This window comes from Canis aureus, chromosome 34, assembly GCF_053574225.1.
Source record: "Canis aureus isolate CA01 chromosome 34, VMU_Caureus_v.1.0, whole genome shotgun sequence".
NCBI classification, from domain to species: domain Eukaryota; kingdom Metazoa; phylum Chordata; class Mammalia; order Carnivora; family Canidae; genus Canis; species Canis aureus.
The window spans coordinates 10,848,274-10,907,836 of record NC_135644.1 but is presented as its reverse complement, the minus strand read 5'-3'; the positions used below and the strand labels follow the sequence as shown (position 1 = coordinate 10,907,836).

Sequence of the window (59,563 nt, the reverse complement as noted above, 5' to 3'; positions counted from 1 at the left end):
ACTCACAGTGAATGCAGCCAAAGACTCATAAGACATGCCCACCAACCAGTCTTTTCGAAATAGCACTATCTCCCCCACTTAAACAGACTTCTCTGAAAAGATGCTGTTTGAAAAGCCCAGGGTATTGATATGAATATGACCCTCCTTGCATCCTGAATATTTGGAACTATTTAAATGTGAGAGAACAGTTGTAGTGAACCTTTATTTGGTGAATAAAAGTTTAAAGCCGAAGGTTATTTATGGTTGTGCAGAGATGGGACCTGAGTGGCTATTTACGAGCACGTGATTCCAATAAACTTTGTTTTATGGCTTGAGAGTTGACAAGCCAAAATATAATTCCCACCATAAATTAGGTTAAGAGCATACAAGTGCAGATGCTTGGTTCTTGGAGCAGCGATAGGGAAGTGAGAGGCTCCAGCTAGCACCAGGCTCAGAAGGAGACAGTTCTGCTCCCAGTTCCCTTGCCCACTAGGAGAGAAAACCAGTAAGTCACTTATTACTTTTTCCAGGACAACTCCAGGGGTGGGTGATCTCTGTGCCTTCCTGCCTGGGGTGAGCAGAAGTCCCAGCGAAGTTAATTTTCATTTTAGCCTAAACCTGAATTAACAAATAGAATGGGAATCCCGGTTTCCTCCCCTCCCTTCTGGACATAGAAAGTTGGGAACTGAGGGCTCCTATCTCACAAAAGGGACTTACTGTCTGTCTCCTCCTCATAATGGAGCATCTGGCTCAGACGGGAATTAAACAGTGGTAGTCTAGGTGGAGAGAGTGGGAGAGCGGAGGGGAGAGGGGGAGGGAGAGAAAGGATGAGGATGGAGATGGCTTTGCCTCTGAGATTTCCCAGGGAAGACTGCCATCCCAGAATAGATGAAAACTTAAACCTGGACACCAGCCCCAGTGAGGATCACCGCTTTGTGAGATTGCTTTGTGGGCTCTCCGGAAGCAATGCTCACAAAATGCTGTCACATCCAGAGAGCCGCATAACAATCTAAAGCATTGCCATTTACCTTCAAACCCATCGATTTTTTTTCCTCCTCCTTGGTTATCATTTGGGTCCTCATTTCCCTTGGAAATCGCCCTTTGTTTTGAATTGGAGCAGAAGTGGGACAGCAAGTCCCAGTCATGCCTGGTCCTTCTTTGGAAGGGAGAAGACAGGTTTTGGGGGCGCTGGTTGGGGCTGGGGAACTGGAAACCAATCTGAAACTGGAAGGGGGGGTGAGTGGCTCCCAGCGCGAGGCAGACGGGGAGCTGGGGCAGGGGACAGATGCAGCGGCTGCCCCAGCCCAGGGGACTTGCGCCCACCCGGCCGCTGGTGCAGAAGGAAACACACAAAGGCCCATTTTCTCCCCGCTTCCCGTTTTCCCACTGGGGAAACCCTGTTCCAGGCAGCCTGAGTCGGGCCAAGCAACCAGTGAGGTTTTGCCCAAGGGTGCAGGGAGTGGGGGAGGTGCCGGGCCAGGCTCTCCGGCTGCCCGGGGCTGCCCTTGAGGACTGCGGGCTCGGGCTCCGCGGAGAACTTGGCGCAGTTCCTGGGGGCGGCACCCGAAGCGGGGAGGTCTGGGTATTGGTGGGGTGTCCGGGCCTTGTCATTTTTCTGTGTATCCTCTATCTCTGCTTTATCATCCTGTGGAATTTGAGTGACACCCCCCCCCCCCCCGTTTTCCTTGCAACAGGTTCGGGACCAGGAGACTGCGGCCCGTGAGTACCTTCCCGTTTCTTCGCAAGGCGGAGGCGGTGGGGATAGCGGGGAGGTGCCGGCGGGAGGGCGGCCGCGGCTGCCCGGGCCTGGCGGGCGAGGGAAGCTCCCTGGGAGAGGAGGCGCCAAGTTGGGCTCCTGGATGGATGGTTCGGGGCCTAGTTCACAGTCACGCACCCAAGAGAACAGCCGCAGGCGCCCGCCCTCGTCCCCCGGGGCCTCTCCGGGCCTCTCCAGGCCTCCCCAGCTCGCACAGGTGCAGCTCCGCGGCGGCGACGCTTCTGCTAAGAGCTTGCAGCTAATTAGCAGCCCGCCCTATTAACAAGTTTCGGCGAGCATCGCTTTCCGCTCGAACCAACCTGCTAGACGCCAGAGCAACGCGACTCCCCTCCGCAGCCCAGCCTAGCTTACCCCGGGCCAGCCTGGCCCAACCTTCTCTCCTCTCGTCTCGTTTTGTTTTTAATAAAAAGAAGAAAGAAAGAAAGGAAAAACGTTAACCCCCCGCGGCTGCGGGTGTGTGGAGTTGGTCCGCTTCCGGGGAGGGCTGCGAATTCTGAGCTTTGCGTGGAAATCCCTCCTCGCCCCTCCCCCGGCCCCAGCCCCAGAGGTTTGGGCTCTGGGCTGGGGACACGGGCTGAGCAAGGAGGGAGGGATGCGACCCTTCTGGTCACCTCTGCTTCTCTGGAACTGCAGTTGGAGAATTTTCGCACCAGGGCCGTTAGTGTTGCAGGCAAACGTGGTGGTGGTGGTGGTGGTGGTGGTGGTGGTGGTGGTGGTGGCAGAGATTCTTGGGGTTCTGGGCTCAGAAGTTTGGATCTTTCTGAGTTGCACGAGCAGCGGAAGACAGGTACATTTCTGAGGAGGCCTGTGAAATCGCCAGGAGGACTATCTCATTAAGGTGAAGGTGGTGGCAGGAGAATTAAGGAAGACACCGTGACCCCTCCCTCGTTGCAAAATGGAGATTTTTTTTCTTTCAATGGGAGGAGGAATGTAGGAGGGCGATAGGAACCAGGCACCCTTACTCCAGAGTGGAAGAAGCTAGGGCTTGGCTCTGGGCCAGGTTTCTTTGCCCTCCAGGGTGGGCAGCCTAGTTGACTTCCTGGGGGCTGTGTTCACCCCCAGAAGTAGAGATTCCACCCAGTTCATAGTTCCCCTCTATTAATAAGTCTGGCTCAGATGAAACCGGTTCTGGGCTCCAGGCTGGAAAATCTGGTGTTCCCAGGACACCCTGGTTTTGCCCCCTTCCTGCCGCTGCCCCGGCTCTGGGTGCTTGTCTCTGCCAGTGCTCCTCACTTGCAAACCCACATTCGGCACCCTGTAGCTGAACACAGCACAAAAAGCCCCAGAGATCAAAAGCATTTGTATGGGCAGTTGAGCGGGAGGTGAATATTTAACGCTTTTGTTCATCAATAACTCGTTGGCTTTGACCTGTCTGAACAAGTGGAGCAATAAGGTGAAATGCAGGTCACAGCGTCTAACAAATATGAAAATGTGTACCCTCACCCGGGTCCCCACCCAGCCCAGTAGGCTCTCCCAATTTGTCTGGATAAAGCCTAGGCCCAGTGTCCCCAGGCAGGTGGGTGTGTGGGAACGCTTGGCATTAGGGGAAGTTGCAGGGTGGGGAACCCCCCCACCTTGAACAAGGGAATTTGGTGTGGAGGCAGCCTCGGACTGTCGTTAGAATTGGCACCCAGGAAATCCCTACAAACTAGCCAAAGCACTGGAACCAAAAGATGGGGGTGGGGTGGGGAGTGTCCAAAGTACAGAGTAGAAACTGGGAGCCAATTTTGCCAGGCTGGGGGGCAGAGGGGAGTTTCCCCGTTCTACCCCCGCCAGATCCAGTATAAGGCTGAAACTAATTTTTGGATCATAAGGGAGAAAATCAAAACAATCCAAAAAAAATTTTGTAACATCTCTCTGGCCTACGGTGGAAGATCCCAAAGCCCCTCTTGAGCCCCGGCATCCTTCCTTCCGCCCCTGAAATCCATCCGGACTCTTGAGTGTGTCTGTATCCTTGGTGCCCCAAGCCGAGGGGTGAGCCCTAGACGGCGCTGAGGCGCTGGGGCGGGTGCAATTCATGAACTTTTGTACTCTTGTGTGCTGCTGTCTGCAAAGCAAAAATAATGAAACTTTGTGATATGTTTGTAAATGATTTCAAATGACCCCTCGCCCTGCCCTTCACCATTAGCACGCCGACCCTAGCCCGGGGCAGCTCGGAGCCTGCAAGCAGTGCCTGCCGCAGGGTCTGCAGCAGCAGGACGCAGAGGCCAGCCCCGCACAGGGCCCAGGAAGGTAAATGTGAGACTTCTTGGAACACTAGCTTTGCCAACCAACCTGGCTTGCCCCGCGCTGGGGAAAAGAATGGGCGGAGGATATTCTCTTCTCCCTCTTGCATCTTTTCTTCTGCCACTGGGGGGGTATTTTCTCCTTTCAGGAAAATACCACTCGACAAGGGGGTGGGTTATTTGGATCTAGAGGGGGGGGTAATAAAGCCGCCATTTCTGGGATGGATGATTTTTTTTCTTCTTTGCTTTTCTTTCTTTCTTTCCTTCTTAGGAAGACTGTCCTGCCTCCTTGGCTGCTCGGTCACTCCAGCCCTGGTACAAGGATGGGGAACTCGTTGCTGCAAATTTCCACCAAGCTCTTCAAGCTACCTGAACCCTCTCTGAAAGTGCGAGTGGCTGCGTCGGGCGGTGGTGGCTCCGAGGAAGAGGCCGGTCGGTGCTGGCTGCGGTCTGGGTACCCACTCTGGGTGGAACCCGGAGGTAGTAACGTTGTCTATATATACCCTGTAGAACCGAATTTGTGTGGTATCCACATAGTCACAGATTCGATTCTAGGGGAATATATGGTCGATGCAAAAACTTCATGTTTCTCCGAAATAGCCATAGTCGGAAGCAGAGGCCAGAGGCAGCCGGCCGCGGGTCAGTTTCCTTTCTGTTTTATTACCTTAGACTCCAGGAGGATGGACTGAGCCTGGTGACATAGTGGAGCCTCTGCCTGGAGAAGCCCCTCACCTTGAAACAGAGGCTCCTGTGTAAATCCTTAATTGGTTGCATGAATGCAGGGCCAAAGGGCTAGGTCTTGGGGGGCTGGGGAGCCAGGTGGAAGGCCAGGTAGACCCAGCCCCATGCCCTAAAGGAATATAAGGTGAGGTCAAAGGGTACCCAGTGAGGGTGCTCGCTGGTCCTTGACTGCCGAGTGGAAAGAAGGCTAGCTGGGAAGAAGGAGTGCAGGGTCCTTTGGAGCCCATCTGGGTGAGGTGGGGGTGCCATCACCACCTTCCAGGCCCACCCGTCAGCTGCATAAGCTGGGGGGGGGGGAGCTGGTGGCAGTCTTGGCCATACCTGCAAGACTGGCTTTGGCTAAAATCACTGCAGCCTGGGCACTCACAGACAGCTTGGCAGTTACTCATTGCCTGATTTGATTCAGGCCAGTCAGATTGCTGTAACTTTTGGGTGACCCTGGCGAAGACAAAGCCAGGACTCGGCCTTTGTACGACAGAGTCCCCTTCCCGCTGGCTGGCGGGAGCCCTGCCTGCCTGGGGTTCTCTGCCTAACTCAGAGGCTCCCTCACCCACCTGCCTTTGGGTATTCTGCGGCCTGACGGACTTGGAGTTTCATCCCCCCCCTTGAACTGTGCCCATTTTGGGGGGCTGTTTGCAGGCAGGGGGCGAGTGGAGAGGGCACTGGAGGTTAACAAAGTCAGTGGCAGACAAAAGCTGGGATGCCCTGCCAGGAGCGAGGGTGCTGGGGATTAGAGAACTATATTAACATCTGGTGGGGGCCCTCAAATGTGCCATGGCGAGTCACTTGATTACACGTATGTTATTTAGTTAAATTTGTGAAAATTATGAGATGCTCACCAACCCGGTGATAAACTCGCTCCCTCGCTATTGGCTGGCCTGGTCACATGGCCGCCAACTTTATTCAGTTGACAGCAAGTAGGAGGGCCCTATGGAAGGAGAAAAAAAGACAACACGAGAAAAATTAGTATTTTCTACCTTCTGAAATTAATGGCCATGAGTTCGTATATGGTGAACTCCAAGTATGTGGACCCCAAGTTCCCTCCGTGCGAGGAGTATTTGCAGGGCGGCTACCTAGGCGAGCAGGGCGCCGACTACTACGGCGGTGGCGTGCAGGGTGCAGACTTCCAGCCCCCGGGGCTCTACCCGCGGCCCGACTTCGGTGAGCAGACCTTCGGAGGCGGCGGCCCCGGGCCGGGCTCCGCGCTGCCCTCGCGGGGTCACGGGCAAGAAGCCAGTGGCCCCGGCGGCCACTACGGAGCCCCAGGAGAGCCGTGCCCCGCGCCCCCCGCGCCCCCGCCCGCGCCCCTGCCCGGCGCCCGGGCCTGCAGCCAGCCGGGCGGCCCCAAGCAGCCGCCCCCCGGGACGGCCCTCAAGCAGCCGGCCGTGGTCTACCCGTGGATGAAGAAGGTGCACGTGAATTCGGGTAAGGCGTCCCCACCCCAGCCTGGAGGCCTGGGCCCCTGGGGGTGCGGGGGGGGCGGGGGGGGCTTCCATGGGCGCCGCAATTACTCTGTCCATAAATTTTTATAGCTGAGGGAGCAGGCCGGGACCATGTGGCTGGCTGCCTGGCTGTGGGCGAAAAAGGGGGTGGAGATGGGGGTGGGGTGGGGGAGGACTCCATTTTCAGAGCGGAGGGAACCCGGTGGAGGAGGGGGGGGTTTCCAAAGGCTGGGGAATTGTGGGGCTCTCGGCGGGGCCGGGGAGCCGGGAGCACGTTGGGGGATCCCCGCCCGGGGCCTGGGGGAGCGGGTGGGAGCGGGAGCGGCGCGTGTGCGCGGGGGCGGGGAGCCCCGGGAGCGGCGAGGCCGCGGCGGCAGGCAGGGGCGCGTGCGGGGAGCCGGGCCTGCCGGCCGGGCGCTGGCCTCACCGCGCTGTCTGTTTTGTCTCGCAGTGAACCCCAACTACACCGGCGGGGAGCCCAAGCGGTCCCGGACGGCCTACACCCGGCAGCAAGTCCTAGAACTGGAAAAGGAATTTCATTTTAACAGGTATCTGACGCGGCGCCGTCGGATTGAAATTGCGCACACCCTGTGTCTGTCCGAGCGCCAGATCAAGATCTGGTTCCAGAACCGGAGGATGAAGTGGAAAAAAGACCACAAGCTGCCCAACACCAAAGGCAGGTCCTCGTCCTCGTCCTCCTCCTCTTCCTCCTCCTGCTCTTCCTCAGCTGCTCCCGGCCAGCACTTGCCTCCGCTGGCCAAGGACCACCACACGGACCTGACGGCCTTATAGAAGTGGGGACCCTGGGCCCATTCCTCCCTGCGCTCCCGGCTGAGCCGAAGCTGCGGGGGCAGGCCGGGCTTGCTGTCACCTCCCTGGGCTCTAAGGTACTGTGGGGTGGACCTGGGACACGCAGGCCGCCCTCGGACTAGGTTAGCATCCTGCCCGAGGGCAGCCCCCTCCCTGGAGCGGGGTGGGGGTGGGAGGGGGGCGGGATTCTCTCTCTAAGTACATGATCCTATGGCAGGAGCTACTGAGAACCTAAACCTTGGCGAGTTATTAAACTTATGAAAATCTCTGCTGTTGGATTTTGAATTTGCAAATGAAGGTTGGATACTTTATCCCAGCGTGAATTGGAACATCCTCCCCCACCCCACCCCTCCAGGGAGCTTTGTGGTTTAATAATGTGGGGGAGTTGAGGCAGAAGGCTGGCCACCCCTGTGCTAGGTGCTTTCAGTGGAGACAGGAGAGCTGGGCCAGGATTTGTGAACTTTCTGGGTTGTCTGTATAATTTCCAGTGTGGAAAAAAAAGAATATTTTGCTCCTAGTGGCCCCATGCCCAAAGAAATGAGTCTAAGAAGGAAATGGAAACGGGTTATTTTATGTTTAGATTATATTTGCTTAAATATTTATTTGTGGGGGATGGGATACAGAAATCACTGACATCTTAATGCCAAAAATCGTGAGATGGTGAAAGGGGCTGAGTTTCAGGGAGAAGAATCTGAGATGTGTGGACTAACTTCTGGCTCTAACCGGCATTTTGAACTCCACCCCCTCCCCACTCCCCGGAAATGTGTGTAGGGGGCCCTTAACCCTTTTAGAGGGAAGCAAAGGGTCCACTCAAAGTTGAGTTCTTGAAAATATATTTCCACATGTGCTTTTTTCAGCACTGTGCTTACAACTAGTTCTGGGTGATTAAAGAAAAGGGAAAAGAAAGAAACAAATGGTCCAACATTTTCCTTCTGGGGAAAGAAAACAAAACCTCTATGTTCTGGGTCATTAGGTAATGACTGAATTTTCTGTTCCAACTGGATTCCAAATGCTGGATTCCAAGTAACCCATATAGCAGTATTTTATAGGAATTGGTGTAGGGCCTATATGGGAGAGAGGGGGTGTATGGTGGGGAGAAAGTGGGAAAGTGGGGAAATTTTAGCTTTAAAAAAGAGAGAGAAAACTATTTGAATCTAGAAGTCCACAAAACTTGGTCTTAGGGGTTCCCCCCCCTGAACTTTTTAGGTTTTAAACAAACGTAAGGAAGTTTTTCTCAACATTAATTAGAAGCAGAAATCGTAGAAGTATAAAAGTTTCAGGCCCTCTTCCTTGCCTTAAGAATAGTGGTTTAAAAACAATCAGTCTCAAACAACAGGAGTGATGTTCTTTAGTCATTTTTCTTATGCCTTGCCTGAGAAGGGTTCAAAGCTCATTTTTCTAAAATGCTGACCCTTAAGGATAAGGGGGAAAGAGTCAAAGGTAATGGCCAGAGTTCATATACTGAAATGAAACAAGACTTTGGAAGTTTAAACCCCAAAGCCTCGGGCTCCAAAGAGAAGCCTCTGGTTGTAGCTCCCAAAAAGTGACAAAAGGGGGTGGGGGGGGGAAGGGATGAGCATGAAAGAGAGATTCAGAACTGGAGGGTTTTTTTTTTTTTTTTAATTTTAACCAGTGCTTCAAAACACTTTAGAAGGTTCAGAGAGAATTTTTTAAAAAATATATTTAAATGGAGGGAGAAAAAAGACTTTTTCTGCACGCATGTTCTTTGGTGTCTCCTGAGAGCTAAGAGCAGGTATTCACTGGAGTCCCTAGGCTGAAATTCCACTTCTCTAAAGTATCTTCCAAGCCTTGGTCTTTTGTATTAGACCCTGGGGACAGCTCTTTGTTCCTCCTTGGGGTGAGCCTGGCTCTCAGACTTGCACATGGCAATACTTGAATATCGCCACGTCGGGATATTAAAGATGGATATTCCTGCATTATTCGCATCATTGTTTCTATGACAAAAAGCAAAGAGTTCATACATAGTCAAGACGTCTTTTTTCTGACGCCCTCACGTTGAGAAGCTGAAAAGGTATTTTACTGAAGTTCGGCTAAATTACAGAATCAGGTTCATCCAGAGGACAAATTTTCTATTCGATTAGCTGTATTTCAGCCGGGAGGACTGACCTCTAAACCCTTAACCTTTTGGACTCTAACTACCCTTCTCTTCTTTTTTTTCCCCTCTAACATGGAGAGCAGTCTTTGGATGTAGCATTTGAAAAGAGCCGCTATCGTTAGGCAAGTTGGAAAGTTGCTAAGATTCTTTCCTCAAGCCCAAACCTGTGAATATATTGAACCTTCTCCTTGGGAGAGGGGGCGGGGAAAGTATATATTTTCACAACACCCAACTACATGTATATTATAAAGATTATTATATAGATTTCCCCCTTCCCAGAAGTTCAGGTTATTCACCCCAGCTTCAGACCAAATGCCAAAACTATGTAGCAGCCTTCACCCATGCCCCCAGAGGAAAGCCAAGAGGCATGTTTTGATGAAGAAAACCCAAGCTCCTTCTCAAACATAGCTCCACTACTTTGAAAAGTAACTAAATCAGAGAAACAACTTCTTTGTTTATAAGTCTCAGTTCTCCTCAGTTTCCAGGGATTGTCTTTTGAAATGTTAATGGAGCCTGGATGGCCCAGGGGGCAGCCTTCAACCCTGTGGTCCCAATCGGACCCTGGTGTCCATTTGGGCCCACAGGAGTGGGGCAGGGAAGAAGTAGTGCCTCCCACCCCCCACCCCCCACCCCCCCACCCCCCCACCCCACCAACCACCACCACCTAGGGCAGGGAAGGAAATGAGTTTCCATCTGGGAACGTACTCTGCAGAAACCTAGATGTGGAAAGGCACAGTGCCCATTTGCTTTTATTTGTTTCCAGTTTGTTCCCCCAAATATGAGCCAGAAGTGTTTGTTTTGGTGGTTTGTGTTTTTTTTTTTTTTCCTTAAAGCTGTGTTGGGGTCGTGACTGGGGAGGAGTGAAGTGTTTGCTGAGGACATGGCTCCTCAGACTCCCATCTCACTTTGTCCATTGCAGCCTTTTGTTGGGAGATGACATTGTCAGTCAGCCCCATGGTGTCTGTTCACACAAGATGCTTTTTTAATAGAATTGACCAATGTTCTGCTGCCACTGATTAAAGTATTATTTATACTAATTGTTGCCTGTAGTTTTGATGTAATTCATTGATCTATATTTGAAATAATAAAAGGTGTAGCGAAACTTCCATCCTGTTTGGTGCCTCCACAGAAGCATTCTTCATTAAGTCTTCTAAAAGCCTTAACATTCGATATAAACAGTTTATTTTACGAATTTCTGCATCATGCCTGACATGTGAAGGTCAAACCGTGGAAGGGTTAGCAAATCTGTCATTAACCTGTCCCCCACACATGCACACTCCCAATTTGGCCACCGTATTCCGTGAGCATTGGGAAGCCTATGCTGGGATTCAGGCTGCAGGGCATTATTTTTTGAAAGGAAAATAAGTAACTTCCTAGGCTAACAGGAGGCTCCAGGTTGGCTCTCTGTGTGGCCCAGTGTAGCGCCCCCCCCCAGACCCCCTGAGTCTCTCTTTGCTTTGTGGTGGGTGAGAGACTTCCCTGCCCACCCGCCACCCCCCACCCCAACTCTGGAAGAGTCCTGGGTTCTGGGCCACGTGGGACTGGCCTGTGGCTGCTCCCACCAGACCCCTCTGGCCTCCAATCTTGGACTCCTACTTTTCCTGTGCCCTTCAGCCCCACTGGGGCCTCCAGCACCTGCCCCGCCTCCCCCTAGAGCCCCCTCTGCCCTCCAGACGACAATAAACACTCCCCACTATAAAAAGTGGCGTGCACTATTTTTTTTTTTCTGTCTCTCTAGTCTTGGCCTCGCCTTGCACAGTGGGCCAAGACAGGAGTCCCAGAATAGCTGGGGGCGGGGAGGGGGAGCTGGCTCGCGACAGGAAATGAGCAGAATGCATAAAATCAGACATGTGTCCCTAATATATGGAAGGGCTGGCCTCCGACGCGTGGACATGTGTATTTATAAGTGTGCAGACAGAAGTTTAAATATTCAGGCCCATTTTATGATTGTCCTCTGCCCGTCTTCTGGCTAATGGCTCCTCCTGTGCCCACCAATACATCAATACCGCTGTGTGGACTGAATCGCGGGCAGGGCCGAGGAGGAGGAAGCGAGTCCCTAGCCGAGCCCGCTCGAGTGCAGTACAGTAAATCGGGGCCCTCGGCAGACGGCGCTTCCCGCCATGCTGGGGAGCCCTCCCTGCCCCCCGCGCCGGGCTGGGCGGCCGGGGCTCGCCGGCAGCCGGGGGAGGGCCTCCCATAACCCGGAGAATTTTCAAAGTGCGAGGAAGATGATAAGAATAGATTTCTACAAGTCCCGACCACGTGATTGGCGAAATAATTAATTCAGCACGTCCCTTAAGAAACACGGAGTCGTCATTAATCTGCCACGCAAAGGGCTCTCTCCGACTTGGAAAGTGCAGGGATCCCAAGAATATCACCCGCCGAGGGGGGCCGCGCGGCGCCCCCAGCCCCCTGCACCCCCGGCCCCCGCGGCGGGCGCGCGAGCGCGGCCAGCAGGTAAATATTTTGGCGACTTTTATTTCTCGAGATTTAAATCCTTAATGAACTTAGCTGTCAGGGCCGCTGACAAATCGTTCCCTTTGCTTCCTGATTTGGAACCGCGCGCCGGCGAGAAGTTGTTAGTGGCTCGGATGGTGACCTTTGGTTCAGCAGAGCTTTGCACTCATGAAAAATCGCTGCGAGCGGCCGAGTGTGTGTCTGGGAGCGCGCGGGGGTGCGTGTGAGCATGTGGGGGGGCGGGGGGCGAGGGGCGAGGGCGAGGGTGCGCGCGGCCGGCCCCGAAACAACAGGAGTTGTAAAAAAAAAAAAAAAAAAAAAAAAAAAAAAAAAAAAAACACCCGCCCGGCTGGGGGACGCGCCTGGCGCACGCGGGGCCGAGGTTGCCCGGTCGCCTGTGTCTACCGGGAACAATGGTCGCTGTCACGGCATCTGCTGCCTATTCTTAAACCGGTGAGAAAAGGCCCCGGCCCTCTTTTCAGGCGAGGGTCGTAAATTTTTCCTTGCGTCATAATAGAGGGCTATAAAATCCAGTTGAAATTTTACCCCAGGCAGGGTTTTAACCAACAGATCATGATTTCCGAGTTGCTTCTCCCACTCCCCTCCTTTCCTACTGCTGCTTCTGTCACCACCCCTCCCCCCAAGGAGTTTCTCCTTCTAACCCCTTTATTTTTGCGTTTTTAATTTGGGCGAGGATCTAAAATTAAAGGCCCGGGTTCGAGGTCCGCGCGCGGCGGCGGGAGCGGGAGACCCTGGGGCGAAAGGAGCCCCGGGGCAGGGGTGCGCGGGGGAGAGGCCGGGGCGCGCTGCGGAGGCTGGCGGCCGTCGCCTCCCGTTCAAGCCTCTTTTCTCCCACTCTCCGAGGGGATTTGAGGTCCCACTAGCCGCTCCGCTCGCACCTCACCCCCCCTGCCTGCTGGGGGGCTCTGGGCCCGGCCGCAGCGGGCGTTCGCCCCCTCCTCCAGCTCCCAGCTCAGGGCCCGGCCGGAGGAGAGCCTCTTTATGCGCCTCCTTCCCTCCCGTTGGCTTTGAGGATGATTTCCGCTAGCTGGAGCTGGCTGTTTGGTAGTTGTTTGGGGATTGTGTGTATGTTTTGATTTCTTTTTTTGGTGTGTGTATATTTTCCCCCGTCAGGACAGAGACAAAGTTTCCTCTGCTATGAATTATACATTCAAACAATAATACATTAATTCAATTATTCAAAGATGACAAATGTTTATGTGCTTTGCAAGTGACTCCGGCACAGATTCCGGGCGCTTTCTCTGAGCTGCTTGCGTTTTTCTCAATGAGAATTGGCTCCCCTCCCACCTCAACCCCACCCACCCCAACTCACCTCAACATCCCCCCATAGGCCCAGAGAGGAACCCACAAAAGCCTCCCCAGCCCCGCTGGCAGCCCGGCAGCCAACAGCCTCCCAAGTCCTGGGCTTGGCGGGCACCGGCCCGGGCTATTTTATCAGTGTGACAATTGCCCGGGTTGATGTGATAAATCATCGTAAGTAATTCCTGAAAGGGTGCGAGGCTGTTGGGGGCCGGGCGAGGACTGTAAATCTTTCCGGTTTATTGCTCTATGAACATATGCTCCGATTGAAGAAGGCTTAGATCCTTTCCTGGAGACAAATTCCCGCAAAGCGGCCCCCCTCTTTGGCAGGAGATTAACACTTGCTGCGGGCTGGCCGCTGGGCCCCCGGCGGGCAGCTAGGGGGCAGGATCGTCCGGGTGGGGGTGAACTGGGGGCACCCACGGTCCGGTTTCAAGAGGCGACCCGAGTGGGCCTCCTCTAGCCAGGCCCGGCCAGGTGAACAAAAGGAGGAGCTCCCCGACAGGTCTGGGGGCTGGAGCCTGTGACCTGTCCTCGGGGACTTCCTGTGCCTCCGAAGTGAGGATGAGGAGGACTTTACCCCCTTCTCCCCGGCTCTTCTGGGGCTGCGGAGCACAGTCACATTTGCCATCGCCTGTCGGAGACCTTGCAAGCTGTGACAGGGCATCTGCTCTGAGCCGGATGCCATTGAGAAGCAGAACTGGCTGTGAAAACAAGACTTGGGGGGTGGGGGGGATAGGCTGGAGACCCCAGCGTGGGGCGGGATTCTGCAGGGCGGGTGGGTCTGGGAGAGGGCCGTGGGGCTCTCGGCAGGCAGGCCAGGCCCGGGAGGAGGCTGCTGGCTCCCCAGGCCCAGGGCCGAACCACTGTCCAGCACGCAGACCTGTTAGGGTAAATTCCGCGGGCCCCTTGGAGAGAGCTTGGAGCGGGTCCTGCTGTGCCATTTCTAGACATCAGCTTCCGCTACTCCGGCTAAGCCGGGCTAGGACTGATTTCGCAGCCTCCTCGCCTTCTCCGAGGAGCCGCGGGAAGCGGGGAGCCGCGGCCCGGCAGCGGCGGGGCCTGCGGGGTCGGTGGGCCGGCCCGGTTCCAAGATGCGCCGGTCTCGGCGATCGGTGGCCCAGGCCAGCTCCCTGCAGAGGGGAGAGCGCTCCCGGCCCGGCCTGCTGCTCAGGCGCCTTTCCTGGCTCCTCTGCTGCGTGTGCCCAAGCAGCCGGGGCCTCAACCGTGGGGTGCGGCTGGGGTTCCCCGGGGCGAGCGGCCCGGTCTGGGAGCCGCAGTCGCCCCCCTTAGGGCCGGAGCCTGCGCTGTCCACGGCTGAGCGCCTGGTCCGGGGAGGGGAGGGCAGCGCGGCCGCCTCGGCCGAGCCGTGCCCAGGTGCGTGCGGGTGCGAGGCTCGCCCGGGGAGCCTGATGCTCCACCGCCGCGTCCGGAGCCGCCCCCGACAGGCAGCCTCCAGAATTGCCCATCCGTGGGCCAGTCGGGTGCAAGGCTGGGCCAGGGTCAGAGGTCGTGGGGGGAGAGCCCCAGCGCCCCCACCCCCCGCCGGCGGCCGGGCTGGGGCTGCGGCGAGATGGGGGCTTTCCTTGGGCTCCGCGCCCACCCGTGTCTGCTCCGGGGAGTGGGCCCGGGTCCACGCTCGCTGCCCCTCCTCCTAGCCCCCAGGCCTGGCTGCGCTCCGGGGCTGGATGGCGTGAAAGTTTCAGCCTCAATCAGTACAATCTTCCCTCGGGGTCACGTGAACAAATATGCTCGCATTTGAAGGCAGCGTCTGTATTTCCCGACTACGAGGGGGTTTCCGGGGCTCTCTCCAAATCCAGAAAGGGCCACATTCCGCAAGCAAAACAAGCCCCGAGCTCTGGGGGGTCTGGGAGGGCTGGGCAGGAACCCAGGAGTGGGTGGGGGCGCGGGTGGCCGCGCTCGGGGCCTGGGAGCGGACGGGCGGGCGGGCGGGCGGACCGACGGGCGCGCAGCGCGGGCGAAGCCAGCTCGGGACGACGGACTCGTTCCTCCTGCGTTTATTGGTAGTTGAACCTCAGCCTGGTTCCGTTCTACCGGGAATTCCGTGTGCTCGGGTATATGGCCGCGTCTGCGAGCGCGCAAGACCAGGGTTGGGACAGTGTTGTCTGCAGACAAAGGGGGAAGGCTAGCTCTGCCCCCCACTGGCGCCCACTCTGAGGCCGAGGACACCAGGTTTATGATAAATTGGGATCCAGGTAAGCAATTGCATGACAAAATGGAAATCTTTGGGCACCGGGCTGCTTGCTGCCCTGAATGGGATACTAAATATGATTTATTTTGTGTAATCTGTGATCTTGATTATTGCCAATTGGTGAGGCAGTCCGCGTAGACCTAGATACACTTCTACATATACATCGGGGACGGTGATTAATCGTAAGGAGGTTCGCTTTGTGGGGATGCTCCCCGCCTACCCAAAGGTTAGGAGGACACACTACCTTGCCAGGCTGAGGGGGGGGGGTGGCTGATGGCATGGTTGGAGGGAGGAGGTGGCAGTTTCAGGAGAGGGTCGGTGAGGGGGTCGGGGGCTGGAGGAAGTATTTTGGGGGTAAATGTGCAGTTATGAGAATGGGCTGGAAAATGAAATGAATAAAAAGAAACTTTTTTTTACACTGTCACTGCCAAAGTAAGATGGAGCGTCATATTAATTCCGTGTCTTGGGCTGCCTGGCTGGGCACAGGCAGGTTGATTTATATGTATTTAAAATAAACTCTGTGACCAGCCAGCTCCCTGCATTGTTCTGGGAGCTAGCTCCACATATGCACGCCTTTATCTCTTGCTGCTGGCTTAATATTATTTTTCCTTTAGAGGTTAAAGTGCTACTCAGGCTTTCCCCCCCAAATTCAAGAGAACCCCCAAACTACTCAGAAGAGTTTGAGAGGCTCCTCCACATGCCCCCTCACTAATCTGGGTTTTGAGTTCCATAATGTCAGGGAAAAGATTTAGGGCTCCTGGGTCCTTCTCCCCAAAGAACCCAGGATGAAAGCTAAATCATATTTTGGCTTGTGCATCCCTTGCATCCTTTTGTTTACTGGATCCTGTGGCTCCTGGCTGGAGGAGGACAGGTCCATTCATCCTGGGTTTTTCCGGGGCCAAAGCCCAAGCAAGCAGCTCCATGAGTCCAAGTGAGCAGCTCCAGGCTCGTGGGAATGCCACACGGCTGGGCCAGACTGGGCCTCTGTGGGGAAGGGTCCCAGAAAGCAAGGAGCAGTCCCTTAGCCTAGGTTGGGACAGGCCCCAGCTACAGAGGGACCGACTTCCAAGGGCATCGCCATCAAAGCAGAGCAGTAAAGTTGTTTTGTCAATCCGCTGCTCTTGGCTCCATCAGAACTTAAAGTCGCTGGACATTTTTCTTCGCCTGCTGCCTTGGAGCAGCGCGCCTGCCAACTTAGTCAGCTGAATCCAATTACTGCGAGCAGCATTTCATTTGGCCCCATGGAGCACTCACTTATAACTTCCCCGAAAATTTCAATAATCCGCACCAAGGCTCCCTATCCTAAAGACTTTTCCTGGGGATGCTGGTGGGGGTTGGGGTCTAGGGCCGGGTCTGCCTCAAACCAGCTCTTCCTTGACAGCTCACAGATGGGGCTCCCTCCTGCTCCCCCAGTTTCTGGCTGTGGAAAGGGTACTTGAGCCGGTGGCCCAGAGCCAGCCGGGTTAAGCCTACGATTCTGGGCAAGCAGGAGGCTGATGTTGGGCCTGTGCTGGATTTTGGGTGGGCTGAGCATTCGGGAAAGCAGGAGAAGGCAGTGGGGACTCTGGGTGGCCCAACTTTGTCCCCCTTGGGGTCCTCTTTCTTTTTCCCTTGCCAAGCCTCCTGCACCAGAGAGCAGGGTGCACAGGGCATCGCAGAGCGCCCAGGAGCACACTTACCCTGTTCCTCCACGGCTAGGAAAACAAAATCTAGGTACAGGCAGCGTGGGGTCGGCCCTGGTGGCCTCTCAATTTAGCTGTCTTCTAAGGGGAAGATCCTACTTTTCAAGAATCCTCTTTAAAAAAAATAATAATAAAAGACTCAAGCAGTGAAAGTTGATGTCCACTCACGTGAATGTATCATATAAAGTAGCTTCAGGGGCTCACCAGTCAGGTCTGAGGACCTGGATACATGGCGCCCCCACTGCGCAGCCCTGGGGCGGCCCCAGCAGCCTGGGCCCCCTGGGTCCGAGGCCGGCTGGGAAGCTGAAGCCCGGGCACGATATTAGGAGCCCTACCGGGCCGGGATCTCTCCGAGGCGCTTCCGTTGGGTGTTCATTAAGGGGTGAGTTATTGCTGTGTGAGCCAAAGGTCACTTCAAAGGCTTATGGCTGCGTGCTCTGGTCTTTAGAAGGGACTGGAACGCTTTGTGTGGGGCTTTCTCCTGCGCGGTTTAGTGTTTGCAAACTACTGAGTCGACAAATTGCACAGGGCAGATGCAAGAGGGGGGATTGTGTCTCTCCTTTCACCTGACCTGCATGGGCACCCGTTAAGCACCCACAGTCGTGGTGGACAGCTCGGTCTCTTTCTGGGTGAGGGTAGGAGGGATGTTTGTTTCTTAGATGCCTTGTAGCCTGATCCCCACCCAGGGGTGGTTGGGCAGCCCAGGCCAGGAGTGTGGTGGGTACCCACTGGAATAAAATAAATTCAGGGCAACCGGTCAAGATACAACGTACAAGCCAGAAAAGAGTGCCCAGCTCCCTTCCCACTGGGGCTGAGCAGGACAGCCATTGACTAGGACCTCCCCAGGCCCATCTGCGCCCTAGTCCTCTTTTTCTGGTGCTCTGTGCTGTAGCCTTCCTCCCATCCCCAATTCTGCAAGGTTCTCTTTTGCTCCTAGGACGGTGGGCTCGGCCTGGGGGATTAAGTCACCTGGAGGACTTACAGCTTGGTAGAAGCAGGAGAGAACTACTTGCCGTGGTGCCTTGACCCACTTGGCTCACCCTTTGCCCGAGGGTCTAGCGTTTTCCTCAGGTCGCAGCTCTTCCTTACCCCATCCGGCCAAAGATTTTGTGTTAAAGTCCACTGACTCCCTAGAAGCCGACCACGTCTTTTTTTTAATGCCGGGACACCCGGAGTGACTGCGGCCAACATATACAATAGTCACATTGATTATGACACCCTTAAAAGGGGTAGAGCCTCTCAACATGTGTGCGTAAGAAAGAACCGGCTGCCACTGAGGGTTTTCCATCTTGTTCCAGATCTGCCTCGACAATATCAAAAGGAACCCGAAGAACCTAAAAAGAGTTACAGCCAAAATTTGAGAACACACACACACACACATACACAATTGTGGTGAGTAGTGTGATTTAAAAATATATATATAATTTCTACTACATTTCCATCTGTCCTGCAACTCAAGGTAGCCATCTCAGGATTCATACATCAAGACATAAAACAAAGGGCGGCTTTGAAGTGGATCACCTCAGTGTGAACTGCTGCCCGTTACATGATAACCCATCATCGGCCTTCAAATTTATGGCGCTTTAATGGGGTGAGCCCGGTGCCTTAAATGCAGGGTGTATTACGTATTGAGTTATCTGGGCTAACTAAGAATGATTTAGAAGGCGCGTCCGGGTTTCCCATAGGGCAGAAGAGGCTCAGGCTGCAGCGAGATGGAGAGAACCGGGGCAGGAAGCTCTCCCGGCGCCGCGGCACCTCCATCCCCACGGAGCGAACCCAAGGAGCGGTTCGGGAATCCCGAAGCGGCAAAGCCAACGGGGAGCAAGAATCGTTGCTGTGTTCCAGCGAATTAACGGGGATGCCCAGCAAGAGTCTTGTCCGCCAAAAAGAGATTTGTGGGCTTCCGAGGCCCTGGTTTAGGGAAAAAAAAAAAAAACAAACAAACAACCAGGGAGAGGAGCCAAGGCCAACTGGAACCTTCGAAAAATGTGAGAGCAACAGAAACACCCGGCAGACCATCGCCTCCCCCTTCCTTCCAACTTGCCCGGACTCTGCGGGTCCATAAGTGACTGGGTTGCGGAGCGAGTCCCGGCCGGGCCTCCGCGCAGCCAGCGAGCCTCGGCGGCGGCGGCCCCGGACCGCGGGCGGCGGGCGGCGGGCGGCGGGCGGCGGCGGGTCTTCGGCCCCCGCGAGGCCGCGCGTCCGCTCCCGCGTCCCGCCGCCCAGCAGAGCGGCTCCGAGCGGCCGCCTTATATACGCCCGGGGCGCGCGGGCCGCGGGTCGGCCGAGGTGCCGAGCGGGGGATCCTTTTGCTGCTCTTCCTCCCACGCGGAGCCTGTTTTCCACTTCTGAAAAGTGCCGGGCCTTGGGAAGTGTTTTTCTTTTCATTCCTTGCTGAAGCGTTTACTGCCGCCGCGCTTGCAGTCATAAATTTTGTTGCAAACCACAATGACAGGTGCATTGATATGCACCGTGAGAGCTCCAGCTGCTTAATAACCCCGTCCCCTGGCCGCTGTGAGCGCCTTTTATTTATTCGGTATCATATTAGGTATTGATCCCGGGCAGAATTAAGTGCAGTGAGCAAGTATCAGGGTTCGGCTGCTTCGGAGGCGCGGCGGGTGCGGCGGCCGCTCCGAGGGCCGCCTGCCTTCTGGCCGGGGACCCTTCGGCCCTGCGCTCCCAGCCTGCGGTTGGGCCTCCGAGCCCCGCTGGGCAACTTCCCCGGACCGCGGGAAAGGTCGAGCCAGACCCCCTTTAGTGCCCCTACCCGAGAAGGGGCCGGGGATCGTGCCCCGGCGGGGTTCTGGGGAGGCTGCCCCGGCCCGTGCCCCGGAGGCCGAGAGGAGCAGGAATGAGAGAAACGGGCAGCTGAGGACTTGGAAGACCGCCCCTCCCCCTGCTCGGGCTGGTCTTCACCCCAAGGCGTTTGGGTCCCCGAGCAAAAATGAGCAGAGGTACCAAAGGGCGGAAAAAAAGAAAGCCTTTAAAAAAAAGGGGGGGGGGGTGATCGAAAAGATGAGCCACTGAACAGTTGACCATTGTCCAAGTGATTTATGACCCATTCCTGCTTTTTAGGTTCAAGCAGAGTTCACAAGGAGTAGGGATTTCTGGAAAAAAATAAGCTTTTTTTTTTTTTTAAAAAAAAAAAAACAGTTTTATCGTAATATTCTGGGGTTCTGTTTTAGTAGAGTTCGCTTCTTTGGGGCATTATAAAGTGGTGGTGGTGGGAGGCTGCAAAGCCCTTTCTGGTGAGGAGAGGCCTCCTGCCCTGGCTTCTGGGGCAATAGACATTGGGGTGGTGGCTCCTCATTGAGTGGGCCTTCAAATTCCTTAAGACAATGAAAACAGAGGCAGGAGAACAGACGCTGTGGTTATTCATGAAGCTGCCAAGTATTTACACTTTGGAGGCCCAGGACTCGGAGCTTCTTCCAGGAATATGCCATAGGAACAAATATATATGTAAAGCCATCTGTTTCGAAGACCTGGTCAGTTCCTAAAGAGGCTATTTTAACGTGATTTGTCCACCTATCAAGATAAACTTGGTCAACCTGGGAGGCAAGACGGGGGACGGGGGGTGTATTTTGCTTTCACAGTTGTAAACAAAATGACAGAAGCAGCAGTGAGTTCTGGTGGTCTGAGTGTCACATGTGACCATTTTGACATCCAGAGGGCCCACAGATTAAGACCGGAACCAGGATCCCCAGAAAAGCCCAGAAACAACTAAACCCAGAGTACCCAGTCCTTTGGCTTGGAGGCAAACACATAAATATTAGTCACAGGATGAGGGTGTAACTTTCCATTTGATATTCAGTAACATTAGTGGTCAGAGAACGATATAGAAAATGAGTGAAAGAAAGATTAAGACCAGCTTTGCTAGGTAGGTATCTTAACCATGTGCATTTAAGAACAATAATAGAAACAGTTTCTAAAACGCTTTCTAGCATTCTGTTATCCCATTGAAAAGGGCTTGTGTCTTATCAAGATAAATGTCAAATTCACTTGTATTTTGAAACAGAATGGGCAACAATACTATCAGACAAAGGCTAATATGAGGAATTTTAAATATTGGGCTCTTTGGTGAAAGTGGAGGAGAAATGAGGGAATGGAGGAGTGAGCTGGGTCCTAGTGGCCAAATCTATTAGGCCACATAACTTGTCTAGACAATGTGGTCCATCATGATGACCATGATGGAAGCCCAGGGAGTTTTGAGGAAGGAAAGGTGCCTGAAAGAGGAGATCAAGAATTAAGACCAGGGAGCTGACCTATGAGTTTTCTTTATCAAGCAGACAAAAGTGGTTGAATGGTACCAGTTATACTTTAACTCCTTAGGAGCCTTTCAGGAGAAGGGGGTGGAGTGAGTGAGAAGGGAAACCTCCATCAAGAATCAGAGGACACAAAAGGGACAGAATTTTTCTTAGTTGTTTTTTTCCCCCCTTTTTCTAATTCTCAGTCCATTCATCATGCCATGAGAGGTTCTCTCATTGGTTGTGCAGCGGGTGGAGGTGGGGTGCAGCAGATGATCCAGAGCAGAGGTCAATAATAATATATATTTATGTAATGGGTGCAGCATAAACATGATACAATTATAATATAAAGTATTTTACATTCACCCATGTTCCATACATTTCAAATTCTAAATCTCTTCACCCATCTCTAGTGGTATCCATTTAGAAGTAGTGGAGGACAAAGTAAAGACTCCAGAAAATTGTAGATGAAAGAGAAGAAACACTTTTTAGCCTCAAAATAAGTTTGGGAGTCTAAGTGTTCTTGGTTTTTATCTTCTAGTACATTTCACATTGACCCGCAGAGTTAACTGGGCGGATTCTCACCCTGTCCCCAGAAAGTTGACTATCCGGTCTCCATGAAAGATGCTGTGATTTTGAAACCAGGTGGGGGAGATACCTTTTTTTTTTTTTTTTTTGAGAGTTCTGGCTGTTCTGAGTGGGTTATAGAGTTTTATTTTTTCATCAACATCCTGGGGCGACCCAGTGATTGACTGGTTGGTCCCTCCATTCACTCATGCAACAGGCATTTATTGCTCTTACTACAGGAAGGGCATTGGACTGGGTGTTAGGAATATGTAGATGAATAAGACACAGTCCTTGCCTGCAGGGAGCTCAAAGTCCAGTGGGAGGATCAGCCATTAAAACGTTTGAGGCCATAAGTGCTTTTCTATGCCATTTCGAAAGCTAAATGGACAATCTTGAAGAAAGAAAATAGTGTCTGCGTGGGGAGGGAGCCCCTTCTCTTGGATGGAGTTGAGCTCAAGAGAAGGAAAGGTCTTTTCTTATGTTTATGGAAATGCCTTCTGACTTTTCCAAAGGTTCAAATAAGTTGAACTTCATAAAGTCTCAGATCTTCCCACTATGAAGGCAGCAGAGAGCAGGGCGAGCTAGTCCTTCTACACTGGTTGTCTTGTCAGTTACAGTCCCTCTGGGGCCTTTCACTTTTCTCCTCCACAGGTCACCTGGAGCTTGGGGCTACCCCGGCCCCCTCAGGATTCGGCAGACATCGGAGGAGGTGGTGAAGGAGACAGTGGTGGTCAATGTTATTTGAGCAGGGTCAACAGGCCCTGGAGCTTCCTGAGTGCACCATGCAGAAGGCTGCTTACTATGAAAACCCGGGACTCTTCGGAGGCTACGGCTACAGCAAAGCCACCGACGCTTACTACGGCACCCCCCATCAGCCTTACCCACCCCCTGCAGCCGCCAGCTCCCTGGACACCGATTATCCCGGATCCGCCTGTTCCATCCAGACTTCCGCACCTCTGAGAGCCCCGGCCCACAAAGGAACAGAACTGAATGGCAGCTGTATGCGGCCTGGCACTGGGAACAGCCAGGGTGGAGGGGGTGGCAGCCAGCCTCCTGGCCTGAACTCAGAGCAGCAGCCACCACAACCCCCTCCTCCACCGCCACCTCTGCCCCCATCCTCACCCACCAATCCTGGAGGTGGAGTGCCTGCCAAGAAGGCCAAGGGTGGGCCCAATGCTTCGGGCTCCTCAGCCACCATCAGCAAGCAGATCTTCCCCTGGATGAAAGAGTCCCGACAGAACTCCAAGCAAAAGAACAGCTGTGCCACTGCAGGTAGCTCTCTGAGGGCGCTCTCCCTGGGCTAAGTCCCCCAGACTGACCCCAAGAAGTTAGCTCACCTGGGAAGCAAGAGGCTCAGGGCTGGAAGTCCAGCTTTGGAGGCCATAGGTCTGCACTCCTATTCATGCAGAAATATCCTTTCTTTTAGTGTCCCTGATTTGGAGCCACACCTGTACAGGGGCAGGATGCTCCATTCCAGGTTGCTGGTGCCATTGCTGGACAAGTCCCACAGTTATTAGTAGATAGCTTTTTCTTATATCGACCTAATATCTGTTGTCCTAGGCTGCTGGTCCTAACTTAGCTCCTTCCATCCAACAGCTCTTCAAAACCTGAAGACAGGTATTATGACTCTCCAAGCCTGTTTTTTTTTTAAGATTTTATTTATTTATTCATAAGTGACACACAGAGAGAGAGGCAGAGACACAGGTAGGGGGAGAAGCACACTCCCTGCGGGGATCCTGATGCGGGACTCGATCCCAGGACCCTGGGATCACTACCTGAGCCAAAGGCAGATGCTCAACCACTGAGCCACCCAGGTGCCTGAGTTTTTACATAGTCTACATCACACCAACCTTACTCCCTTAAATTAGTAAGAACTAAAGTCTGTGGAGTGCTAACATGGATCCATGTTAACAACCTTGCTAAATGCCTTACAAGCATTATCTAATTTAATTTTCTGAAGAACCCTTTGAGGTAGGTATATAATAACGTCCCCATTTTACAGATAAGGAGACTGTTAGAGTTGCCCAAGATGACAAAACCACAGAATGGTGCGCTTGAATCCAACCAGAGCCTGCAAGACCTAGCCATGGACTCTGCTTGGTGTACCCCAGCCCAGATCTCCCCATCCCAGCAAATCCATAATGTGGAGGGTCATATCCTAGAGGAAGAGGATGTGCTCTGAAACAGGAGCAGCCTTGGGTTTCTCTTCCTGAAAAAGCTGATCCTAGAGTTGAGATCTTCTGTGGGTCCATTCACGGTGTGTAGAAGAAGACGGGCAGGGCCGGGAGCCCTAAGGCCTGCTGCCATTCTCCTCAGCCTGCTTGGTTCCTAAAATTTTCTGGCCTTGTGTCCTTTGATGCCATTTATTTTTAGGTAGATGAATTGGCTTCCAGGTCCAGAGCTAGTTTGAGTCCTCGGATGTAACTAAGCTTGTTATCAAGTCTCTGGTTTGCCTGCAATTCTCTGGGGCTGCTGCTCCTACGGGGAAAGTGCCTTCCAGCCTGTAAGCATCTTCTGCTCCTCCTTCCCAGCTGCAAGCCCAGGCCCCTCCCTCCCAGGAGAAATCCATTTGTACAAGCAGGGAGGGAGTGGACAAGCTGCTGAGAGGTGGCAGGGGTAGTGGAAACCAGGGTTGAGGTTGAGACTGCTGCTCCCAGCACTGAATTACTCAAAATGCACCCAGGCTGGCCTTGGAGCTCCTGAAACTCTGGGGCAGTATTTTTATGGTTTCTTACTTCCCTGAGTTTGGGTGCAGAGCCCTTGGGTGCAGTTGAGCTGGAGTGAGGTGCCCAGGTCTCCACCCTCATTCTGTGCTTCTTGGGGTGCTTTGCTCAGTAGCCAGCCCCGAAGCAAGCTTGAGGGGGGGAGAGAGGGAGCTGCCTTTCTCCTCCATCCCCCAGCAGAGTCTGGGAAGAGTGTTCAAAGAAGTCTGGCCCTTCTTTTAATGGGGGCTGGGAGGGGGGTGGTGGCTAGGCCTTAGCAGCTGCTACTAGTCTCTCATTAAACTCCTCCACAGCCTTAGCCTTAGGGACAGGATGATGGACTGGGCTGGAAGGGAGGGGGCGGCAGAGTGAATAGGACCTCAGAAGGCAGATTGGGGGGGGGGGTTCAGGTGCAACTCCTAGGTAGGACTGGGGCCTGCGAGGTCCCGCTCCGAATCTCACCTCTCAGCCGCCCCTCCCCCACTGCCAAGGTGGGGGGAGGGATAGAGGAGCCAGGGAAGCACCCCGCTGCAGCCCTGGGTGCCCCCTCCTCGCCCGCTCAGCATCCCCTCTACCTCCCTTCCTGCCCAGGAGAGAGCTGCGAGGATAAGAGCCCGCCGGGCCCAGCGTCCAAGCGGGTGCGCACGGCGTACACGAGTGCACAGCTGGTGGAGTTGGAGAAGGAATTCCACTTCAACCGCTACTTGTGCCGGCCACGCCGCGTGGAGATGGCCAACCTGCTGAACCTCACCGAGCGCCAGATCAAGATCTGGTTCCAGAACCGGCGCATGAAGTACAAGAAGGACCAGAAGGCCAAGGGCATCCTGCACTCGCCGGCCGGGCAGTCCCCGGAGCGCAGCCCGCCGCTGGGCAGCGCCGCGGGCCACGTGGCCTACTCGGGCCAGCTGCCGCCCGTGCCCGGCCTGGCCTACGACGCGCCCTCGCCGCCCGCCTTCGCCAAATCTCAGCCCAACATGTACGGCCTGGCCGCCTACACGGCGCCGCTCAGCAGCTGCCTGCCGCAGCAGAAGCGCTACGCGGCGCCCGAGTTCGAGCCCCACCCCATGGCGAGCAACGGCGGCGGCTTCGCCAGCGCCAACCTGCAGGGCAGCCCGGTGTACGTGGGTGGCAACTTCGTCGACTCCATGGCGCCGGCGTCCGGGCCGGTCTTCAACCTGGGCCACCTCTCGCACCCGTCTTCGGCCAGCGTGGACTACAGCTGCGCCGCGCAGATCCCGGGCAACCACCACCACGGACCGTGCGACCCTCATCCCACCTACACAGATCTGTCGGCGCACCACTCGTCTCAGGGACGCCTGCCCGAGGCCCCCAAACTGACGCATCTGTAGCGGCCGCCACCGGCCGGGACTCGCGGCGCAATTACCTCTTTTGCTTTGGTGGCGGGGGTGGCGGGCGGGGCCCGCGGGGCAGCTCGGGGACCCCCTCCCTCGCTCCGGCCCGGTCGCCGCCTCCTGGTCTCGGGCCCGCGGCGGCCGAGACGCGGGCGACTGGGCCTCCCCTCCAGGCGCGCCCTCCTTGGGGTGACTGGCCATAAATCAGCCGCAAGGATTCTCCTCTGTAACCCCGACAGTGCCATATACTGCGGACCGAGGGACTCTAATCGGGTAGTGGTGTCCCGAAGGTAAGTCCGAGACCCACCGGCGGCGCGCTCTGCGGAGGGACCAGCGCCCGGGCAGCCCGGGCCTGGCCCGCGTCTAGCTTAGTGACGGAGACCTTAATTTATATGCTCCTTCCCGTCCCGTAAGGATTGCATCGGACTCAACGATCTGTATTTATTATTTGAAGCGAGTCATTTCGTTTCCCTGATTATTTATCCTCGTCTTAATGTATTTATGTGTATATTTGTAGAATTCTCCAGCCAAGCTTAGGAACGCGCTCCCAGGCCGCGGGGGCCACGTTTCACCTCTTTAGTCCCCTTGGTCTGAACTAGTTGAGAGAGTAGTTTTGAACAGTTGTAACCGTGGCTGGTGTTTGTAGTTGATGTAAAGGATTAAGACCGCAAATTGTCCTTCATGGGTAGAGTCAGGCGGCCCCGTGGCGTGGCACGACACCCGTTACTCATTTCTCAACAGCCGCAGCCCTCACCACTCGACACAGTTTATGGATTTCAAATTGTCTGGTACTATTTGAACAAATATTTAGAATAAAAAAAATTTCTCAGTCGGAAGTGTATCTGTGTTAATCACGCACACTTGGAAGTAGATCGCTCTGCCTTTTATCTTTCGCACAATCCCAATAGAAGGCCCCCCAAGTAGGCTGACTCTTGGATGTATACATTAAAAAAAAATGTATTTGGAATCTGGCACACGAATTGGTTCTGGGGATACTTGATTACATTGCAGCTATTGACATCAGGGGAGAAAATCTGAGGATGCAAGCCTAGAAATGGCCTGGGCGGGATAATTTGGGTAGGGCTTTGTGCTGTGCCTGCTTATGCTGTTTCCACCACCCTCTTTTTTAGAACACAAATCGACTTTTTAAAGATTGCATTTACACTGGGGAGGCCAGCACTCACTTTTCTGCGCTAATAAAAAATAAACTTTAAGAGAAAACTGACAATCAAAGAAAAGACACACGTGAAGCTGTAAGAACTGAGCTATGAAAAAGCTGAGGCGCACAAAAAGAAACGATCATTTGGAAACACGCACCTAAGCTTTTTCTCTAGGAAATGCTGTCAGGACTTTTTCCTTTATAACGGTTGGTGGTTCATTTCTAAAGTAAACAGACGTCCCCCGCGATGTAAAGTAATAAAAGTTTCATTAATGGAACATAACAAGTACAAACACCTTGTTTATTCCTGTTTCTTTGTACAAAACGGGCAAAAAATGTCTTCAAGGGTTAATATCCATTTTGTAAATATTAGTGTGGCTTTAGCTAGGGGCGGACAACGTCCACCCGCTCCTCTATCAGGAGACACTTGGAAAGCGCCTTCAGATAAGGTTCAATTCTTTTGTATTTCAGCAAAGTCTGCCCACGCATCTCTATTTGGTCTGACAAATAATGCAACTCCTACTACATCCCCGGTGACACGAGGTGAAATTCCCATTGTGTGGAAATAATTTAACTTCTAATCTTCTGGTGGAACAACAATCGTTTCTATTTGGATGTTTGTGTTTCGCTAAATAATGATGGCTCCAATAATATCTAGTTTCCTTGTTCCTTTGTGCTGTTTTTAAAATGGCATGTTAGGTTGGGGGTGGGAGGGGATTATCCTTTTGCTAAAATTTCACTTTATCTGAGCAGGTTTAGAGTATACATGTTGTAGAAGTGTATCAACAGAATAAATGACTTCAACTGAAGGGATATTTTACCCACTTTCAAGGCTTAAAATTGTTTTCTATGAAATTTGCATCGATAGGCAGAATTTCTAATTGTCTTGTAAGAAATTATTTTTTAAGCTATTAGGGAAGTCAGAGAAGAGCTTGCTGCCTTGCAGGGATTACAACAACCTTTCTTAACTGGCTAAATATTAAATAGATGAATTATCAGGCTGTTTAGATTCAGCCCGGTTTTCCCTCATCTCCTCTTCCTACCATAAATAATAATAAAAATACATAATGCATTATGGCTCCAGGCGTTTTCCAGCGCGGTGTGTTACCGCAGGAGTATCTGCTGAGTCTGCGGGTGTCTGCAAAGGCCCCAAGTGTCATCTGCGGCTTAGGGTTTCATGGATTAGACAGTAAACGGTGTCTAGGCCGGCTGCCACCAGCCTCCTCCCACACTGAGGCTCCAAACAAGTGCGGGGTTGGGGGCTCCCTCTCGGGGCGGTGGCCCAGAGGCACCCCTCTCTGATGAGGTGGTGGTGGTGGGGGTCGCTTGGGACAAATCGGCTTTCTCTCACCTTTGGGGAAAGGTTTCCCGAGGCTTCTGAGAATAGCTCGGATTCTTTGCTGCCATTGGCGTGAGTGTCATGTGATGGGCACACTCGGCGGCTCCCGGCGCGGGGAGGGGGGCGCGGTGGTGAGTCTGGGTCGGCGCTTCCCGCGCGGCCCCGGGCCGGGGCGAGAGGGGGGCCCGCGGCTCAGCCATTTAAAACTTCATAAATTATAAACAAGCCGCCTTGGCCTTCGCCATAAATTCTGCTCCTTTTGAGCCTGCAATTAGCGTTAGGAAGCACCGGAGTCTAAACACAACCGAACGCCCTCTGAAGCGCCCAACTGCCCAAGGTTGCAAACCTTTATTTATTTGCCGCCCCCCGCCCCGCACCCCGAGGTCTGCACGCACAGCCGCCCCTCCCCCGCCGGCCGCGCGCTCGCTCGCGCTGGGTTCCCGCGCGGCGGCGGCGGAAGGTCACAATAGCTGCTGCAGCGCCGGCGGCTCCCGCCTCCCCCTCGCGGCCCTCGAGCGGCGGGGAGAGCGCGTGGGGGAGGGGAGGGGAGCGCGGCCCGGGGGGGGGGGCCTCGCGGCGCGAAGGGGCAGGTTGGCGGCGGAGGGGCGCCTCCACCCCAGCCCGGGGCTTCCGCCCGAGGCGGGCTCACGGCGGGGAGGGGGCGACGGGGGCGCCCCGAGGCCTCGAGGCTGCGGGTGCAGGGCGCTCGGGGCAGAGCCGCAGCCCGGCCCTCCAGCAGCGGCGGCGCCTTTGTGCGCGCAGCTTCCCGGGGGCTGCGCGCCGCGGGGCCTAGGCCGGGAGGGGAGCACGGGCTGGGCCTCGTCTCGGGCATCGGCCTCCGGGAGGCTGACCTCGTCCGCCGCTCCGAGGGAGGAAGCGGCGCTCTGGCTCAGGCCTTGCTCAGCTCTTTTTCTCCTATGGAGACCGCTGATGGGTAGAGTGGGGGAGGGGAGGGGCCACGGAGGTTTGGGGGGAGCCTCCTGAGGCTTGGAGTCTGAAGCCCAGGCCCGTGCAAGGTGGTGGCAGCCTTTTGGGAGCCCCTGGTTGTTCTAACGGCCCGGCAGTTGAATTAAAGCAGGGTGGAGAGGAGGCTGCACGGATGGCCCACTGCAGAATGGGAGGTGGGGGCGGGGAAAGACAGGCTGAGGGCGAGCTTGCCCTGGCCACCGGGAGAAACTCAGGATCCAGCCCGAGGGGGTAGAGGGACCCAACTGAGCTGGCCGGGAGTATGGGGAAGTCGCAGAGGAACGATCTGCAGAGTAGTCCGGCCCCCCTCCCCCCAAAGGCAGTAAGAAAGGGCGCTAAGTAAATGTTCTGCCTCCTGGCTTTCAGGCCTCAGCCTCGTCCAGGGACCTGACAGAGAAAAATCCGCCTCTGATGAATCATTAAGTTAACCATCCATTTGTACCATTTCTTTGTACAGGCTTTCAAATGAGAGAGAGAGAGAGAGAATATGGAGTGAGTCCTTTCCCCCTGGTGCCGCCCCAAGCCTAGTCCCTATTAGAGACACATCAGCCAAATTGGCTTCCGAGGCCTCACAGGCTGCTAACCTTGCTGAACAGGATTTTTCGAATTTCTATCTGTAAGGAGTATTAAAAGATAGTGATTACCTATACCAGCTACTCATTTCTTCTCCCTCCCCCATTCTGTACTAGCCAACCCACACTGAGGGAAGTGCATCTCCTCAGCCATAAGTCTGGGGAGCCTAGGCTCTCCATCTGTTGAGGTTTTTCATTAGCCAGGGTGAAGAGGATATGTGTGGGTGTATGTTTGAATAACAAAGAAGAAACCCAACATTCTAATGAAAAGTGTTTCTCTGCTCGACCTGGGGAAGCCAGAAGCTTGTTTACACTGTCAGTACTCAAGGGACTGTCAGGCCTGTTTGGCTTTATCCTCAGAATTAGTGGAAACTTTCTCTTGAAGTACAAAATTGATTAAATAATCCCAGTTACAGATCCAGGAAGGTCCTCTTCATCTGGGGGTTCTTGGCATTACTTTGGTCCTTCTTTCAGGAACTGTAAGAAAAAAAAAAAAAACAGGATGAACAAAAGTATGTGAGTATTAAATAAAAATACAAAGAGGGCCAGAAGACCCCAGTCCCCACAGGCCTACAGCCTCGTCACTTTGGGGCACTGCAACTGGGTGAGCAGACTTATCCTTAGACACTTTGGACACAGAGAGCTGAGACTGAGTCACCAGCCATACTCTCACCACCTCTTAGGACTAGCTCACTTAGATCTCTCTTGCAGAGGGCCTGGATGGAGAGGAAGAAGAAGAAAAAAAAAAAAAAAAAGACAGTAGGTGAATCCTCTGTACTTACTGCATTGGTGGTGCTGGTGGTGGAGAAGATCATCACAGAGGATGAAATCTTAGTTTTCATCGTAGCTTGTCTTCTGGTCCAGCTACAGATGCTGTTATCTTTGGGGCCCACCGTTGGTACCATATGGATTACATATATACTTGGCCTAACGCCCATGCTTGAATACGGCCCTCAGGTCTCAAAACCACCTTGGCAAGTTGGAATAGTACAAAGGTAATTCAAGGACCCACTTTCAGGCCAGGTCCAGCCTGGAGCACAGTAAACAAAAGGTTTCCCCACATGATGGAAGAGGAAATGCAAATGGATGTCCAATCATTTGCAGCAGAAGGCAGCGAAAGGTCCCTAGGAGATCTGCAAGGTGGGTGATAGGAGGTAAATCCTTATGTCCTAGATCCTGTGGCAAAATCTCTTGACTGGCTCCTGGAGCTAGTCTGGATCATATGTACGGGAGAACAATATCTGGAAAATAATGAAAATAGGATTTTAACATTAGTAGGAGCCCCGGGAGGAGACTTGAATTTACATCAGGATTCCCGGAGAACCCTGGCGGTACTGATGAAGGGTTTCCACTGGGGAGGCAGGCCGAGCAGCAGGCCAAGGGGACCTGTTGGGCCTGGGCCTTTCCGACCGAGGGGGGAGAGCGTCGCCGACTCCCGCGGAGACGCGGAGAGGGCCCTTTGATGGCTCTATTGTTCCAAGCGCTGCCCTACCCACACCACGTCCCTCCGCCTCCTCCGCGAGCGCGGCGCGGGGACGCGGTCGGCGGCGCTGGGCTCCAGGCCGTGGCGGAGCCGCCACCAGCCTCCCTCGGCCGCGGCCCCCGGGCGGCAGCGACGCGCCCTTCCCGTCGCGGGCGCAGCGCACACAAAGGAAGCCCCCGCCCGTCCCGGGCCGCGGGGACCCGCCGGGGAGCCGCAGCGCCCCCTCCCCCGCGGGGAACAATAGCCGCCGCCTCCCCCGGGCGCCCCGGCGGCCGCGCCGCACAAAGGCTCGAGAGGCGCGCGCCCGCTCCGCGCCCCCCGGGCCTGCGGCCCCGAGCTCCCGGGGGGGGGGGGGGGTGTGAGTTACCCGGCCCGCGGGGCGGGGGCCCGTGCGCGTGCGCGGCGGCGGCGGCGGCGGCAGAGGTTGGTCCCGTTAAGGGTTCATCAATCACCCGGGGTGCACTTCCCGCTCGACAGCCGTTCCTCCCACTTCGGAGCGAGTCGGGGCCAGCTGCGAGCCGACCAGAAGCCGCAAGCAGGGGAGACGCGGGCACGCGGGGAGCCGCGGAGGGCGCGACACGCCGGCCCCGCCCCCGGACCGCGGGGGACCTGCCGGGCCCGCCCCACCTGCTCCCTCCCAGCCCGCCGCCCCCTAACGCTCCCCACGCCCAGAAAGGGCCGCTCACCTCGCCCTAGCCAGAAGCAGCCGAGTCCCGCTGGGCGGGAGGCCTTCGCAGACACTGTGTGGGGATTTTTAAAAAGATTCCCGGGAGACTAGGCTTCGGGGAACGGGGCGGAGCTAGTTTGCTCGTCTCCTTCACCTGCAGAAGTAATTCGTGTGGGAGGAGGCGGGGTAACACTTGGACGGTTGAACTTGGAACTCAACTTGAATGCCATATAAAAAGGACAATAAAAAATACACTTAAAATACCAACCACAATGATACGCCTCTCCTCTGTTCTGCTGTGACAGAAGGACTGGAGTATTTTTATTTCAGCTCTTTTGGGGTTCATTTTAGAAATAGCATCAAAGGATGGACTGAAAACGGCGCGCAGCGGCCTGGGGAGGCGGGGCGGGGAGGGTCATTAGCATTAGAGCCTCTAGCGCAGGAGGGCTTGGGGAAGTGGGAAGTGGGCGGTGCAGCATTCATACACCCTCTCTTGAGTGGTACTTGTAGTCCTCTTGGTAAATTCTAAGAAAGTTCCAGGCTACCCCCCTTTTTACTCTTTTTCTGAGTGACATCAGCTGAGAAGTTTCTGGAGTTAGTGAAGTGTTGCCTCAGCCTATAGGAAAGAACCCTTGAAAGACAGAAACTTCCAGCTCCCCCCTTCCCTCTTCTCTTTCAGCATCCATTGGGTGGAAATTAGCTGGCTTTGGAGAGATGTTCTATTATCATTTTGCTTTACATAGATAATAAGCTGAAGCATTAAGCCTCGCAAAGTGTTCTGAACTCATTAAGCGATTAAAATACTGGTCCTGTTGTCCTTGGCTTGGAGCCTGTCCCTCTCTCCCTTGCCTTTCAGCAGCACCTACTGAACAGCTCCTGCGTGCGCGGTGCTGGGCTCTGAGCTATAAAAATGAGTCACTAATAGTGTGTGCCCTTTGATCTACTGGGGGAGAAAAAGAATCCTAAAACAGCATGACAGATGCTGTAACACAAGTGTGGTCAAAATGTTCCTGGAATAAAAAGAAAGCCACTATCACCACTGCACTGTCAAAAAAAAAAAAAAAAAACAAAACTTCTCAGGGGAGGTGAATTTGGGTTCCTGAAGTATGAGGTTTTTTAGGAAGGAAGGAGGGATGTACCAGGCACAGAGAGCAGCACATGCAAAGCAAGGAGGGAAGAAAGAGCAAGGTCTGAACCTGGAACAAGAAGAATCATTTGGGGGATCCCTGGGTGGCGCAGCGGTTTAGCGCCTGCCTTTGGCCCAGGGCGCGATCCTGGAGACCCGGGATCAAATCCCACGTCAGGCTCCTGGTGCATGGGGCCTGCTTCTCCCTCTGCATATGTCTCTGCCTCTCTCTCTCTCTCTCTCTCTCTCTGTGTGTGTGTGTGTGACTATCATAAATAAATAAATTAAATAAATCTTAAAAAAAAAAAGAAGAATCATTTGGAGTAGAGCATCTGGCTGGAAAGAAAAGTTGCATGGGGTCCATGGAAAGGAGACTGGACCTAATCTGTAGACAGTAGGTAGCCACTGAAAGTTTTAAGCTGGGTTGTGAGGTTATCTATTTAGGAAGCTTGCTCTTTGGGATACTGTGTGTCACTGGAGAAAGCAGAAATAGGAGGGAAGGAAAAAAGTTCCTCTCTCTGCTGCAGTAATCTAGCAGAGAAAGGAACTAAGGTAATGAGGATAAAGAGGAAAAACATTCAGGAGGACAAATTCACAGGACTTGGTGATAACTGGATGAGTGAAAGGAGTTATGAATGCTAATCCCTAGGTTTCTATTTAGAGAGCCTGAGCCAGGTACTCTGGTCATTCACCAAAATGAATGCAGGCTGGGGAAGAGAAGACTTTGCAGGGGATACTGAGGAATTCAGTGGTAGGTCTACATTGTGTTTTCTGCTTTGCTAACCGATACACTGTATGACCCTAAACAATTCACTTCATTTTTCTGGCCTTCAGTTTCATCACCAGTGAAACAGTCAGATGTCTACTTCGATGTCTACCTCAGGAGTTTACCATTTGTGTGTGTGAGTGTGTGTGTGTGTGTGTGCACACACACACACGCCTGCATTAGGTATTACCCTCACCAGGTCCAAGTGAGTGTCCTATGCAAAGCTAAAACCTAGGGAAAACATCCTCTCGCTCACACCATGCTGATCAATATTTAGATCCTGGGTGGCCAGTGAGAAATAGGTCTCAGGAAAATTAAAAACAACACCCTACTGCTTCCCAGATATTGAATCCAAGCTAATGCTTAGGACTAGGTCAGATCATATTGCTAATTAGAGCTCCTCCGCTTCCGGAGGGTCCTCTCCAGGGACACGTGCAGAAATGTGGTCCTGGTATCAAACCACTAAAGAGGAGGCCTCTTAGCAGATGTCAGAAAGCTTTTTTTATATCCTGTGTCTTTCAGGGAATGCTTGAAGCCACCCACTCTCTTTGAACCTCCTTAGGCTTCCTTGTGACACAGTGCAGTGTAGAGGAAAGAGTGTTGGACATCTGACCTTGGCTATTTACATTGGGCATGATGACAACAAGTAGTTTATCTTTTCTGTGTCATATTACATTTGTAAAATAGAATTATGAAAGGATCAAACAAGATGAAGAATGGCATTTTTGGAGGTGCTCTAAGGGTAAGTAAGAGGTATTATTATTATTATGAAGATTTTATTTATTTATTCATGAAAGACACAGAGCATGAGAGAGAGAGGGAGAGACACAGGCAGAGGGAGGAGCAGGCTCCATGCAGGGAGCCAGACGTGGGACTCGATCCCGGGTCCCCAGGATCACAACCCAGGCCGAAGGCGGCGCTAAACCGCTGAGCCACCTGGGCTGCCCAGTAAGAGGTATTATTTTCTACTTATTGGATTGGCAAAAATAAAAAATTTTACTACCCCACTGAGATGGCAAGGGTATGAGGTAAAAGGAATTCTCCTATGTTGCCAGTAGAAGTATAAATTGATGCACTTCTAAGGAGAGCCATATGGCAATTTGTATCAAAATTGCCAGTGCACATCCTTTAGACTCAGTTATTCCATGTCTGGGAATTTTTCTATAGGTCAAAAACTTGAACATGTGTTTGTAATAGCAGAAGACTGAAAATACGCTAAATACCTATTGAAGAGGATTAGTTAAATAAATTGTGGTACATGGGTACAGGACAGCATGAAGTTGTAAAAATAAACCAGGAAGTTCTGTAGGCACTTCTATGAAATGATCTTCAAGGTACGATAGGAGGGAAACCATGGGGCAAAAGAGTCTACCTAATATGCTATCATTTATGTAAAAATTGTGGGGGAATTTATAGATAGATGGAGACGTATGAAGTATCTCCGGCAAGACATACAAGAAACTAATAACTAGTGAAGGGGAACTAGGTGGCTGAGGACAGGGATGGGAGAAAGGTTTTCACTGCATACCATCGTGGTACACCACTGCATAGCATCGTGGTACACCACTGCATACCTTTGAATTTTGCACCACATAAATTTAAATATGTTACCTGTTTAAAAAGATAAAGGTGCAAAAGAGAGAGAAAGAGAGAGAGAGATTAGTACAAATGTAACTGGCCTGGGTGTACCTGTGTGTGTTCACACTTGTGCTAACTTTGTACTATCCAGTTACATTACTCTAGGGACACTTCTGGTTTTGATCCCCCAGGGATCAAGCTCAGCGGGAGATGAAGGGATCCTCTACTCTTGCTTGCTGGAGGAGGTGAGGACCCAGATCCATCTCTGCCTTCTCTTTCAGGAGTGGCTCAAGGTGGGCCCTCAGAAGTTTGGAGCACAATTTTAGCAAACAAACTGCAAAGAGAGGGCAGCAGGCTTCCCAGTCAGCCACACCAGCTGTATGGTCTCCCAGAAAAAGGGTGTCTCCTTGAACACTGCTCTGTTGGCTGTGATGGAGGACACCACAGTGTGGAGGAGGGGCTGCTTTACTCTTCCCTCTTTGTAGGCTGTGGACAGGCAGCCGACTGCGGACAGTCAGGAGACCCTCATTTTTTGCAGGATGGTTTTGTCTTTTAACCTTTGAGTAAAGTGACTTCCTCTCTAAAATGAGTGGTTCAGTGTCACTTACCTCTAAGGGGCCTTCTTGCACTGACGTTTTATGATATGACAGGCCCATCTTTAACCAAAGAAAGAGTTACAGCTTAGGCAAGGGACATTTCATCCCTTCTGGGTCCCTGGAGCTCAAATACTCATTCCAGATAATTTGGGAGAGGTGGAAGGAAAGAAGAGTTGGCTCCTCCCTCTTGAGACCCTCCCCACCCCCCATTCCTACCTCTTCCTTCTTTCCATTACCTCAAAACCACTCTGAATTTTCTCTGGGGAGACTGGGATAGACAAAACCCTTTCATTTATTATCTCACCGGCATCCTCAAAGCCGAATTAGGAAAGCGGAAAGGAGCAGAAGCCAGGTCTCTGCAAAGCACTATTTTGTCAGCAAAACTGGGGAAACTCCTACTGACTACTACTTAAGGATATTTTATGAAACTTCACCTCGACTAGACTTAGGTTTGGCCGTGACATTCTCCGCCCCTACCACCCAACAGGCTTCTCAACCTTGTTCAGACTCATGTTCCAGCTAGCCAGGAGCTCTCACAGTGCTGGTCAAGGCCCTTCCCACAGAACCACCCCTCTCTCCACACATTGCCCACCCCACTCTGAAGCAGAAATTCTCAAAGTATGGTTCCAAAGAACCTTGCTTTAGAATCACCCATGAGGCTTACTGAAACGCCTACTGGAGACAGATACACTGGGTGAAAATCTCTTGCGTGGGCTCAGGCCCCTGCACATTTAAAGAAGTTTCTATTATGATTCCTACCCTCATGAAGTGGTTTTGGGAGCCAGTAATCTAAGGATATCCTTTAGCCAATATTAGTCATGGTAAGAACACACCATTCTGTCCATCAAACATTTCTTGTCTGTTTACTGTGTCCCAAGCAAGGGGAGCCTTGCTTTCACAAAACTCTCGGGGAAAGGCACAGCACTCTAAACCGTTTTCCTCAGGGAGGCTCATGTTAGTCCCTGGGATCCCTTTCACCCCCACTTCCATTATGGGAAAATTGAAGACTGCTGCAGAGAACTACAAATCTTACTTAAGAGAAAAGTCCACCTCCCCGCCTGCTTTTCACCTCAACAAGCAAGAGCCTTTCTATCCTTGGGGGCTGTGGGGCCAAGAGTATGCATGTGCTCAAAACATCTCCAAGGGGGTGACATGATGAGGCTTGTATAGAAGGGTTGCACGAGACTTCTTAGGAAAAACTGTAAACACACAGAAGACCAGAGTGCCATCCTTCCATCACTTCTGCCTTCTGTCTGCAAGAAAAAAAGCTTGTTGTTGGAATGAGAGACAAAGGTTGTTATGGGGCAGGGGTGGGGGTGGCTGCCTTGGTTAGCAGTATGGGAGAGATTTCAAAGCATTCCTACATCAAACACAACCTGGCAATCAGGCCCCTCTGCTGTCACCTCCTGCTGAGAACTCACAGCACCAGGACCTAGCAGGCCAAGTGACCCTTGGGAATTCACGACTTGAACAAGCAATAAAATTAGTAAGACATTTCTCTTATACCCTGTGAACATCTAGGAGACAAACATTAAAGGTATTCAAGGTATCCTATGTTTACATCCTTCTCCATACATTTCCTCCAATAATATCTTCCAATCTCTCCTTAGAAAATTATAGATTCAGATTCTTCTGGAGTAGATTTATAATATAGCTGTGACCTGTGCCAGTAATGAATCCCTAGTGTGTGTGTATATATATATATATATTCATTTATTTTTGTAGCCTAGACCTCCCCTAATAAAATGTTCTTACACAGTAGGTCTTTGGCAAATGTTGAATCTCAGTGTGAGGTAACAAGAGTCTTGACTCTAATCTGAGCAAGTCAAGAACCAGCCCAGGAGTGGAGATAGCAGCTCTGGGCCCCAAGATATAGGATATGATATAGGATATGAGCCTGAGAGATTAAAGGGAGTAAAGAGAATGAACAGAATGTAGCGATCATCAGAGACCTGCAACTGGGTCTGAAAAAATACTGAACAACCCACCCACCCACCCACTCTCACCCATAGTTTTGAAAACAAAACAACACAATTCAAAAAAAAAATCTTTCTCCCTTTTAAGACATTTTCTTCCACCAGCAGAAGTTCAATCTCCAAAATTTTGCTTCAGGGAAATAGTGTGGACAGCTTATGGGTACATCAAAGTCAATGCTTAATTGTGACAGCAAGGACCCAACCTTTGCCCTAAACGCTTAGCAGGAAAACCCCAGTCCCTTTTGCAATGAAGTTTGCCAAGCTGCGAAGGCTGCCTGTTTCTTCTGAAACCTTAGAGCAAAACCCTTGATAGGTTTTGGTCAGACTTGCCAATCAGGCTGGATTTTCTGCCCTACATCCTGAGTTGCAGCCAGGTGATGTCTTCTCCAGAGAGGTTTACAAGGCTATCCCCCTTCCTGACCTGCTGGGGACTCTAGGCCTAGGAGCTGTGATTAAATGGGCACCTTTTGAGAGAAGACCTATGATTTTGAGATAGGAGTGTGCTCACTGGGCCATTATGCTGGTAAAAATTGGCTACTAAAGTCTAGTCAGGGGTGAGTGAGGTGTTATGTGAACTCAGCAGCATCTGAGTTGCTGATATTTTTGTATTAAGAGCCCAGAATGGGAAACGGCAAAGAAATGCTTCTACATATGAAGGCTGAGCTAGCTCTCCCATTTCCTGATCAGGAAGCTAAAAAAGAGCCTCTATTTTTTTCCTTTTAAAAAAACTACTTAGGAGCTTTGTCATCTGATTGGCCATAGGAGCAAACTGAAAGTAGCAACATCAAGTGTGAAGCGCTGATTTTCAGCACAGGATTCTGTTTCCCAATCAAATCCAAGAAATCCAGAAGTGTAGGAACCCCAGACCTGTTAGCTTTGTGCTCATCCCTAGGTGTGTCCTCTCTACCTACCCCTTCCTCACCTTGGCCTCAACTTCAGCTTCACCCGCAACACTTTTGGTGTGACTTTGTTTATTCACAAGTTCACATCCCAGTAAGGAACTGGCTCCCCCGACTGTGATGGCTCCGACTTTCCAGGCTTCCTGGAAGTGGAATTTTAGGGAAAGCCTCAATCGCTCTTTCATGACAAGTGGATCAGTAAAACAATAATAAAACCTCTGTCACCATAACTAAGAGGCTCTAACAGATCAAATTCTCAAGGGCACTTGAATAAGCCAAGAGTAGACCCCATTCACACAGTTTTAGGAAACCACTCTTTCATGACTGCTGTGTGTAAATACCGTTTATTTATTTAATTTGTTATTTTCCTACGGCCCCAAAGAGGAAAGCATTACAAGAAATGTTGGAGGAAGTTGGGAAGTTTGTCAACGCAAAGCTTGTCTTCGTAACCCTTCTACTCTTCATTTCTTGCGCCAGTTGCACTTTTATTTCCCGTCTCTCTACGCTCAGTAAAACAAAACCATATTATCAAGGGAAAGACGTGAGCCCATTAACATTGTGAGCCCTCACATTTCACTCGCAAGAGACGACGCAGCACTTATCTGATGGAACAGAAGCTTTAATTGCCTCGAGGTACAAGCCCGTCCAAACCTCTGAGATCTGACCGGTCCCTGGGAAGCCTTGGCGCGCTGGAGCCAAGCGCCCGGAGCGAAGTGCGCAGCCTTGGGGCGGGTGCCAGCGTCCCCCCCCCCCCCCAGCGGGCACATTCCTTACTCCGGCAGCCTAGGCAGAGGGGGGCATCTGGTGCAGCCCCCCCCCAAGGCGGAACCCCCATCTCTTGCCCAAACCCGAACCTGGCGCCCCGACACGCACCAGTCACGCCGCCACACATGGAAGGGACGCGAACTGAAGGCAACGCTGCGAAGTAACGTGCAAATCTAGTCCAAACGCGGGGATTTTGTGCCGCCCCAGGTACGCGGCCCCCAGGGCGTACAACTTCGTCCCCCGAATCGGAAGGAGGGACAGAACGAGGGACAGTCAAGCCTGTGCTCCGGTTTAGGAGAGGGAGAACTCGAGCGCCAGGAAAACCCGCAAGCGCAGGGGACTGGGGGGGGGGGGGGGAGGGGGGACAAAGGCTACGGGCGGTCCCCACGGGGCCCCAGTCCCCAGCTTAGTGCCCAGGTCCGCAGCCCAAGGGTGAGGCCCCCCCCCCCCCCCCCCCCCGCATCCAGAAGAACAGGCTTCTCCCGCTCTAAGCTCTGGTCCTCACCCAGCGGCCAGCCCCGCCGCTCTCCCGCCGCTCCGTCGGTGCCGGTCCCGGAGCCGGCGTCCCGCGCTCGCGCCCCGCCCGCCCCAGGGCCGCGCCGGTCTCCCCGGGCCCGGGGGCGCTGGGCCGCCGCCGCCCGCAGGTCGGGCGAAGTTGGCTGCGGGGCAGGCGCGTGCAGCCGGGACCCCGGCCGTGCGGGGCGGGCGCCCATTGGCGGGCCGGCGCCACGTGGCCACCCCCGCCGCTATATTAGGCCACTATTTCCCTCTGGCTCGCTCGCCATGGCTCGGCGAAGGCAGCTGGGCTAGGAGGGCGGGCGGAGCGGCGCAGCCCGCGGCGGCCCGGCCCCGCGCTCCGCACCCCGCGCTCTGCACCCCGCGCTCCCCACCCCGCACCCTGCGCTCTGCACCCCGCGCTCCGCACCCCGCGCCCCGCACCCCGCGCCCCGCGCTCCGCACCCCGCGCCCCGCACGCTCCGGCCCCGCGCTCCGCAGTCCGCGCCCCGGCCCGCGCGCGCCGTTGGAGGCGCCGCAGCCATGAGCTCCTACCTGGAGTACGTGTCGTGCGGCGGCGGCGGCGGCGGCGGCGACGTGCTCAGCTTCGCGCCCAAGTTCTGCCGCGCCGACGCCCGGCCCGCGGCCCTGCAGCCCGCCTTCCCCTTGGGCGGCGGCGACGGCGCCTTCGTGGGCTGCCTGCCCCTGGCCGCCGCCCGGCCCGCGCCTCTGGCCGCGCCGCCCCCGGCCGCGCCCGCCTTCGCGCCCTGCAGCCTGGAGGGCGCCTACGAGGCGGGCGGCGCACCTGCGGCGGCCGGCGGGGCGGACCTGGGCTGCCCGGGGCCCGGCGCGGCCTACGACCTCCCGTGCGCGCTGGGGCGGCCGGCGGGCGACGGCGGGGCGCGCGTCCACTACGCCACCTCGGCGGTCTTCTCGGGCGGCGGCGCCCTCCTGCTCAGCGGCCAGGTGGACTACGCGGCCTTCGGCGAGCCCGGGCCGCCCGCCAGGCTCAGGGAGCCGGCCGCCTTGCAGCCCGCGGCCCCGGGCCCCGGGGCCTACCCCACGTCGGCCTCGCCCGCCTCCGGCCTCCCCGCCGCCTTGAGCACCTTCGAGTGGATGAAAGTGAGGAGGAGCGCCCCTCGGAAAAGTAAGTGCGGGCCGCGGGCGGGGCGCGGGGCGCGGGCCTACGGAGCAGGGGCGCTCGCGGGGCGCTGCTGGCCCAGGCGCCTGCCCTCGAGCGAGCCCCCAGTCGACGTCGGAGCGTGTGCCCGGCTGCTCCGGGAGGTGCGCGGGCCCTTGAGCCCGGGTCCCCTAGAGCCGGGGCCCCGCGCCCCCCGCTGACGCCCTGTCTGTACCTGCAGGCCGACCCGCCGAGTTCGGAGCCGCCAGCCCCTCCAGCGCCATCCGCACGAATTTCAGCACCAAGCAACTAACAGAACTGGAGAAAGAGTTTCATTTCAACAAGTACCTGACTCGAGCCCGACGCATCGAGATCGCCAACTCCTTGCAGCTCAATGATACCCAAGTAAAAATCTGGTTCCAGAATCGCAGGATGAAACAGAAGAAAAGAGAGCGAGAAGGGCTCCTGCCCTCCCACAGCCCCGTGGCTTCCCTCCAGCCCCCCCACTCAGGAGCCAGTACCACCAAGTCTGGAAAGAACCCGGGGAGCCCTTCTCAGGCCCAGGAGCCCTCATGAGGTTCAGCCCTGAGGCTGAGAAAGCTTGGCCTGCAGAAGTCATAGGCCCCCTGACGCCCGCCCGGACTTCCTGAGCTCAGCTTGGGACGGAAGTGGGCATGGGCAGAAATTAATAGAGGTTTCACTTGGGAAACAAGTTTCTTAGGGGGCCTCTGGGTTCCAGATATCAATTTGAGGTCTCTGTAGCCGCTTGTTTGTGTATTATTTGTGTTTTATCAGGGAAAAGGTGCCCAACTGCCAGCCCAGCCCTGCTGCTGTGTCGCCTAACTTAGTCATATGCAATTCTTTGGTGCAGAGGGGCAGAGCCAATAGTTGCTGATCTCTGCCAAACCCCGATGTGCTGAGAAGAACGTCTACCCAAGGTTTTTCGGATTTTAATTTAAAGGACAGACTACATGTATTCAGCTTGAGATAACCAAAGCTAGCTAGTTAGGGCCTTCTTGATGTAGCCGAGCTGCTTCAATGATGATCTTCACATTTGCACTCCACTTTTTTTTTTTTCTTTTAAAAGCAGTTTCTACCTCTTCGTGTGCCTGAGTGAAGATACAATCGCTGTCTAGTTAGTAGCTAAACAAATCCACAGGGTGGGTGAACACTAGAACCTGAACTACACCTTGACACCAGTTACTCAGACTGGAATGTAAATATATACAGTATGTATATTTTTAAGGAGGTGTGCTTGCAATGAACTTCTACATGACATTTGATGTCATAGCATGTAAAGAGTGAACTTTTTTTTGTAATAAAAATTACAGGATCTGCTACTCTCTGTTTTTCCTTGCACAACTTTCATTTGCATGATCTTCCTTAAAAGCTAATTTGGTTTCTTCTATTTGGAATTTCTTGATTCTGCTCTGGGAGTTGGTTTAGATTGGTGACTTGAAAAAAAAATAACACTTTTTGCAGGTTGTGTACACAAACCACAAGTAACGGACAACTATCTGAGCAGTTTTAAGGGAGAAGAAAAACTGCTCTGCCAGAGAGTCAGGTAACTTAGGCAGTCTTGTACCTGAAGTGCCTGAGTTTTATGGTGAAGGTGTAGACTGCACATTAACTCAAAGGCGAGGTGTCCACTGTGGGGATGTTGTAAAGCCAAGAAGACACTGCAGAGAGATCTTCTTATTCTTTTGTCTCTTGCTCTCACAACAGGAAAAGACAACCTGAAGATTTTGTTACTTGGCTAGTGTTCTCTGAGAAAGGCAGCTGCACATCAAAAAGTTCTCAATGGCTGACTTCCCATTTCCAAAGTCAAGAATTACAAGGGAGGCTGGCAGAGGCCAGGAGTCAGAGCTTTCCACTTCCTGTAACCCAGACTGACATCCGGCCTAATAAGAGAGCATAGAGGTACCTCTCTGTTTTTAAAAATGAAATACTTCCAAGTGAATTCTTTGAAAGAAGTTTCAAAGCACAGCATTTGACAGTTGGCAAGAGGGTATGTGGTAAAAAAAACCTCTAAGCTTGTTTCCACCTAGCCCCTGCACCCCGCCCCCAGCTCCTAACCCCGAAAGCACACACGGTTGAACAGGCTTCTATGCAACCTTACAATTATATTATGTGGAAAAATGCGACGTTAATACACAAAGCCAAGTGGATACTTGGGACGATTGTCAGGGCAGGACGTGTCCCTCACTTATAAATAGCTATAGCTGTATTTTAAAAAAATCTCCCTATAGCTCAACTGAAAGGCTTCAAGCCCCAAACAATCCAAATAAGAACCTCAGGTCTTCCTTTGGCTAGATTTCTAGATTCTACATTCTTTAAATCCAATTATTCAGAAGTCTGGATACAGTTGTGGAGGATTACGATACCCGATGTGATTGTCTTAGAAGATTGAAATTACACTTAAATTCCTGTCCTCTGCACCCACACTTCAATGGAGTTGAAGAAATAAAATTATAAGCGCTAATAAACTCAGCCAATTAGGGGCAAAAGATATTACTTAAAAAGCAGGTCTGTCAATATTAATCTTTTATTGTTTTTCACAGGTTCACTCTCTTTTTTTTCTTAAAGGTTTTTATTTAGATTCCAGTTCGTTAACATACAGTGTAATAGTAGTTTCAAGTTGTCAATATTGTTCTTATGTTTCACCATCTGCCCCTCATTGACTTGATGCTAATCAGATCTTGTTTGACACAACAGCACCCCCCACCCCCACCCCCACCCCCAGCTTTGTAGCTATTGGAAAGGACTTGTTACAGGACTTGTCATGTGCTTACTTGCAGCCACCTCGTGGCTTCCCCTGCAGTGGTCTTTGACAAGACAATGTTTCCTTTTTGATAAGCATTAAGTGTACACCTAAACAAACAAACAAACATACAAAATGCCAACACGCTGGGTCATTTCCTTAATCTACCACCCTTTTCACTGAGAAAATAAAGCTTTTCCTTTCGAAGCTACTGCTAGCACTTAACCCTGATGGATGTCTTCCTTGATGAAGGTGGCTATTTTGACATACGTATAATGTTCTATGAATCAGGCCAATATTAGCTATTTTTTGACCAACCCCAGGGATCTTTAAAAGCTTTCTTAATGCAGATCACTATACAGCTATATTCAGTATTAGGGAGAGTCCTGGCTGGGGATGGGGATGAACTAGGTGACCTCTGGAGGTCCCTTTCAGCAATGAAAATGCTATAGAAACAATTCAATGACTTCTGCATATTTTATTTTAGGCCTATGGATGGGGAAAAAAAAAAAAGAGTTCAGCCCCAAGAAAATAAATACAGTCCATAGGATTACGGTGACACTGTGTTTGTACAGGAAAAGTGGATTTTAGACTTCATTAAATACCTCTTGTCGGTAGAGGTACCTAATCCATTTGGATTGTTTATAGAACATTCCCCTTCCCCTTATTCACAGCTTTGTGTTATTTTGAGTGAGATCATCCATGAAGTATGATGGTTACTATGCAAACCGTGAGACTACTAAAACAATCACATTTCTATTTTATAAGAATTTAAACTAAATATGCTAATTTACCCTCCAGCGGCCCGTTACAAGAATGAATACACAGTGGACAGTTCTGGCTGTTGTATAATTTACTGTTCAATGTTCCTTTGTTTTCACAGAATGACCATGTGTCTATTTTTCTGGATTCAGGATAGTTGGGGGTGAGGAGAAGAAATAAAGCATTTAATAATATTTGAATTTCCATCAATTGAGTGCTAGCAAACAAAGGACTTGCTAATGTAAAAACCTAAAATAATGTCACCTAATTCCTCAAAAGATATTTCTGCCCCAGCCTTGGATATGGTCGGGCCTGAGACCAGAGAGGTTATGTCCAATTATCAGGTCATCAGAAAAGAGGGGCAGACCCCGGCGAGTTGCGTTAGTTCTGGAGTTCTTAATTATTTCTTATGGCCAAACAATGTTCTATATTTGCCTAATATTGAATTTCAAAACCTCAGGACCTAATCGGCTTCAGAGAAATGTTTAGTTTGACCACAGCCCTCTCGACAAGAAAAATGCCGATTGTTAAAACTTTATTTGTGGTTTTAAAGTGAAACCATACTGGACGTATCTCACAAATTATGATAAATCTCCATCTAAATAGAATCAAGATTTTCATGGTTTTGACCTCTAAAGCATATTTCCAGAGCATGAACATGCAATGAACATACAAAATAGCTCTAGTTAACATCTCACTTACAACTGCTTCTGAAGTTATAATTGTTATGCACAAATATAAATTCAATAGAAATGGTTTAAATTTAATAGTGAAATAGAAGGAAAGAATTCCTAAATACTGACATGAAAAGAAAGTCTATTTCTTAGATTGTAAATACTTTTTTTTTTAAATATTTTATTTATTTATACATGAGAAACACAGAGAGATAGAGAGGCAGAGGGAGAGGGAGGAGCAGGCTCCTCACAGAGAGCCCGACGCGGGACTTGATCCTGGGATTGGGATCATGCCTTGAGCTGAAGGCAGACGCTGAACCGCTGAGCCACCCAGGCATCCCATGATTGTAAAAACTTAAACATGATCTCTTCTACTAGTCTTATTGATATAATTTAATAAATACAAAGGATGGCCAAAGATTGGTCATTTGGACTTGTAAATAGTTAATAGAGCAGGTCACTGACACTTCTGAGGCATTTCTAGAAGGCTCTAGACTATTTAGCACATTCCATTCTTCGGGGTTTTGTTGAGCCTAAACTATACTTTGAGGGATGTCTTTAAGAAAAAATCATGAATACAAAATTGCTAGGGTATCTTTCAGATCCTGGAAGTGAATAAGTGAATTTTAAGTTAGTTTCTTTCTTTCTTTCTTTCTTTCTTTCTTTCTTTCTTTCTTTCTTTCTTTCTTTCTTTCTTTCTTTTTCTTTCTTTCTTTCTTTCTTTCTTCCTTCCTTCCTTCCTTCCTTCCTTTCTTCTTTCTTTCTTTCTTTCTTTCTTTCTTTCTTTCTTTCTTTCTTTCTTTCTTTCTTTCTTTCTCTTCTTTCTTCCTTTCCTTTCCTTTCCTTTCCTTTCCTTTCCTTTCCTTTCCTTTCCTTTCCTTTCCTTTCCTTCCTTTCCTTTCCTTCCTTTTTAAAAATTTTACTTTTAATGGGACGCCAGGGTTGCTCAGCAGTTGAGCATCTACGCCTTTGGCCCAGGGTGTGATCCCGTGGTCCTGGGATCGAATCCCACATTGGGCTCCCCACATGGGGGCCTGCTTCTCCCTCTGCCTGTGTCTCTCCCTCTCTCTCTGTGTCTCTCATGAATAAATAAATAAAATCTTCAAAAAAAAACCACCAGATTTTATTTTTAAGTAATCTCTACAGCCAATATGGGGCTGGAACTCACAACCCTGAGATCAAGAGTTGCATACTCTACTGACTGAGTGAGCCACGTGCCCCAAGTTTCTTTGAGTTCATGATAGATGCTTATCTGCCCCTTCCTGAAATCCTTGCTCCATTCCCAATACATAGCCATTATTTGTAAGATGATAGCAGTGACTGTTTTTCTCCAACATCTTGGAACCAGAATGACCATTTGCTCTTCTTAAAGTGTATCAAATACTAGATAATGTGGACAAGCGCAGGTTGGGGCTCTGTTCTACAGTCTGATCATCTCAGTCCCACTCTGCTCTTTCTTGGCTACTGGCTGGCTGAACTATTGCTCCATCTTGTAGCAGGAGCTCTATTTCATCCCAGTGGTTTTTTCCTGTTGTGTTTCCTTCTCAATGATTTAAACAGAAGAGAAATCTAGAACTGGAGATGATACAGCTACACTGCTGGCTTCTAAGCATTTCCCAGGAGGATGGAATCACTGAGGCTGAGGAAAGGGCTATGGAAAAAAAAAGAACATTATTCTTAAGGAGGGAGATGTGGATGTTAGCACTGATTGTGATTTTCAGTGAAAAGGAAACAGAACTCCCCTGTTCTCGGTTTCTTCTATAAAACAGAGGGGTTTGGTCTGGATGATCATTAAGTTTCCTTATCACCATATATTCTCGCAATCCCTTACTTTTCGACTTATTACTGAAAAGTTTATTTAACAATGATGTAGCTGTGTAAGTTTGGCATCAACAAGAGACCTTTACATTTTAAATTATCCATCTTCAGAATGTGTGTGGGTAGGGGCCCCTGGGTGACTCAGCGTCTGCCTTGGACTCAGGTCTGATCCTGGAAGTCAGGCTCCCTGCTCAGTGGGGAGTCTACTTCTCCAGAGTCTCCGTCTGCTCCTTCCCCTGCTCGCACTCTCTCTCTCTCTCTTAAATAAATAACTAAAATCTTAAAAAAAAAAAGAACATTGTGTATATATGTGAACTAGGTGATGTTTCTCATTGGTCTTGACTCAAACAAAAGAGCTAACAATGCTGATAGCCTCCCCACAGTTACCACTTCCCTCTGAAGAGATGGGAAACTTTTCAAATGGCTGTTAGAGCTTCAAGTTCAGATTCTCAATCTTCTTGTTCTTAATAACTTAAAGTCCACAGCTTTCGGAATAGAGAAATAATTTTGAATTTCTCTTCTTTTAAAATATGTGGGATTTCAAAGTAAATACTCTGTTCTGTTGCAGAGAGAGATACAAATACCCAACTCGCTCCTGCTTTCCATTAGTTACTGAGCCCTACTTATTTTTCCTTCAGAATGTCTCAGGCCTTTTTTCCTTCTCCGTTGGATCAGGCTTTATCATCTCTCATTCAGCTACACCATGGATGCCCTGCTGATCTTGCCTTCAGGCTCCTTCCCTGTCAATCCATTTTAAAGCCCTGTCTTCATCATGTTGTTCCATTTTAAATTCTCAGTAGCTCCTGGTTGCCAGTGGGAGAAGCTCAAATGTTTTAGCCTGAGATTCAAGTCTCCCAGCATCCATGTTGAGCTCATGCCATGGCCTGACATAGCGACGTCACCCTTGCGAGTGTGATCTGTTCATTCTTTTCCCCAAGGAAATTTATGCTTTTCTGCCTCTGAACCTTTTCTCAAGCTATCCCTCTCTCTTAGAATTATCTTCCACCTTCTCTCTGCCTATCCAAAGTCATCCTTTATGGCACAGCTTGAATTTCATCACTGTGAAGTCTTTTTGCACATCCAGACTTAAAGTGAGCTCCTCTGAGCTTCTGTAGTATTTGTATTACTCATTCAGCATTTCCAGTCTTCTGCTATGAGATCACTTTCTTTCTCCCTCCCTGCCACTGTCTCCCTCTTATTTGTTCTCCATTCATTTTCTCACCATTGCTATATATTTTCTCTCTCATTGAGTACCTTATACATAATAGCGATTCTATACTAGTTGCTGAATGTTGAATGGTTTTATTAGATTATTACATCAGGGCTACTCATCAAGCATCTCTTGTGCCAGGTGAAGGACATTAAAATAATTTATTTGCTAATTTTTTTTTTCCAAGTAATCTCTATGCCCAGTGCGGGGCTCGAACTCACAATCTCCAGTTCAAGAGTCACATGCTCTACCCACTGAGCCAGCAAGGCTCCCCATGCTAAGTATTCTTTATATTTCATTATTTATAGAAGAACATGAGCTATTCTTGACCACACCATAAAATACTAATAGGAGGGTAGGAGGTAAAGGAGGAACCATAGACTCCCTTTCTTGTGCTTCAAAGCACATTCTTTTGATTGACTACATTGAAAACGAATGGAGAGTGTGAATGTTATCTGAACTGGTCCCTTTTATCCTTATAGAATATAATGTATAATGCACTTTGGTTGTTTGGGGCTTTGTAATATATGGTATTGCATTTATTACTTACTATAATCACTTGAATACCTTATGGGAACTTGAGTACCTTATGGGAACAGAACAGAACCACTGGAAGAGGTTTTTTGAAATCAAACAAGGTCTTTTGTGGAGTTTCTCAAGAGCGATCTGGAGACAATAAATATAGTGGTTACAAGAGTGCATCTTGGAGGCAGACAGGATTGGGAGCAAATCCTGAGATGGATAATGCAATGTCACTTAAAAATGGGAATTATGACATCCTTATTTCATTGACTTGTGAAGATGAACAGAGGATGAACAGACACATGCAGATTGCCTAGCACAATACCTGATGCTTAATAAACATTCACAAATTATTAATACAGGGTAGACTGAGAGTTATAACAGGTAACTAGGATGGAAAGACAAAGTCTGAGGGAGAGAAATATTCATATTTTATATATATTATATATATATAAAACACAAATATTTATCGAACTATTATTAAACTATTAGGCACCAGGCACAGGCTATTAACCACTAGAATTGAAGAGACTGAGAAGGGAACAGGAATTATAGGGAATCAGGTTGGAGAGAATAATTAAAGGTCTAGGATTATTGATATAATTAGCACAATTTAGGTAGTATATGATAACAGACTAAATTAAAATGGTACTTAATAAATACTTGATGAGAGCAATGGTTAATCACTCACTGAATTAAGAGCCCAAGACCGTAGAAGACCCTAGCCTGGGAGAAAGAAAGAATGAGAGGGGTATTAGACCACTGACCATTGCTTCCAATTTATTGTATCAGTCCAGGCAATGCAGAAAACTTAAATCCACTACACATCTGCTAAAATTTTCCCCATCTGAAAGGACATATGAATTCACATGCATGGTATTTTGAGGGTCAGGTGTCATAAATTAGGTTACAGTGATGATTTACATGAGTTTCCTACACTGTGGCACTTCCCCAGGGTTGAATTTATCATCCTTAAAAATAGAGATTCTGGGATCCCTGGGTGGCGCAGCGGTTTGGCGCCTGCCTTTAGCCCAGGGCACGATCCTGGAGACGCGGGATCGAATCCCACGTCGGGCTCCCGGTGCATGGAACCTGCTTCTCCCTCTGCCTGTGTCTCTGCCTCTCTCTCTCTCTCTGTGTATGACTATCATAAATAAATAAAAATTAAAAAAAGTAGAGATTCTGGTTGCTGTGCTCTGTTGACATCAAAGTTAAAAATAGGATCAACCACATTCTTGACTCTGTTACTGCAGAAAGAAGAAATTCCTCCCTCTACCTACTCTGGCAATGGGGAATCATGAATTTTCTTAACTGTGCATAAACCTGTAACTATTTCCATTGTGGGTTTATGAATGCCTGCCCTTAAGCTGGAAAAAAAAAAAAAAAGACTTGCTGCAGAGGGATATTTTGAGGTCTAATTAATGTCAAGATAGTCCTATGTAAATAGAAACTATTTTATTTTTCCTAAATGCTTATGACCTAATTGTCAAAATAGTGTTAGTATCCAATTACTTGTATGAATAATTACTCTATCATATATAAATGTTTATATCTCCACTTACATTTGAAACCTGAGCTACATTTCAAATTTGTGAAGTCTTTTGGTTTTACTACAGGGGCCAAGAAAAGAAATTACTACCGTATAAAAGAATTGTAGAAAGATAGGTTCACAGTAAATATAACTACTGCAAAGGACAAGTTAAAAATATAATATTTCTTATTCGACAAGGTTAGTATACTATTTGTCCCTAAAAATCTTTAACTTTTTTTTTTTTTTTAAATCTTTAACCTTCTTTAAAAACAATTTAAGCTCCCTTGGGGTGGAGTGTCTGGGTGGCTCAGTTGGTGAAGCCTCTGACTCTTGGTTTCAACTCAGGTCATGATCTCAGAGTCATAACCTCAGGGTCATGAGATTGAACCCAATGTCAAGCCCTATGCCTGGCTCTGGGCTCAGTGAGGAGTCTGCTTGATATTCTCTCTCCCTCTGCTCTTCCCCTCACTTGTATTCTTTCTGCTCTCTTCATGTCTCTCACATAAATAAATAAACAAAGAAATAAATAAAATCTTACAAAATTTTCCTTGGGTTAGTCTGTCAAGAAGCCAGATTTATTCTGTTTGCACATAAAAGCCCACATGCAACCAGAATAATCTGTTTTTCTAGCAGCATATGGTTACTTTGCAAACTTCAGAAACAGCTGTGTTTGTGTCTCTGAAGAAGCTTTGGAATTTGTTATGTGGTGATGCTATCCAAGAACCGTCCAAGTTTACTTTTATTGTAAGTTTGTGATTTTTGGTAGTCCTGAATTTTGAAAAGTATATAGTTTATAAGAAAATGTTAGTGATTTCTTAACTGGTCTCACAAAAACAATCATGTCACATATTTTTTTTATACAAATGGACTGAATGAACTTGAGTCTGAATGATCAAAGATGAATAAAGGTATTGCTTTATCCCTGTCCCTAACTTCATAAGCATCATAAAACAAAGCAAGCTAGCCCCAGATTATTTGTAAATAGAAGTTTCAGATTTTCCAATTCTGTTCCCTCCCAATTTTAGTTGTAAAATATAATTATCATTTTGAACTCAGGACAAATAGAGTTAGCTTAAAGCTTTCTCAATTAAGATTATGTAGTATCAGGGATATTCTAGTCTTTTTTTTTTTTAAGTTTTATGTATTTAAATAATTTCTACACCTGGTGTATGGCTTCATCTTACAACCCTGGGATCAAGAGTCGCATCTGCCCCCAACACAGTCAGCCAGGTGCCCCAAGGACACTTCAATCAAATTGAAAAACATATTTGGGTTGCTTAAATATCCAAACTTTTAAATATCCCCCCTCGCTTATTGTCAGAAGCTCTTCCAGAGACTACTCTCCTAGTGAAGAAGGAATAATTATCTGTTAGTTTCATCTGTTTCTCTTGTTTGTTAAATTTATTTTTACTTGAAAAATACTGTGCAAAGTATGTACCCAGTTTTATACAAGTATTTCTGTGTACCAAACTATCTCTCCATGTATTCATTTATCATTCCTTCTATCTGTGGGTCTACATAGAGAGAGATGTCAAAAAAGGATGTTCACCTAATGTTAATGATGATTATTTCTACATGGTAGGCTTTTGCTGATTTTTTTCTTTGTAGTACTTTTCTACATTGCTTAAAATTTTAAAACAATGAGTCATTAAATGTAGACATAATAAAGTCATTACTTTAAAATACATGAAAAAGAGAAAATTGCATTTGATAGTCACAGTCTTTGCATTTATTTTTGCCAGTGGAAGATCCCAGAGGAATTAGATAATGCATCTCATGTGCCAATTCCTGAATAATTAAATAAAAATGTCTGTAATATACATGGGTGTACATGTGAGTCGAATAAATGATAGATAAGGTCTATCATTCATTTCTTCAATAGGGAATTCAGCACTTGGGTGTCACATATGTTCAATTTTCTTCCTACCAGTTGGAAACAAGCTCTGAATTGTGCTGATAAAAGCAGAATTCATGAATAGCGGAAGAATAAGAAAAGAATATCTTATGCTTAAGTAAAATAGCGAATCCAGAAGTATGGAAAACGATACTATATTTTATGGAATTATTTTTTTAATTGAAGTATGGTTGACTCACAATGTTACCTTAGTTTCAGGTGTACAACACAGTAACTGGACAAGTTTATACATTATGCTGTGCTCTCCATGAGTGTAGCTGCCATCTGTCACCCCAGGACACTATACAATACAATACTATTGACTATATTCCCTATGTTATACCTTTTATTCCCATGACTTATGCATCCTACAACTGGAAGCTTGTATCTCCCAGTCACTTTCTCCCATTTTGCCTGTTCCCACCCCTCTAAAACTATACTTATTATCACTTTCCATATATACAAAGCAAAACTAAAGAAATCCTGCTTTTTTAAATAAAGATTTTATTTATTTATCCATGAGAGACACAGAAAGGCAGAGACATAGGCAGAGGGAAAAGCAGGTTCCATGCAGGGAGCCCGACGCGGGACTCCATCCTGGGACTCCAGGACCGCCCTCTGAGCCAAAGGCAGACGCTCAACTTCTGAGCTACCCAGGAGTCCCAGAAATGCTGCCTTTTCTATTAAAAGCAAGTTTCTAAAGATATATGAATGAGTATCCTTTTATATGAATGAGTATTCTTTTAAAAAGAGATTTATTTTATTTTATTTTTAAAAGATTTTATTTATTTATTCATGAGAGACACAGAGAGAGGCAGAGACATAGGCAGAGGGAAAAGCAGGCTTACTGCAGGGAGCCTGATGCAGGACTTGATCCCAGGACCCCAGGATCAAGACCTGAACCAAAGGCAGACGCTCAACCACTGAGCCACGCAGGTGCCCCAGATTTATTTATGTTAGAGAGAGAGAGACAGCGCCAGTGTGAGTGAGGGGAGGGGCAGAGGGAGAGAGAGAGAGAATCTCAAGCAGCCTGCCTGCTGAGTACAGAGCCCGACTCTAGGCTCCATCCCAGGATCCTGAGATCAAGACCTGAGCCAAAATCAAGAGTTGGCCAGTTAACCCACTGTGCCACTCAAGTGCCCCAAGAATGAGTGTTCTTAATATACTTTGCATTTTTTTCTGGAGAGCAACACCAAAATATTCTTTGATATCTATCTTTCATTTATGTTGTAGAAAGGCTTAGGAAATTTCATGGTGGTCTATGAGAGAAACACACTAAAAACCCAGGGCTAGTTAAGCCTCCAGGAGGCTAGTGAAAGGTTAGGTAACTATCAAGAGAAAATGCTAGTTCTTTCGTCGGCTTCATTTCAAAGGTGACTTATTTTATTGGCAGCTTGATATCTCTAAGTATGTGTGAGAAATTTTTTTAAATTTTTATTTATTTATGATAGTCACAGAGAGAGAGAGAGGCAGAGACACAGGCAGAGGGAGAAGCAGGCTCCATGCACTGGGAGCCCGACGTGGGATTCGATCCCGGGTCTCCAGGATCGCGCCCTGGGCCAAAGGCAGGCGCCAAACCGCTGCGCCACCCAGGGATCCCTGTGTGAGAAAATTTAAAATAGGTATGCATTTTTTCTGTTACTGGGTATCATCATTTGGCTAAGATCGTCACAATTCTGTGGGGCATCTACCTGGCGGCTGCCATTGGTTGGGTTGGTTGCATTGGCCTAGTAACTGCTCCTTCGTCCTCTAGCAGCTTCCCACTTTTTCTGGGGGTAAAGGAGTAGCTGATGCTTCTGCCCCTGGCAGCGATGCCAGCTCTGGGCCCCTTGCTAGTTTACACCGAGGGAGGTGCTCCTGGCTGGCCACAGAGCCTCCTCTGCGTGTAGTTGGGTGACCCTCCCGGAGTAACTAAAATCCAATCATTTCCCCACCCTGTTTCAACTGGCTTGAGTGGGTCCCATGTTGCCTCTCAGAACCCTGTCGGATGCACTGCCCTCAAGGAACTTAAAAACTCAGTAGTAAGGAAGATCAGACAAGTCCAAAAATAACTTTAAGTGCTTTATGGGAGCTTCACATGCTTCGGACTGTGTCTACACAGCACAAAATGAAGTGGCAGTCTGGTGCTCATCCAGCTGCTTTAACAAATTTGGCAGCCCCCTGGATACCTAAGACTTCCAAGTCTATCATAAGAGCTCTGGAGAAGGGATTCCACAATTTGCACTAGAAACTCTCTGTGAGTTGCTTCGTAGACTGGTACTGGAGAAATGGAATAGGGTTTTTTTTTTTTTTTTCTTTCCTTCCATCTCTTTTGGTTTACAGGAACTTAGCTCATAGTGGGAATTTGGAACTAAATGATGACAAAGTCCCACTACCGATTGCTCCTTGCTTTGTGTCATGGTTTGATTAATTTTAATTCTTTCCACTTCGAAACCCTCTGCACTCCACCTTGCATTCTGTACCCATGTCTGTCATGGACGATGGCTGTCTGTTGCCATGGTGATCTGCACCCATGTCTATCTCCTCCAGGAAAGGAGAGAGATATTCATCTTCCTAACTCTGGACTCCCCACCCAACCTATATTGGCTTTGTATACCATAATTATTGAATTTTTTAAAAGGAATTATCTGTGTGCCCTGCGCTGGTCCTGCTACAAGGTGCTGCCCCTCATACTTGGATTAAGATGATAAAGTAAGGGAAATTTGTCTCTATATCTTCTTTTTGAGGCACTTTCTGCTACCCCTCCGTCTACACATACAGTCCAGCCAGTTAGCTCTAAGCACCAACTGCCATGTTCTCAACCTGGTTACATGAGTGGTTGAAACTGGTCACAGAAGTTTTTTTTTTTTTTTTTTTTTATTTATTTATGATAGTCACACAGAGAGAGAGAGAGAGAGAGGCAGAGACACAGGCAGAGGGAGAAGCAGGCTCCATGCACCGGGAGCCCGATGTGGGATTCGATCCCGGGTCTCCAGGATCGTGCCCTGGGCCAAAGGCAGGCGCCAAATCGCTGCGCCACCCAGGGATCCCTGGTCACAGAAGTTTAATGTACCTTTCGGCCTGCATGCTGTATTTCATGATCAAAATAAGTAAGGGGTGCCTGACTGGCTCAGTCAGAGAGAATGCATCTATTTTTTTTTTAAAGATATTACTTACTTATTTGAGAGAGAGAGAGAGAGAGGTATCGAGAGAGAGCACAAGCAGCGGGGAGAGGGAGAAGCAGATTCCCACCGAGCAGGGACACCGATGCAGGGCTCTATCCCAGAACCCTGGGATCATGACCTGAGCTAAAGGCAGATGCTTAACGAACTGAGCCACCCAGGTGTCCTGAGCATGTACCTGTTAATCTCAGGGTGGTGAGTTCAAGCCTCAGGTGTGGCGTAGAGTTTACTTAAAATAAAATTTTAAAAAATTAGCGAAGTAATGCTCTTTCAAAACAGGTGTCCAGCCTGGGTTTCCCACTGAATGAGAGAGAAAACTGTTTTAATATGTATTAAGCTTTATTCTAAAGGCAAGAGTAAGGCATTAAGAGAGTTAAGCTGTGAGACAGATTGGATGGAAAGAGAATCAGTGAGGCCACTTAAGGGTTCATTTCCATAGCCTTCATGAGAGATGATGAAGTTTGAGGCCAGGAAGAAGATGGAAAAACATAAGACAGACACTTTGGAGGAAAAAATGGGAAGGAGTTGGTAAGACCAGATATAGAGCTTGGAGCTCTAGCAATAGAAATGATTGGGGAAATTTTTTTTTATTATGGTAAAATACACATAAATCAAAATTTATCATTTTACCCACTTTTAAATGTACAATTCAGTGGCGTGAAGGGCATTCACATTGTTGTGCAACCATCACTATTATCCATCACCAGATCTTTTTCATTTCCCCAAACTGAAACTCGTACTCACTAAACACTAACTTTCCATTCCCTCCTCTCCCCAGCCCCTGGTAACCACCATTCTCATTTCCATCTCTGTGAATTTGCCTATTCCTCATACCTTACATAAGTGGAATCATATAACATTTGTCCTTTTGTGTCTGGCTTATCTAAATTACCATAATGTTTTCAAAACAGAAATGATTTTGCTGTGCCTCACCTCCATTACAAGTCATTTGAGATAAAATTGTGGTTTTCAACATGACACTAAATTAAACATATGCTTAAATTTAAGAAAGCATATCTCTGGGTTTTCTTTTCTTTGCTTTTTTTTTTTAAAGATTTTATTTATTTATTCATGAGAGACACACAGAGAGAGGCAGAGACACAGGCGGAGGGAGAAGCAGGCTCTCTGTGAGGAGCCCGACGTGAGACTTGATCCCAGGACCCAGGATCACGCTCTGAGCTGAAGGCAGATGCTCAACCACTGAGCTACTCAGGCGTCCCATCTCTGGGTTTTCTGACTGCAAATTTTGGATAATTAAACTTTTCTCCCTTTTCTGCGTCTGGGGTGTGAGTGGGATGTATGTAGAGTAGGAGCTACTCTCATTTTACCTACTGGGTATTCAACTGCTCAGAGGCCTTCCAACACTTGGAAATGCTGCATTTTCAGATTTTCCTCAAATTCTCCCTAAACTCAAATATAGCTGTCAGGTCTCCTATTTCCTTTGGGTTCTGTTCTCTGCTAATAGGTTGAGGATGCTGACAACAGGCTGGCCTACATTTCTCAGGTAACATATTTAAATTTTGATCAGGAATATCTATATCTATATCTAATCTATCTATCTATTTATCTAACTATCTATCTATCTTTTTTTTTTTTTTTTACGAGACCCTAATGAGTCCTAGAGACATTGTAGAAATGGAAACTTTGAGAGGATGTGAGACTTTGGTCAAAGCAGGCTTGGGACTCTCCCAAATCTCTCATGCAGATGAACACCTAGGATAGCTGTTTGGCTCCAGCAAAGGCCACTAAAGGTGGATGGTGCTTCAGGTGGCACAAAGCAAGGAGTAGAGAAGGAACTTTTCACAGCATAGAATCCTCTCTGTTTGGGCTGGAAAGAGCCTTAGTGGTTTTCCACTCCAGTCCCAAAACATGGGCTTGGAAATCAGAAAACCTGTGTTCAAATTTAGACTCTACTCTTGACTATTTGACCTTGGGCAAGCCACTTGACCTCTTCTGCACTTCACTTTCCTTATGGGGAAATGAACAAAATGGTATCTACCTCATAAGATCATGGTAAGGATTAAATAAAACAATATCTAAAAAGTATTTCTACATTTATAAACTTAGTAGCTTAGAGCAACAGTAATCATCCATAATCTCACAGTTTCTGTGGGTTAGGAATTCTGGAGTGGTTTGGCTGGGTTGTTCTGGCTCAGGATTTCTCACAAGGTTACAGTCAGATGTCAGCAGTCTGATGGCTTGGTGGGGCCTGAGGGATTCATGCCCAACATGGCTCCCTCACACGGCTGGCAGGTCAGTACTCTCCATGTGGGCCCCTCTGTGGGCTGCTTGTGTGTCTTCGTGACATGGTTACTGGCTCCTTTCAAAACAAGTACATCAGGAAACCAAGATAAAAGCTCTAATACCCGAACTCATCTGAAATGACGCATTATACTTTGGAATGTTCTACTAGTCTCACAGGCCCATCTCTGTTCCAGTGTGGGAGTGGGCTGCACAACGATGTGAAGAGCAGGAAGTGAGGTCCTTGGAGGCTGGCTACTACTTCCATCTTTGGCTCCAATTCTAGCTATGAATTACCCCAGGAATAGGAGAAACATGGCGGTGGGGTGAGATCTGGAGGGAGGCCAGAAATTGGACCTGATGGGACAGGCAGGAAGACACAGAAACTAACTTCATCCAACTTTCCCTGCCCCAACAGAGGGTCTGAAAGGACAATACTAATCCATTGGTGGTTGTTTTGAAAAGCAGTTTACCATCAAAAATATGAGGTATGTTTATTTTCATGTTTTTATTTTGCTTTAAAATATTCATTAGTTTGCTTAAAAGATAGTATAAAGATCCTCATAGATGCATCAATCAACACATTTACTTGCTCATTTTTCTTCTAATTTTAGTTTTCAAAAATACCCAAAGGCTACCTCCATTACAGGGTAATGGACTGCAAAATCTTATTTAATTACAATGAACATATTTAGTGGAGTTACAAAAAAGAAAAAAATATGTAATTCTGTGTCTGTCAGTTTAAAAGAATCAAAGTCTGTTATTTTAAAAGAATCAAAACCTTTATTCTCATTCTCCTCTACCACCCTCTTCCATCCTCATTCACTCTGACTTCACAGACCTTGAGAAAGCAGGTGTTCCTGGATGTCTACACTCAGGCGGCCTTGGAGACCCATGGATCAGGACTCTAGGCAGATGGATGAATCTAACACATTCCAGGTTTGATTCTGATATAGGGCTTTATGTGGCTCGCCACCACCAATTTCCAGAGCCTTCTTCCTCTGCAGACTGAGAATGCTCAGCAGACAGATTACATTGGGGGACCTTGGGACACAAGCATTCCCACTGTCTATGAGCTCTTCTGGTGCATTCTCTACTTACCTTGAAGACAACACAAGCATTTTTTGAGGTGATAAACTATGACCTTATGACAACAGTCTTATTTATGATTCTTGAATTATAAAATATTTTAATGGGAGAATTTCCCCAGAAATTTAAGAGTGATAATTAAAAATAGATAAAACACACAAGTTCAGGAAAACTTAGTACACTCAAATTCTTCCAGCAGATCCTGGTACCATTATATACACGATTATATTTAATTCAATCTAAGATGATTACTTCAAACTGGATTCTCCTGCTCTCTATTTCTGGTTCCTCAGGGATCCTATGAAAAATCTGAGGAAATTTCTTGCTGATTGGGGAGATATTAAACTGCAACATATGGCCCACACATGTGATTAGTATTCCTCTAAGGAAAAATGCAAAGGATTATATTTAGAATACAGGGTATGTGCTCAGTGGTTCTGGATGACCCAGGGGATTATTAGGTTCTTCTTGTGGAATTTTCTATAGTTGAAAGATGAATCCGGAATTCTGAATGTTTGGTGTGGACATTGGAGTTCATCTGTAAGATTTTGCAGGTGTGAGGCCTGCCAAATTTTCAATATCATGTAGTTTCTTGAAAGGTATTCATACTGTTCCTCAGAGATTTTCTGATTTTCAGGGTCTCTACTACATATTTTAGAGGAGTCTTTTCACACAAGTATCTTCTGAAGTAAAAAATTAATAATTCATGAATAATATGTTATTGGCCCCCAAATAAAATGAGTTGAGCCTATAATAGCATTGCCAGT

General features: G+C 49.7%; 3 protein-coding genes and 1 long non-coding RNA gene across 8 annotated transcripts; 3 read left to right on the top strand and 1 right to left on the bottom strand.

The window, feature by feature from the left end:
• The first annotated feature begins 4,256 nt into the window (after positions 1–4,256).
• HOXD4 (homeobox D4) lies at positions 4,257–10,196 on the top strand. The gene is made up of 2 exons (XM_077883314.1): positions 4,257–6,147; positions 6,616–10,196. The coding sequence occupies exons 1-2, from the start codon at positions 5,712–5,714 to the stop codon at positions 6,954–6,956; spliced, it is 777 nt and encodes a 258-aa protein (XP_077739440.1). The 5' UTR covers positions 4,257–5,711; the 3' UTR covers positions 6,957–10,196.
• An 11,350-nt stretch (positions 10,197–21,546) lies between these two features.
• Positions 21,547–26,462, top strand: HOXD3 (homeobox D3). Its single transcript, XM_077883311.1, has 3 exons — positions 21,547–21,650; positions 22,224–22,844; positions 24,866–26,462. Exons 2-3 carry the CDS (start codon positions 22,307–22,309, stop codon positions 25,621–25,623), a joined length of 1,296 nt encoding a protein of 431 aa, XP_077739437.1. The 5' UTR covers positions 21,547–21,650; positions 22,224–22,306; the 3' UTR covers positions 25,624–26,462.
• A 3,059-nt stretch (positions 26,463–29,521) lies between these two features.
• On the bottom strand, positions 29,522–40,138 carry LOC144304584 (uncharacterized). Of its 5 annotated transcripts, none has more exons than XR_013371523.1 (3): positions 40,024–40,138; positions 30,445–30,903; positions 29,522–30,139 (listed from the first exon to the last, which is right to left on the bottom strand). It is a non-coding gene; the product is annotated as an uncharacterized LOC144304584 (long non-coding RNA). The 5 variants fall into 5 exon arrangements; XR_013371521.1 differs by lacking the exon at positions 40,024–40,138 and adding an exon at positions 31,832–31,988; XR_013371524.1 differs by lacking the exon at positions 40,024–40,138 and adding an exon at positions 31,598–31,742.
• Positions 40,139–40,520: 382 nt separating this feature from the next.
• On the top strand, positions 40,521–42,473 carry HOXD1 (homeobox D1). The gene is made up of 2 exons (XM_077883603.1): positions 40,521–41,160; positions 41,375–42,473. Exons 1-2 carry the CDS (start codon positions 40,557–40,559, stop codon positions 41,707–41,709), a joined length of 939 nt encoding a protein of 312 aa, XP_077739729.1. The 5' UTR covers positions 40,521–40,556; the 3' UTR covers positions 41,710–42,473.
• The last annotated feature ends 17,090 nt before the right edge of the window (positions 42,474–59,563 follow it).

Coding starts and splice junctions, on each gene's coding strand:
- HOXD4 (XM_077883314.1), top strand. CDS start 5,712: ATGGCCATGAGTTCGTATATGGTGAACTCCAAGTATGTGGACCCCAAG. Junction 6,148..6,615: donor GAAGGTGCACGTGAATTCGG/GTAAGGCGTCCC, acceptor TTTGTCTCGCAG/TGAACCCCAACTACACCGGC.
- HOXD3 (XM_077883311.1), top strand. CDS start 22,307: ATGTTATTTGAGCAGGGTCAACAGGCCCTGGAGCTTCCTGAGTGCACC. Junction 22,845..24,865: donor GAACAGCTGTGCCACTGCAG/GTAGCTCTCTGA, acceptor CTTCCTGCCCAG/GAGAGAGCTGCGAGGATAAG.
- HOXD1 (XM_077883603.1), top strand. CDS start 40,557: ATGAGCTCCTACCTGGAGTACGTGTCGTGCGGCGGCGGCGGCGGCGGC. Junction 41,161..41,374: donor GAGGAGCGCCCCTCGGAAAA/GTAAGTGCGGGC, acceptor CTGTACCTGCAG/GCCGACCCGCCGAGTTCGGA.